At 45.2% G+C, this 70711-nt stretch overlaps 5 protein-coding genes across 5 annotated transcripts; 2 read left to right on the top strand and 3 right to left on the bottom strand.

Moving 5' to 3' along the window:
- Positions 1–12839: 12839 nt before the first annotated feature.
- Positions 12840–19384, top strand: LOC137095477 (target of rapamycin complex subunit lst8-like). The gene is given in 8 exon segments (XM_067462195.1): positions 12840–12968; positions 13082–13133; positions 16443–16623; positions 17018–17093; positions 17193–17345; positions 17451–17575; positions 18361–18524; positions 18984–19384. Coding segments are annotated over 8 exon segments (999 nt in total). The 3' UTR covers positions 19103–19384.
- A 548-nt stretch (positions 19385–19932) lies between these two features.
- On the bottom strand, positions 19933–28783 carry LOC132781545 (BRICHOS domain-containing protein 5). Its single transcript, XM_067462194.1, has 6 exons — positions 26775–28783; positions 26007–26138; positions 24938–25090; positions 23805–23912; positions 21279–21432; positions 19933–20389 (listed from the first exon to the last, which is right to left on the bottom strand). Exons 1-6 carry the CDS (start codon positions 26811–26813, stop codon positions 20295–20297), a joined length of 681 nt encoding a protein of 226 aa, XP_067318295.1. The 5' UTR covers positions 26814–28783; the 3' UTR covers positions 19933–20294.
- An 88-nt stretch (positions 28784–28871) lies between these two features.
- On the bottom strand, positions 28872–33464 carry LOC137095475 (glycerol-3-phosphate phosphatase-like). Its single transcript, XM_067462193.1, is given in 3 exon segments — positions 28872–30950; positions 32397–32887; positions 32889–33464. Coding segments are annotated over 3 exon segments (1113 nt in total). The 5' UTR covers positions 33185–33464; the 3' UTR covers positions 28872–30624.
- Positions 33465–33646: 182 nt separating this feature from the next.
- LOC137095474 (transcription factor E4F1-like) lies at positions 33647–57190 on the top strand. Its single transcript, XM_067462192.1, has 14 exons — positions 33647–37010; positions 39870–40003; positions 40318–40414; positions 40796–41019; positions 41902–42022; positions 42148–42300; positions 43303–43457; positions 44174–44395; positions 44519–44624; positions 45169–45386; positions 47056–47254; positions 47457–47617; positions 48778–48840; positions 56317–57190. Exons 1-14 carry the CDS (start codon positions 36881–36883, stop codon positions 56641–56643), a joined length of 2310 nt encoding a protein of 769 aa, XP_067318293.1. The 5' UTR covers positions 33647–36880; the 3' UTR covers positions 56644–57190.
- Positions 57191–57501: 311 nt separating this feature from the next.
- Positions 57502–64160, bottom strand: LOC137095559 (palmitoyltransferase ZDHHC4-like). Its single transcript, XM_067462342.1, has 3 exons — positions 63971–64160; positions 62912–63156; positions 57502–57813 (listed from the first exon to the last, which is right to left on the bottom strand). Exons 1-3 carry the CDS (start codon positions 64158–64160, stop codon positions 57568–57570), a joined length of 681 nt encoding a protein of 226 aa, XP_067318443.1. The 3' UTR covers positions 57502–57567.
- Positions 64161–70711: the final 6551 nt, after the last annotated feature.

Raw genomic sequence — 70711 nt, 5'->3', positions numbered from 1 at the left:
CTTTAGTATATTATTTATATGATTATTATGATAAATTATTAATGTTATTATTAGATATTATTAGTCATTATATTGTGATATTGTTATTTTAGTATATTATTTACTATATTATTATCATCAATCATCAATGTTGTTGTTATTATTATTATTATTATTATTATTATTAGCTATTATTAGTCATTATATTGTAATATTATTTTTGTATATCTCTATATATAAAAATATAAAAAAACTAGCTATGCCCTGCCACGCATTGCTGTGGCCTATAGTAAAACTTATCAAAGTTGAGGTGGATATCTGGACTATTATGAAAGAGAGGTACCTACCTATTCCTTCCCCCTTTTCCTCCCCCTTTCTCTCCTTTCTTTACCTCTTTCTTTCCTTCCTTCTTTCACTACTTGGTTTCATCCTTCTCTCTTTCCTTCATTCCCTCCCCCTTTCTTCCTTTGCCTTTCTTCCCTCCCCGTTTACTTCCTTCTATCTCTTTTTATTTCCTTTTATTTCACCACCATCATAACAATAACAATAATGCAATGCATTGCCTCTGGGACCTGACATCTCTCCCATTCCCCCTAAAAGGGTCTCAGAGGAATAATAGCATAGTAATAATAGAAATAACAACCTTTACCCGCCACGCGTTGCTGTGGCCAACCTTCCCTCTTTCTCTCCTTTCCCTCCTTCCTTCCTTCCCTCCCATCTTTCCTTCTCCTCTTCCTTCTCTATCTCTTTCCTTCCTTCCCCTTTTCTTTCTCTTCTGGTCTCTTTTCTTCCTTCTCTCTTTCCTTCTTTCCTTCCCTCCCTCTTTCTCTACATCTTCCCCCTTCCTTCACTCCCTCTTTCCTTCCTTCCCTTTTTCTTTCTCTTCTGGTTTCTTTTCTTCCTTCTCTCTTTCCTTCCCTCCCCCTTTCTCTACATCTTCCCCCTTCCTTCACTCCCTCTTTCCTTCCTTCATTCCCTTTTTTCTTCTCTCCTTCCTTCCCCCTTTTTCTTTCTCTTCTGGTCTCTTTTCTTCCTTCTCTCTTTCCTTCTTTCCTTCCCTCCCTCTTTCTCTACATCTTCACCCTTCCTTCACTCCCTCTTTCATTCCTTCATTCCCTTTTTTCTTTACTTCTCTCCTTCCTTCCTTCCCCCTTTTTCTTTCCCTCCCTCTGTCTCTCATTTCTTCCTTCTCTACCTCTTTCCTTCCTTCCCCTTTTCTTTCTCTTCTGCTGTCTCTCTTTTCTTTCCTTCCATCTTTCCTTTTCTTTCCTTTTCTTCTTCCTTCTTTCCCTAACTTTCTTTCCTTCCCCCCCTTTTTTTACCCCCCTTTCTCTTTCTTCCTTCTTTCCTTCCTTCCTGTCTTTCCTGGATTTTGACAGGGTGGGAAGGGGCGGGGTGGGGTTTGGAGGTGGTGTGAAGTAAAAGGAGGTAAGATTGGGGCAGGGGAGTGATGGAGCGTGGGGTTGTGTGTGTGTGTGCGGCGACAGGGGGAGTGATGGAGTGTGGGGTTACATGTGTGTGTGCGGCGGAGGGGGGAGTGGGGTTGTGTGTGTGTGTGCAACGGTGGGGGGAGTGATGGAGCGTGGGGTTGTGTATCTATGTGCGGTGGCGGGGGGAGTGATGGAGCATGGGGTTGTGTGTGTGTGTGCGCGGTGGCAGGGGGAGTGATGGAGTGTGGGGTTACATGTGTGTGTGCGGCGGCAGGGGAAGTGGGGTTGTGTGTGTGTGTGCAACGGTGGGGGGAGTGATGGAGCGTGGGGTTGTGTATCTGTGTGCGGCGGCAGGGGGAGTGATGGAGCATGGGTTGTGTGTGTGTATGTGCAGTGGCAGGGGGAGTGATGGAGCACGGGGTTGCATGTGTTTGTGCGGCGGAAGGGGTAATGGGTTACGTGTGTGTGTGCGGCGGTGGGGGGAGTGATGGAGCGTGGGGTTGCGTGTGTGTGGCGGCGGGGGAGTGGGGTTGTGTGTGTATGCGGCGGCGGGGGGAGTGATTGAGCGTGGGGTTGTGTGTGTGTGTGCGGCGGCGGGGAGTGATGAAGCGTGGGGTTGCGTGTGTGTGTGCGGCGGGGGGAGTGATGGAGCGTGGGGTTGTGTGTGTGCGTGCGGCGGGGGAGTGATGGAGCATGGGATTGCATGTGTGTGTGTAGCGGCGGGGGAGTGATGGAGCGTGGGGTTGCGTGTGTGTGTGCGGCGGGTGGAGTGATGGAGCGTGGGGTTGTGTGTGTGTGTGCGGCGGGGGAGTGATGGAGCATGGGATTGCGTGTGTGTGTGTAGCGGCGGGGGAGTGATGGAGCGTGGGGTTGCGTGTGTGTGTGTGGCGGCGGGGGTGTGATGGAGCGTGGGCTTGCGTGTGTGTGTGCGGCGGCGGGGGTGTGATGGAGTGTGGGGTTGCATGTGTATGTGTGCGGCGGGGGGAGTGATGGAGCGTGGGATTGCGTGTGTGTGTGTGGCGGCGGGGGGAATGATGGAGCGTGGGGTTGCATGTGTGTGTGCTGCGGCGGGGGAGTGGGGTTGCGTGTGTGTGTGTGGCAGCGGGGGAGTGGGGTTATGTGTGTGTGTGCAGCGGCAGGGAGAGTGATGGAGCGTGGAGTTGCGTGTGTGTATGCGGCGGCAGGGGGAGTGATGGAGTGTGTAGTTGTGTGTGTGCGTGCAGCAGGGGGTGTGTGTGTGCGGGAAGCGGCGCGACGGGGCTTGGAGTGGGCATGGCTTCCGCAGAGGGAACGTTGGCCAGAAGGCTGTGTGCACGCGCCAGGGAACTTGCGGCTGGGCGCCAATGCGCATGCTCAGTTGTTTTGCCGTTTTGTGAGTGTGTTGTTGTGTTGTTTTTCATTTTGAGTAGATATGTTTGTACTTTGTGGGTTGTGTTATGGGCATGGGAATTTTGGTTAAGTTCCATTGGGTTTTTTTTGAGTTTTGTTGTTTTGCCATTTTGTGAGTGTGTTTTTGTGTTGTTTTTCATTTTGAGTAGATATGTTTGTACCTTGTGGCCTGTGTTATGGGCACGGGAATTTTGGTTACGTTTCGTTGGTTTTTTTAAAATTTTGTTGTTTTGCCGTTTTGTGAGTGTGTTGTTGTGTTGTTTTTCATTTTGAGTAGATATGTTTGTACCTTGTGGGTTGTGTTATGAGCATGGGAATTTTGGTGCAGTTTCGTTGGGGTTTTTTAGAGTTTTGCTGTCCTGTTGAACCAACCTAACAGATTTATATATATAGATGCTCTGTGTATAATGAGTACCTTAAAAACAAAAGAACCAATGAACCATTGTCCTCCCAACCCTGCTATATGCCTGTGAAACGTGGACTGTCTACAGACGTCAAATACAGCTCCTGGAACGATTCCATCAGCGCTGCCTCCGGAAAATCCTGCAAATCTCCTGGGAAGACAAGCGAACAAACGTCAGTGTGCTGGAAGAAGCAAAGACCACCAGCATTGAAGCGATGGTCCTCCAACATCAACTCCGCTGGGCCGTCCATGTTGTCCGGATGCCTGACCACCGTCTCCCAAAGCAGTTGCTCTACTCTGAACTTAAGAACAGAAAACGGAATGTTGGTGGACAGGAAAAGAGATTTAAAGATGGGCTCAAAGCCAACCTTAAAAACTCTGGCATAGACACTGAGAACTGGGAAGCCCTGGCCCTTGAGCGCTCCAGCTGGAGGTCAGCTGTGACCAGCAGTGCTGCAGAATTCGAGGAGGCATGAGTGGAGGGTGAAAGAGAGAAACGTGCCAGGAGGAAGGCGCGTCAAGCCAACCCCAACCGGGACCGCCTTCCACCTGGAAACCAATGCCCTCACTGCGGAAGAAGATGCAGAGCAAGAATAGGGCTCCACAGCCACATACGGACCCACAGGGAAACCCATGATGGAAGACCATCTTACTCGTCCAACGAGGGATCGCCTAAGTAAGTAAGTAAGTAAGTAAGTATGGGTAACGTCAGGAGAGAATGCTTCTGGAATATGGCCATACAGCCCAGAAAACTCACAGCAACCCAGTGATTTTCGCCATGAAAGCCTTCGACAACACACTGTCAAAAATAACGCAAAAATAACAAAATAAACAAGGCAAACACAAAACATTGTTGTTGTTGTTGTTATTATTATTATTATTATTATTATTATTATAATTATAATTAATTACACCCTTCTAGCCATCTGTCCCGTCCAGGGCTGGGCAAAGATGATCCTTCCAGATATTATTGCTATTATTATTATTATTGTTGTTGTTGTTATTACTAGATTATTAATATATTACATTATTAATAATATTATGAGGGAAAGAGCAGATCTCTCAACTTAATATTATTAGTATTAGTATAATAAATTATTATTTTTATTAGCCCCTTCTAGCTTTTCTGCTTCATTCAGAATTATGAAGAGCAGATTCCTCCACTTATTAATATTATTAGTACAATATAATAATAGTAGTAGTATTATATTGTATTACATTGATGAAGGCTTGATGAAAATACATAATACACATATTGGAAAATATATCTGATATAACCATATTAGAAATAGGGGTTAGAAAATATATAAGAGAAATGTATGTATGCATGGCCATTTTCACTTGACTTCTTAAAAGCTGCAAAATTAGAAACCCAGCGTCCAGGAAAGGAATGTGGGGCCTGGCACTTCCAGAGGCCATAAGATAAGGGTACCAGATACCAGGCACCTTATCGTAAATTTGACTAATGAAGTGTCTATTAAGAGGTTTCAGGAATGTTATCTCAGGATGGATGGAGCAGGTCCGGAGACTTCCCGGCGCTGGGAGTGCATTAATAGACACTCTTTAGATAGGAGCACTAATGAAGATTGACAACTTGTTGATTTTCAAAATATGCGTTTGAAGTCAATGTAAGAGTAGATGTTTGTGACGCACATTGTGATGTTTCTATGATGCATGAATACTTATTTTCAAAAATGTATATAAACTCTGCATTTCCTTTGTTCGGGACCCTTCTTTCCTGGCTTTCCAGGGGGTCCATATCCGGTTGGCGCCAACCGAGAATAAAGCGCGCTTTCCAGTACTCTGGATCTCTCTTTGTCTTTGTTCCTGAAACCGTCTCTCTTCCCTAACAACATAACATCATTATCAATATTACATGTATATACATTATATATTTTCTGGGAGAACAAGCATGGTCTGGGAGAACAAAATGAAGCGGGACGCAGGCTGATAGAATTTTGCCAGGAAAACCCGCTGTGTATAACAAACACTCTCTTCCAACAACCTAAAAGACGGCTTTATACATGGACTTCACCAGATGGTCAGATTGACTACATCCTTTGCAGCCAAAGGTGGCGGACATCCATCCAGTCGGTGAAAACAAGACCTGGGGCTGACTGTAGCTCAGATCACGAACTTCTTATTGCTCAATTTAGAAGAAAACTAAAGAGATTAGGGAAAATACACAGACCAGTTAGATATGATCTCACTAACATTCCTAGCGAATATACAGTGGAAGTGAAGAACAGATTTGAAGGACTAGATTTAGTAAACAGAGTCCCAGAAGAACTATGGACAGAAGTCCGAGACATTGTTCAGGAGACGGCAACAAAGTACGTCCCAAAGAAAAAGAAAACCAAGAAGGCAAAATGGTTGTCTGCTGAGACACTGGAAGTAGCCCAAGAAAGGAGGAAAGCAAAAGGAAACAGTGATAAGGGGAGATATGCCCAGTTAAATGCGCAATTCCAGAGGTTAGCCAGAAGAGATAAGGAAAAATTGGTATGATAAGAAACAAAGATGGCAGGGACTTAACAGAAGCTGAAGAGATCAAGAGAAGGTGGCGAGACTATACAGAAGATCTGTATAGGAAGGATAATAATATCGAGGATAGCTTTGACGGTGTGGTGAATGAATTAGAACCAGACATCCTGAGGAGTGAGGTTGACTTGATGAAGTCTTCTGCCAACAGTTGACCAAACAGGCACAGAAAAGAGATGTAGTAGTCATGGGCGATTTCAACTATCCCGATATTTGCTGGAAAACAAACTCGGGCAAGAGTACAAGGTCCAACAAATTCCTCGCTTGCCTTGCAGACAATTTCATGGTCCAGAAGGTAGAAGAGGCAACAAGGGGATTGGCTACTCTTGATCTCATCCTAACAAATGCGGAGGACCTGATCGATGCGGTCGAAGTGGCAGGATCCTTAGGGGCAAGTGACCATGTGCTCCTGCAATTTGAGGTACAAAGGAAGGCCGAAACTAAGACAAGTCAAACCCGCATTTTGGACTTTAGGAGAGCTGATTTCCAAAAAATGAAGGAAACGCTGAGCAGCATTCCGTGGACACAGATACTAAAAGACAAGGGAGTTACGGATGGATGGGAATTTCTCAAGAGTGAAATACTCAAGGCGCAATTGCAAACCGTGCCAACAAAGAGAAAAAATAGGACAAGTGCAAAGAAGCCAGAATGGATGTCCAAAGAACTTCTAACTGTGCTAAGACACAAAAGAGACATGCACAAGAAGTAGAAAAAGGGAGAAATCACCAAAGAAGAATTCAAACAAATAGCCAACACCTGTAGGGAAAAGGTCCGCAAGGCTAAAGCAAAAAACGAGCTCAGACTTGCCAGGGACATTAAAAACAATAAAAAGGGCTTCTATTCTTATGTCAGTAGAAAAAGGAAAAACAAGGAGGCGATAGGACCTCTTCGAGGAGAAGATGGGGCAATGCTGACAGGGGATAGGGAAAAGGCAGAACTACTTAATGCCTTCTTTGCCTCGGTCTTCTCACAAAAAGAGAGTCTTCAACCTCAGCAAGATGGAGTGGATGAGGGATTGGAGGACATCCAACCCCAAATTGGGAAAGAAGTCGTCCAGGAATACCTGGCCACTCTTAATGAGTTCAAGTCCCCAGGGCCAGATCAACTACACCCCAGAGTATTGAAGGAACTAGCGGAAGTCATTTCGGAACCATTGGCAACCATCTTTGAGAGTTCTTGGAGAACGGGAGAAGTTCCAGCAGATTGGAGGAGGGCCAATGTGGTCCCAATCTTCAAGAAGGGAAAAAAGGACGACCCAAACAACTACCGTCCGGTCAGCCTCACGTCGATACCGGGCAAGATTCTGGAAAAGATTGTTAAGGAAGCGGTCTGCAAACACTTAGAAACAAATGCAGTCATCGCTAATAGTCAACATGGATTTATCAAAAACAAGTCATGCCAGACTAATCTGATCTCTTTCTTCGATAGAGCTACAAGCTGGGTAGATGCGGGGAATGCCGTGGATGTAGCGTACCTGGATTTCAGTAAGGCCTTCGACAAGGTCTCCCATGACCTTCTGGCAAGGAAACTAGTCCAATGTGGGCGAGGCAAAACTACGGTGAGGTGGATCTGTAATTGGTTAAGTGGACGAACACAGAGAGTGCTCACTAATGCTTCCTCTTCATCTTGGAAAGAAGTGACGAGCGGAGTGCCGCAGGGTTCCGTCCTGGGCCCGGTCCTGTTCAACATCTTTATTAATGACTTAGATGAAGGGCTAGAAGGCATGATCATCAAGTTTGCAGACGACACCAAATTGGGAGGGATAGCCAATAGTCCAGAGGACAGGAGCAGAATTCAAAATGATCTTGACAGATTAGAGAGATGGGCCAAAACTAACAAAATGAAGTTCAACAGTGACAAATGCAAGATACTCCACTTTGGCAGAAAAAATGAAATGCAAAGATACAGAATGGGGGACGCCTGGCTCGAGAGCAGTACGTGTGAAAAAGATCTTGGAGTCCTCGTGGACAACAAGTTAAACATGAGCCAACAATGTGAGGTGGCGGCAAAAAAAGCCAATGGGATTTTGGCCTGCATCAATAGGAGCATAGTGTCTAGATTTAAGGAAGTAATGCTACCCCTCTATTCTGCTTTGGTTAGACCACATCTGGAATATTGTGTCCAATTCTGGGCACCACAATTCAAGAGAGATATTGACAAGCTGGGATGTGTCCAGAGGAGGGCGACTAAAATGATCAAGGGTCTGGAGAACAAGCCCTATGAGGAGCGGCTTAGGGAACTGGGCATGTTTAGCCTGAAGAAGAGAAGTCTGAGAGGAGATATGATAGCCATGTATAAATATGTGAGAGGAAGCCACAGGGAGGAGGGAGCAAGCTTGTTTTCTGCTTCCTTGGAGACTAGGATGCGGAACAATGGCTTCAAACTACAAGAGAGGAGATTCCATCTGAACATTAGGAAGAACTTCCTGACTGTGAGTGCTGTTCAGCAGTGGAACTCTCTGCCCCAGAGTGTGGTGGAGGCTCCTTCTTTGGAAGCTTTTAAGCAGAGGCTGGGTGGCCATCTGTCAGTGGTGATTTGAATGCAATGTTCCTGCTTCTTGGCAGGGGGTTGGACTGGATGGCCCATGAGGTCTCTTCCAACTCTTTGATTCTATGATTCTATGATTCTATGAATGGGCCTTAAGAAGCATTGCTAACAACAAGGCAGCAGGAGACGATGGGATCCCAGCTGAACTGTTTAAAATCTTAAAAGATGATGCTGTCTAGGTGATGCATGCCATATGCCAGCAAATATGGAAAACACAAGAATGGCCATCAGACTGGAAAAAATCAACTTATATCCCCATACCAAAAAAGGGAAATGCGAAAGACTGCTCCAATTTCCGTTCGGTGGCCCTTATTTCTCATGCCAGTAAGGTAATGCTCAAGATCCTGCAAGGAAAACTCCAGCAATACATGGAGCGAGAGTTGCCAGATGTTCAAGCTGGGTTTAGAAAAGGCAGAGGAAGGAGAGACCAGATTGCCAATATCCTCTGGATAATGGAGAAAGGCAGGGAGTTTCAGAAAAACATCTATTTTTGCTTCATTTACTATTCTAAAGCCTTTGACTGTGTGGATCATAATAAATTGTGGCAAGTTCTTGGTGGGATGGGCATACCAAGCCACCTTGTCTCTCTCCTGAGGAATCTGTACAAGGACCAAGTAGCAACAGTAAGAACTGACCACGGAACAACAGACTGGTTCAAGATTGGGAAAGGCGTACGGCAAGGCTGCATACTCTCACCCAACTTTTTTAACTTGTATGCAGAACACATCATGCGATGTGCGGGGCTTGATGAATGCAAAGCTGGGGTAAGAATTGCTGGAAGAAACATTAACAATGTCAGATATGTAGATGACACCACTCTGATGGCCGAAAGTGAGGAGGAGCTGAGGAGCCTTCTAATCAAGGTGAAAGAAGAAAGTGCAAAAGCTGGGTTGCAGCTAAACATAAAAAAACCCCAAGATTATGGCAACAAGAATGATTGACAACTGGAAAATAGAGGGAGAAAATGTGGAGGCCATGACAGACTTTGTATTTCTAGGCGCAAAGATTACTGCAGATGCAGACTGTGGCCAGGAAATCAGAAGACGCTTACTTCTTGGGAGGAGAGCAATGTCCAGTCTCGATAAAATAGTAAAGAGTAGAGACATCAGACTGGCAACAAAGATCCGCCTAGTGAAAGCCATGGTATTGCCTGTAGTCACCTACGGATGTGAGAGCTGGACCTTAGGGAAGGCTGAGCGAAGGAAGATTGATGCTTTTGAGCTGTGGTGTTGGAGGAAAGTGCTGAGAGTGCCTTGGACTGCGAGAAGATCCAACCAGTCCATCCTCCAGGAAATAAAGCCCGACTGCTCGTTGGAGGGAAGGATACTAGAGACAAAGTTGAAGTACTTTAGCCACATCATGAAGAGACAGCAAAGCCTAGAGAAGACAATTATGCTGGGGAAAGTGGAAGGCAAAAGGAAGAGGGGCCGACCAAGGGCAAGATGGATGGATGGCATCCTTGAAGTGACTGGATTGACCTTGAAGGAGCTGGGGGTGGTGACAGCCAACAGGGAGCTCTGGCGTGGACTGGTCCGTGAGGTCACGAAGAGTCGGAGATGACTGAACGAATGAACAACAACACATTATATTAGCATAGCACAATATTAGTATTATACATTACTATATCACTATACTGCAATATTATTAGTAATATTACAGATAATATATAAAATATAATTATTATATATAATTATAAAGTACTATTTTATATATATATATATGTATATATATAATACACTACTAGCATATTATATTATTGGTATTATATCATATATTGTACTATATTATAAGTTGTCGTATATATATTACATTATTTTTATATATAATATATTTAGTATTATTACATTAAAATGTTATTATTGTATGTATACCTATATTAATGCATTGCATATATATGTGTGTTAATAGCAGTATATAAATTAATAGCAGTATATAAATATATACATATATATACACGCACATTGTATATATACTATGTATATATGCATACTCCTATTAATTTGTCTTATTGTTTACTGTCTGAAGTCCCTATATTGGAAGACAAGCAAGATATATATGCCTTATCATAAATAATCATTTTCTATATCAAAAACATCATCATCAGCCAGGGACTGAACTCTGGCTTGGCTGAGCTTCCCTGACAGACGCTACTGCGCATGTCCGAGTTGGGCCTTGCTCTGGCTTTCCCACTCTCTGCCGACAGGTGTCGCTGCTTCCCTATGGGGCGGCCATAGAACTAGTAGGAATTAGGGCTGGGCGGTTTCGTTTCGTTAATTCGTAATTTGTTAATAATTCGTTAATTTTTTAAATTACAAAACGATAACAAACCATTCTGGAGCAATTTTTTTAAAAAACGAATTTTTAAATAGTTTTGTAAATGCTTCGTATTTTGTTATTGTATTCGTTTCGTTATTGTTTTGAGGTCGTTTCGTTATTATTTCCGCATGTCTGGGGCAAGTTTTATGGTTGTTTTTTGTTTAATTAGTGAACAAAAATTATAATATCACACCAACAGTCAATAACAGAGGGAGAGGGAAGCTTCAGAAGTTTTTGGAGGTTTTTTAGCGTATTTCGCGGTCGCGTCCGCCATTAACGAATCAATTCGTTATTGTTTCGGAAATCAATTTGTTAATGTTTTGTAATTTTTTTCACATTTCGTAAATATCGAACTTTTTAAAATGAAAATTTTGTAATTATTTTAAATAACGAAACGCAAAAACCCCCAAAAAACGAATCGATTTTAGAAACAATTTTTTCCGTTGTTACCCAGGCCTAGTAGGAATACTTTGCCCATGTGTTTTAGGGACTCTTCTGCGCATGCGGACTGGTTTGCTCGTTTCACATGCGCACTTGGTGCCCAATGGATGCCCGTGTGTGCAAGCGCCGTGGCTGTCTTGTTCCTAGTCTGCCTGTCTGCCCAATAGTCCTTCCTTTGATTCTGAAGGTAAGTAGCGATTCTAGTCCTCACCCAAAATATTATTTATTATACTTACTGTTTTATTTCTGAGCTCAAGGTTGTCCATTTTCTGCCCTAATTTATGCTGACAGAGAGCCCTGTAAGATGGGAATAAGAGGCTCAATGAGGACTAGAAACTTGGATCTCCCAGCGTAAGGGCCTCTAAACTCAGAGACCCTACAACAACAACAACAACAGCAATCATAATGATGCAGACTGTGCATTCCTTTTTCCCAGATACTCCAAAATATCCCCATTTGCGAGAGTTTTAAAATGCATTTTATTATTTTAATTTATCTTTGCTGTAATGTCAGAAGGTCTATAATTGTTTATTATTTCAATGTATGTACATTGCTTCTTTGAGTGTTTAATGCCTTTTTAGTATGTTCGTGTCCATTTGCTTTAATGACAGAAAGGACCTATTTTTATTATTTATGTATTTAGGGTATTTCTACCCCACCTTTCTCTGCAACTGGGACTCAAGGTGGTTTACAGCATACCAACATATAATATTCATCAAACAAAAATACATAAAAGGTAAAACCATAATAAAAACATCAATTCATAAAATAAGGTAAAAGCAATAGCCTCCCCCGTGTTTGCGTCCCTATGTATCAGCATTAAAATCCCTAATATCCTCCCATACTTCAGTTAAAAGCCTTATTAAATAGAAAGATTCTGCTTCTATGCGTGTATGTCACTTCATCGAGTAGTTTTTATTATTATTTTATATGCATTTGTTTTAATGGCAGAAAATGAGGGGGGAGGAAAGGATGGGAAAGGAAGGAAGAGAAAAGGAAGGATGGAAAGGAGAAAGAAGGAGAAAGGAAGGAAGGAAGGAAGGAAAGAAGAGGAAAGAAGGGTGAAAGGCTGGAAAAAAGAAAGGGGAGAGAAGGAGGGATAGAAGGAAGGGAAGGTCTATGAGGGAAAGCAAGGGAAGGAAGAGAGAAAAGGGAAAGAAGGGCAAGGGAGAGAAAAAGGAAGAGGGAGGAAGGAAGGAAGGACGGGTAGAAGGAAGGAAGAAAGGGGGAAAGAGGAAGGAAGGATGAATGGTTGGAAAAAAAGGATTTGGGAGAAGAAGAAGGAAGGATGGAAGGAAGAAGCAGGGAAGGTCTATGAGGGAAAGCAAGGGAAGAAGGAAGGAAGGGAGAAAAGGGAAAGAAGGAAGGAAAAGAGAGAGAGAAGGGGAGGGAAGGATGAAAGGCTGGAAAGAAGGAAGTGGGAGAGAAGGAAGGAAGGAGCAAGGAAGGTATAAGGGAAAGCAAAGGGAGAAGGAAAGGGGAGAGAAAAAGGAAGGAAGAGGGGGAGATGAAGGAAAGAAGGATGGAAGGAATGAAGGAAGAGAAAAAAGTAATGAAGGAAGCGGGAGAGAGGAAAGAAGGAAAAAAGAAAAGAGCAGAGATGGTGTATGATGAAAACCATAGAAAGAAAAAAGGAAGCGGGAGGGGAAAAAAGGAAGGAAGGGAAAAAAGAAAGGAAGGAGGAGAAGGTGTAGGAAGGAAACAGAGAGGAAGGAAAGAAAGAGCCATAAAGAAGATGAAAACTGGGGTCCAGTAAGAAAGACCTTTGTGGGGACGTTTCCCCAGGCCACAGAGGCATGAACACCACGCAGGGCACCGTGGGCAGCAACCCAGTCATCCTGGCCACCGCTGGCTATGACCATACTGTCCTCTTCTGGCAGGCCCACAGCGGGATCTGCACCTGGACCATCCAGCACCAGGACTCTGTATCCTTTGGCTGCATGGGAAGGCAGAATACTGGGCTTTACAACCTTCCTAGGGTTTTTTTGGAGGGCTGGATAGGGTTGCCTTCTGTTTGCCCCTTAACCCCTTTTGCCAGCAGGTCAATGCTCTGGAGATCACCCCAGATCGGACTATGATCGCTGCAGCCGGTAAGGATGCCGTCTGCAGACAACATGGGTGTAGCATAGTTTGTGTGTTTATTACATGCTTTCAAGGGAGCATCTACACTGGAATGAACACAGTTTGACACCACTTTTCACCGCTGTGGCTCAGTGCTACTTTTTGGCCTTTGCTGCTAAAAAGCACAGGTGCATGACTGATTTCACAGCATTGAGCCAGGGCAGTTAAAATAGTGCCAAACTGTATTACCTTCTCAGTGTAGATCATTGGTTCTCAACCTTTCTAATGCCGTGACCCCTAAATACAGTTCCTCACATTGTGGTGACCCCTCCCCCCACCATAAAATTATTTTCATTGCTACTTCATAACTGTAATTTTACTACTGTTGTGAATCGTTATGTAAATATCTGATATGCAGGATGTATTTTCATCATTACAAATTGAACATAATTAAAGCATAGAGATTAATCACCAAAACATGATGATGGGTTTTGCAGTACCTTCAACAGATTCAGCTCTGACTTCCACAGACAACTGAGACCCCCAACAAATGAAAGACCTGGACGAAACTTGGCACACAGAACCCCCATAACCAACAAAAAAATACTGGAGGGGGTTGGCAGTGATTTAGGAAAGATAAAGTTCACCTACATCTGGAGAGCAAATGTGAACCCAGACAACCATGGATCTGGACCAAACTTGGCACAAGCACTCATTATGCCCAAATGTGAACACTGGTGGAGTTTGGGGAAAATAGACCTTGACATTTGGGAGTTGTAGAGTTACTATTTTATTATTATTATTATTAGACTCAGTTGGAAGGACCCCAAAGGTCATCTAGTCCAGCCCCCTCTTTTATGTCAGGCAGGAAAAAAAGAGTTACTATTTTATTATTATACATTATACATTATACATTATTATTATTATTATTATTATTATTATTATTCTCAGTTGGAAGGGACCCCAAAGGTCATCTACTCCAGCCCCTCTTTTATGCCAGGCAGGAAAATAAGAGTTACTATTTTATTATTATACATTACTACTACTACTACTACTACTACTATTATTATTATTATTATTCTCGGTTGGAAGGGACCCCCAAAGGCCATCTAGTCCAGCCCCCTCCTTTATACCAGGCAGGAATATAGAATTAGTGTATTGTTATTATTATGTAGTATTATAAGACTCATACAATTGAAAGGGAACCCCTAAGGTCATGTAGTCCAGCCTCTTCTTTCTGCCACATAGGAAGATAGAATTACTGCAGGAGCAAGCCAGGCGAGGGGATACCCGCAAGGCTAGGCCACGCGGTGCTGCTTTCCTCTCCTGGCTTTTGCCACTTGCCAGACCCGGCAGGCGGCACAACCCAGGTGAGTGAGGGAGGCAGCACAGCCTGCCCTGCCCTGGTGGGAAGGGTCTTGCCTGGTTCGCGCCACCCATGGGGCCTGGCAAACGGCGAAAGCTGGCGACAGCCAGGCGAGCGAGGCAGCACTGCGCAGCCTGGTGGAGGGAGCGGGGCCAATGGACATGGCACCACGACCCCTCCGAAATGACCCGGCGACCCCTCTAGGGGTTGCGTGACCCCCAGGTTGAGAAACGCTGGTGTAAATGAACACCGAGTCAACTCTAGTCGTATAGTTTTATTCTTAAAATATTTTGTCAAAGAGTCAATGTTTCTTGATGTTTTACTTTCTTTCCTTGTAGTGCTAGAAGTCCACCTTATAGAGCAGGGGTCCACAAACTTTTTAAACAGAGGGCCAGGTCACAGTTCCTCAAACTGTTGGAGGGCCAGATTATAATTTGAAAAAAAACATGAATGAATTCCTATGCATACCACATATCTTATTTGTAGTGCAAAAAACACTTAAAAACAATACAATAATTAAAATTAAGAACAATTTAACAAATATAAACTTATTAGTATCTCAATGTGAAGTGTGGGCCTGCTTTTGGCTCATGAGATAGGATTGTTGTTGTTGTTGTTGTTGTGTGCTTTCAAGTCATTTCAGACTTAGGTTGACCCTGAGCGAGGGTCAGGTAAATGACCTTGGAGGGCTGCATCTGGCCCCTGGGCCTTAGTTTGAGGACCCCTGTTATAGAGATTGAATCATTCATGACCTACTTCAAGTGCATCATTCTACACTGTAGAACAAATGCAGTTTGACATTGCTTTAACTGCCATGGCTCAAAAATATAGAGTTGTAATTTTGAACTTTTTGGCAGAGAAGATGAAAGACTTTATAAACATACATCTGCAGAATTCATTAGCATTGAGCCCTTGTAGTTAAAGCAATGTCAGGCTGCATTCATTCTACAGTGTAGATGCACCCTGTGTCAATAATTATGTGTTTTTGAGAATGGCTGCTGTAATAAAACTACCTTTTAGTCGGCTAGGCCGAAGCCTGCATGGCAGTGTTTGGCCTCCTGGTTGTTGAGCAAAGAAGGAGGAGGAGTCAGGCTGACTCCTGATTGGGTGTAACAATCAGGGGTGGAGTCAGCTGAATGGAGGGAAAGGAGCTGTCTTATCTGACAGAAGGGAGAAGTGTCTGGGAGTGAGACAGAGAGAGTTGGATTTTTAGAGCAGGGAACTGAGAGAAGTGAGAGAACTTTTAGAGAATCTCTGAGGTTTTGGAATAAGGGGAAGGCAGGAAGCCAGAGCTTTACTGAGTTAGAGAGAACTAGTAAAGGAGGGGTGTGCCTTAGTGAGCCTTGTAAAGGTTTCACAGATACCTTATTGCCATTTGTCTTGGGTCTGTATCCCAGGGAATACTGTGTCTAATAGTGGAACAGTGGTTTAAAGAGATTCTCAGATATAAAAGTTATTCTGTCAGAGAGAACTGTTTGTGTTTAAGCAACCAAGTTGCTGCAACTGCATCAAGATTTTGTACCACTCAATTCCAACGAGTTGTTGTTATTCTCAAGTTAAAATAAACTCTTTATTAGTTTACTCTCAACTGTTGTTCGCCTCAATCCATTCGTTTCCCCCAGAAATCACTCTCTCAACACAGGTTTTAATCTCCAGTCAGCCATTGAAGTTCAAGTGCTCAAACATTCTTTTACTTATTATACAATCACACCCTTTTGGTTCCTCAGGCCGGCAATTCTGAGGTGGTGGCAGCTATATTTCTATCTAGTACTTCGGTCACTAGGCTCAGCCTTTGGTTCCACGCTATATACAGAAGGGCAGAGGTGTGATCGTGGTGTCCACCCTGCCTCGATATATCTCTAATTTTTTTATAGCTGCCTCTCTCGAAGAAGTAGAATTGCTCCTGAACCCTCTTATTTGTGATGCTGGCATTAATAAATAATAAATAACTTCCAGGCCTTTGGGAGCTGAGATGGTGTCTCTTCTGCAGGCTACCAGCACATCCGGATGTATGACTTGAACTCCAACAACCCGAACCCGGTCATCAACTATGACGGAGTCAGCAAGAACATCACCTCAGTGGGTTTCCATGAAGACGGGCGCTGGATGTACACTGGGGGAGAAGACTGCATGGCCCGTATCTGGGACCTCCGGTTTGTGGCCTCTTTCCTCTCCTTGCTAGCCTTAACCTTGATGGGTGTTTTGCACAACACTGCCATCCCGCTTAGCATTGCTACAGGACCATAGGTTATTCAGTTCAGGAGGGGCAGCTAGAATTCTCCCCCAAAGAGTTCTAGTGCTTCATTAGACTACAAATACCAGATTTCTCCAAGTGCAGAACGTCATTAAATGTGAAATAGGCACAGAGCATGGAATGCAAGTTACCAATGCTTTTTTAGATCTACGGTGTGGACCCAAGAGGGCACACTTCTGCAAATGTGCTGCATTCCTCTGCCTTCACACATTATAATGTATATTATATCTGGGTATAATATATCCAATGGATTGTTGATCTTCACCCGTCTGGAACTGATTTCTGCTTTCCAGGTCACGCAACCTGCAGTGCCAGCGCATCTTCCAGGTGAACGGACCCATTAACTGTGTTTGCCTGCATCCCAATCAGGTATTTATTTGTTCCAGAGTGATGGGAGAATGAGGCCCTTCCTTCATTTCACACCTCCTCCTTTTCCTTTTCTGTTGATGCCATTTGTGTGTCTCTCAGGCGGAGCTCATTGTCGGAGACCAGAGTAGGGCCATCCATATCTGGGACCTGAAGACAGACCACAATGAGCAGCTCATCCCAGACCCCGAGGTCTCAGTCAACTCCGTCCACATTGACCCCGATGCCAGCTACATGGCCGCTGTCAATAGTTCGGTCAGTGCGAAGAGGAACTTTATTATCCCGCTTGCCCTTTTGTTTGATCTTCAATGTATATTGGAAACTGGACCCCTTATGTTCTGTGTTCCTTGTCTCTTGCAGGGCAACTGTTATGTGTGGAACCTGACTGGCGGCATCGGAGATGAGGTGACACAGCTCATTCCCAAAACCAAGATCCCTGCCCACAACCGCTATGCCCTCCAGTGCAAATTCAGTCCAGATTCCACGTGAATTAGCAGAGCTTTTACATTGTCCATTCACTTGCCCTTGGAATAACCTGAGGGATTCAGTGTGGCCCAGTGGTTTGAGTGCTGGCCTGTGACTCTGTCCCCCGAGGCTCTTTTTATCATCTGCCCCTAAATGGTGGACTGTTGTATTTTAAAACACAATTAAATGCCTACCCAGCCAATTTTAAATGATAAATTTTACATTTAGTATTTCTGTTTTAATTTTTTTAATATATGAATTCTTATGTGTTGTTTTCTATTGTGCCCCAGCTCAGGCCATTAGGACAGGTGGGTAACAAATTCAATAGACCAGATACGAATCCCCACTCAGCCATGGAAACTCACTAGATGTCCTGGTCAAATTAGCTCTTTGAAGAATCAGAGTTGGGTGAGTCAGAGAGACCAGGGTTCGAATCCCACTTTGGCAATGAAGACTGAGCCAAGGCATGCTCTTTTAGCCACTGGAAGGTTCCAAATGGAAGCTGCAGTTGCCTTTAAAGCAAGGCGATTGCAGGTTAAATGCTTGGTCTAGGAGCACCCTGCATATGGATGTTTCATAAATGTTGGGTTGGAAGGGATTTCTACAAGATTATCAATCTATCCACAATCGAAGAATTCCCAAATAACAGCTATCCAACTATTGTTCAAAACCTCCATGAACAACTTGGTTGCTTTTTTTTGCCCGTTCTGATTCAGAGTGTAGAGAGGCTGAAGTTTGAAGTTACTGTGTGTATTAAATGCTCAGAGCAATTGCTTTAGGTTCCTAATTTCTCTCTTCCTTCCAGGGTTCTGGCCACTTGTTCTGCTGACCAAACCTGCAAGATCTGGAGGACCTCCAACTTCTCCCTCATGACGGAGCTGAGCATCAAGAGCAACAATCCCGGGGAAACCTCCCGCAGATGGATGTGAGACTGCGCCTTCTCGGGAGACTCCCAGTACATTGTCACGGGTGAGGGAGCAGGTCTCAGTGGCAGGAAAATAAGATACTACTCTTAGCACCAGAGTTTGAAAACATAAGGAAAATATGATGGCCCCAACACCCATCCCTTGGCAGAAGAATTCTGAATGCTAGGGTTCAAAAGAGGGATTTTTTGTGTATTCAAAATATTTCTGGAGGGTAAAATTGCTTGATGTAAGGTGGACAAAAGAAGGATGTTGCCTTCTCTGCAGATGAGGCTTCCCTTCAGTGCTGAAACTTGTAGCTTTGCAGTAACTGTATTCAAGAGGGCTGCCAGGTTTGATGGCTTAAAAAAGGAAGTGGTTATATTCACAGAGTTGCTTCTGTTAATGGCTATATAATTTGTTGTGTTTACTTGATTGAGGGGAACATAATTGTCTCTTGCTAGGAGGTTGCTGTTTGAACTGAATATTGGCCTCTCACAATTCTTTCTCCTGCTTTCCCTCCCAGCCTCCTCAGATAATTTAGCCCGGCTCTGGTGTGTGGAGACAGGGGAGATTAAGAGGGAGTACAGCGGGCACCAGAAGGCTGTTGCCTGCCTCGCTTTCAACGACAGCGTCTTGGGCTGAGCTGCGAAAGAAAGGACACTCTGGGAATTCTCAGACTCTCTGTCACTGTCATTTGGGTCAAAGCGACAAATGTTGGTCTAACCTGCAGCCTCAGGACCGTAGCTGACTTCCATACCTTCTACCTGGAATGAGACCCACTCCCCCTCTAAACAACAGCAGCTTTAAGATTTTGCTTCTTGTGGAAGCGGTGGCTTTTCATAAGCAACATGAACAACTTTGGTTCTGAACTTATAAGAAGGGAGTGTGTTTTGTGTAACAGTTCAGTTTGTGCCGCTTTCCCTCCAGTTGAAGCTGTTCTCTCCTCCAAAAGGCTCCATAGCATTTGCACACAGGTTTTGTCACTTTGGGGGGGGGGGGGGGCTGTAAGTTCATTGTTGCAGGAAGAAAAGTGGCTTCTTGAAGGAATTGCATATATGATTATGATGTCCCATAGAATTGGCTGCATGTTGAACCAGTCTACCAAAGAATAGGGCACACGTGATGCTTAAAGACAGGCTGAAGAGCCAAGGTTCATGATAAGGAGTGGAAGCAGGCTAGCATCATCCCTTTCTATTATTGCTCTCTTTTTGGTAAAGAAAGATATCACTTCTCACGTAATCTCACCATACAGCCCAGAACCATGAAAAACATAAGCACTTCCTATTGCATATAGATGGTTCCACTATTCACTTTCCAACTGTGTTGTTCTCTTCATACTGACTGACTGAATAGAGCTGCTCTTTCTTTAGAAATATCTCGGCTTTCCTGAAACACACTCAGATATTTGCAAATGAAGGAAGGAACTGTTGATTTCTCACTTTTCCTGGTAACACAATAGCTGCATGGGCTCATTTCCTCATTTTGTGCTTTTTACTTCGTTACACAATTGTGTACAAAATGTATTTAAAAACCCACAAGATTTCATTTTACATGGTAAGGCACATATGATGCAGGCTTAAGGGTGCCTTTTCTACCCCATCAGTGCAGCTACTTCTAGACAACAATGGTTATTTACAGGTTACAAGTAGAAGGCAACACTTCTTTGTAAATAAAACGCATATACTGACAAAGACTGCAATACAGCACAGCTGTTTCTGTGTGCCATTGCTCTTCTGGTTCAAGCCCATATTGGATCATAAAATAGGCAGAGAGGGGTTTTTTTTTCAAGTGTAGAAGAGCAGGGGCAAAGAGGGAGGCCAGACTCCTGGGAGGTTCACTCAGGCAGGTAGTAGAAACAGATGGAGACACAGATGTTGCTTGGGAAGCAGATGTCGATACACAGGTAGATGAGCCGTTGCTTGGGAGGGCCTGCAAGGAAGGGAACAGGAGCACAAGTGTGGGAGAGGTCCTTTTTTGGGAAGCAGCTTTGAGCTGAGCACCTGGCAGAAAGACCCCATATCAGCAGGCTCTGAAGCAGAACAATCCCCATTTGCTGATTTTGTCTTAATTTCAAAAAACTCTTCTGGATTGTAGCTGTACATTTGTAATGCTATAACAGATTCTAAGAGGCAGGAGGCCTAGTTTACTATATTACTGAGTTTCTTAAATTATTACAATAGTGAACTTCACAATAAAAACCATTCCGATACTCTTCTGGGTTTCTCACAAGGAGCTATGTTGTTTCTGTGGAGGTCTATGAGACAAAGTGTGTGCATCTGGAAGCTCTTAAAGCAGGCACGGGCAAACTTTGGTCTTCTAGATGTTTTGGACTTCAACTCCCCCAATTCCCAACAGCCTACCGATGATTAAGAATTGTGGGAATTGAAGTCCAAAACACCTGGAGGGACGAAGTTTGCCCAAGCCTGTCCTAAAGGTAGAGGGTTAACATCTGAGGAGTTTTCAGGTCCTTCTGTAGCATCCACACAATATAAAGGGGTTTGTGTTGTAATTATTCCCCCGCAACAAGTGCAAGTTAGGCAGAAGAGGCAGGCTTCTGACTACTGACTACTGCTGCTGACAACTGAACTCCAAATTTAGTGTCTAAATCTAATTTCACCCTAGTGGATGGAAAAATCTCCCAAAGGACAGTTGCAGTAGGAAAACTGTTGTATCACCAGGTTAAAAGCAGCCCCTAGAAATGTCCTTTGCTCGCACAAGAGCTATATTGAACTAAAGTCTTGGCTTTCTTCTACCTAGCCCTTTGGTCCCACCAACTGTTTGTTTCCTCATGCCCCAAGATGGCCTCCAGCCAACTCACCCTCTTTCCTCTTTACCCAGTAGATGGGGGCCTGCTCACATAGAGCCCAGACAGCCTCCCCAGCCTCCTCCAGTCGCACTGGCCTCCCTGGCACAATCTCCAGGAACTCCCGGTAGTACTGGGTCCTCCTGCTGGGAAAGAGCACCTGGTCCACCTGGAAAGAAGAAAGAAAGGCAACGTGGTCCTTTCACCATGGCACAAAAGCCTTGTGCCCTTGCACTCCTTAGCTCACCCCATGTCAATCATTACTGCATTTCACTGCATAACAGACACATTCTGATTTTTTGGGTGGCAAAATTGGTTTATTTGTGTTCCTCGCATAATAGTCACAGAGCCATTTGGGACTGATTTCCCCTTCATTATTTCCAGGTCTTGTGTTTGGATCTTCCCTCCTTCCTCTGATAGGTTTGCCTTAGGGTCGCCATATGTCGAAGGCACACAACCATAAGAACAGGGCTCTTTTTCAGAGGATCAGCACAAGTGGAAGCTGAGTTGATGGCGAAGAACAAGGATGGGGAAGAACTGATAGCAGGCTGCATGTTGCTCCAAGATGACCACCTCTAGAATTCTTAACAAACTAAGAAAGTCAGTGAAGCTACAGCATTATTTCTGAAGATGTTTCTCTAAGCCACAGACAGCCCATCCACTTCACTGGAGATCTGTAAGTCGAGAAAGAGTTAGGGAGGCAGCAAGATCATGGGTGTCTTGCATTTCCTCTGATTTACCTTCTTGCAAGTACTGGCAGAGTTTTGATCCAAATGGAATCAGAAGCGGTTCAGCCAAAATGTCCTTGTGTTCCCTCCCAGGGGGCTTGTGCAAACATTCCTGGCAAACAGGGCCTTTTCTTTTTCCTGAAATCAAACCTCCACTTTCACTCTTGATGGAAGAGGCCTTAAATGTTTTGTTTCAAGGGCTGTTATACATCATTACTCAGAAACTCGGCAGCTGACAAAAGCATCTTTGTTTGCATGCTGCCATACGCCAGGCAGAGCACTTTCTCTCCCTCTCTGAGCTCTAGCCTTTACATCTTCTGACATTTCTTCAGGTAAAAGGGAAAGGAGAAACTCACTTGCCTTGGCCAACCACATAATATCCCAGGCAGAGAGGGAACATGGCACTGTAAAGTAGTGCACTGAACAGCACAATTGCACAAAGATTCCCCTTATGTAACCACAGCTAGGAATAAGCAGGTTTTTTAAGTGCCCTAGTCTCCAATCTATATGGTATCCCCAAGGATCTGTCTACATTGCACATTTATACCACCTTTATAACACTTTAAGCTCCTTTCCTATGGAATCCTGGGATTTATAACTTGGGGAGAGGTACTTAAAAATCCCCACCGAATGATCATTTTTGGTACAGTTCAGGGGAATCCAGAGCTCTCTGAGATATGGTTTTACATACTCCACAGCAAACTACAAATCTCAGGACTCCATAGGACAGAACCTTGACAGTTAAAGTGGTACCAAAGTGGTGTAACCATTTGGTGTGGATACCCCCAAATGTAATAGGGTTTTAGGTAAAGTTCTAGGTGGAAATTGGTCCTAAGATGCTACATTAGAGATAGGAATCATGTAGCCCTCCAGATGTTGTTGGACAATAACTCCCAGCATTATTTGCAATGGGCTGTTTTGTTAGGGATGCTGGGAACTTGAATTCCAAGAACATTTGAAGGGCCATATACCCCTCCCGTCCCTATCATGCAGAGCTCCAAAAGGTTAATATAGCTTCCTTGTGTTTGAAATGTCTGCTGCCTCTCTGTGAATGCCAAACACCACTTGACGTGGTGGGAAGATAACTCTGAAGAAACTCCTGGCTGGATTAAAGCATTTTTTCCTCCCAGAACGAGAGCGTGACAACAGGGATGGCTTTTCATCCATTATGAGGAAGCAACACCTGTTCTTCAGAGATATATGGCCTCTGCCCACACAGAGAGGTTATATTTAGCAGCCCTGGTTAATACCTACTAGTCTCAGTCACAGGTTAAAGATAAATCATGTCAATTCCAAAGAGAGATGTGTTTGGGCTTGAGCCATCAGACTGGAAAGCAAACCAGGCCTTAACCTTCAGCCCAAACATGGTTGTGTGCCTTCAAGTCATCTTATCTTTTGGTGACACCCAGGTGAAGTTAAGATTTTGTTCAGAGGGAGCCTGCTGTTGCCCCCCTCTGAAGTGAAGACATTACCAGAGATCATGCAATCAATTTCCATGGCTGAGAGAGCCTGTCCAGTTATAAAACCATCAGAAAAGTGAGTAAATTGGTGTGCAAGCCAGCGAGGTGTACCAAGGCTTTTTGAATGACATGCTGCTGGTATCAAGTTTATTGTTACAGCATGTCTTTAAACTGGCCCCAAATTATGGTGATCCTAGCGTAGGACTTTCTTGGGAGGGCTTCTTAAATGGATGTTTACCTGTAGCATATACCCTGTCCCTTTAAATGTACCTTCCCTCCTCCCTCCACAAACAATGACTCTTCCTCTGAAGAAAAGAGGATTAGAGCGGGTTTAGTGGCCCAGGGCTGCTTACCCTGTCCTCGGATAGGTTGAAGGACATCTGCACAGTTTCTCGGTCCGAGGCATCCATCATCCGCAGGTAGCAGCTGCGTTGTCCCATGGGCTTGTAGCAGACGTAGCTCTGAGGAGAGAACAATGGTGGACTGGGGATTTCATGGGCTGAGAGTTAAATAAAGGTATTCCACCACTCACTATGAAATAAGCTTAGGGCTCCCTTGGCTTTTTGCTTTTGGAAGCTTCAACTTAAGGCAACTCTATGAATGAGAGGTGTCCAAGTCACTCTTGGTTCAGGTCTTACAACCCCAGGCCAACTCTTTCATTGAATCTCTCCATTTGCAATGAAGAACTCCTCTTTTCCTTCTATTTTCTTGCCTTTTCAAGTCTTATCTTCTGATAGAGCCAACATTCTAAAGCAATGAGTAATATTTTCTATACTTCCAAATTTTGCTTTTAAAAGGCATTTTGACAGAAGCTTTCAGTTTAAATGCAATTTTCTTTTACATTCTAACAATTATGGCAAGAGGTTTGGCACAAACCTAGGAAATGTCAGCATGCTTGTAAAAATGAATTTTTATTCTATTTTATTTATTTTTGGATTGTTTTATATTTACTGTTAGCTGTCTCAAGACCCCATATAACAGGGAGAAATGTACCTTCCCTCCTCCCTCCACAAACAATGACTCTTCCTCTGAAGGAAAGAGGATTACAACTAAATAAAAAAACAAATAACAAAAATGCAATGAGCAAACTTTTCCGATACACTGTTAAAAGTAGCTTTGTTCATTTGTGGACACTTTTAAATATCCCTCTTATTTTTATGTTACATTTCATTAGTTTATCTTATGCTGCCCTCAGGTTATTTAGACAGAAGGTAGGATATCAATATTTTATTAAGAAATACATAAACATATTGCTCTTGAAATGTATTCCCAAAAATATAAATTCCTGTGCATTCCAGACCTATTCTGTCATTTGCTATAAAGAAAAAAAACAAATGTTTTTCTATTATATCCCATTTATGGTCACTGCCCTTGGAGACCACAAAAGTATACTTTATATATATTGTTTTCTAAAAGGTTTCTGCTTGATACAACGTATATATGTCACTTTATGAATGGAAAGGGCAACTTCAACCAAGAGACTCACATTCTTGCGATCAAACAAGACCATTGAAGTCTGGTTGCTTGGGGAAGTCACACAGTAAGTCACTGTATCCTTGGACTTGTTGATGATGGCTGACTGGTTCATCTGGGACCCAGGTTGGTTCTGAAAGTTTAGCCGGACCACCTGCACAAGGGGCTGTGAAGATGATGATAATACAACAACAATAATAACAACTTTATTTTTATATCCCACCACCATCTCCCCCGAAGGGACTCAGAGAGGCTTACACAGGGACCAAGCCCAGCATAAACAAGGATTATAAGCTAAAACAATAACATATATACAATATATACAATATAATTAAAACAATTTTACAGAAGAGTAAAAACATAAAAATACATCAACAGACTTCAACAAGTAACCGGAAATAGTGGGCATGATCAGATTCGAGGGCAAGGCAATGACTTTTGCAAAATACAGACTATAGGGCCTGGGGAGAGAATTCCAGAACCTGGAGCCAATACCAAGAAGGTTCTCTCTCTTGTCCCCTCCCCTCGGTGGTGGGAGCGAAAGAAGAGCCTATCTGGTAGATCTTAGAGCTTGCACCGGTTCATTGGGGGAGATACAGTCGTGAAGATAAGCCGGAGAGATATGCTGTTTATCGGCTAACAAATGGAAGCCAGAAAATTGTAACCCTTCTGCTGAGCTACTGGCAAACAGAGATCAACAATTAATCCTGCTATTCCTGCCTAAGAACTAGGGCAGATTTACAAATGAATGGCAGGGCACAAAAATAACAGAAATACAAATACAGAAATATGGTCGTGAAGGGGAGGAAGTCACACTTGGCTGCACACCACAAGTGCCATTTAATTCAGTTAAGGATTACTAATTGGAATGTATATTACTGTTAGGCAATTGGAGGGGGGGGGGGGGGGGGGAACTTGACACATCCTTCCAGATCTGCTCTAGGTCTCCAATAGCTCATAATTACTGGGGGACTTATTCCTAGGGAGGTATATAAATTCTTACTGTTACAATTAATTGAGAAGCGCAAAGTGGTAACAGACATAACAGTGAGATGAAGTCAGTAATGAAGCCGAAGTCTTACCTTGAGCGAAGTTTGGGTCAAGCTGAGAGCTGCTGCCACAGCGATGCAGACCAATCCACAGACCAGAATGACAGAAAGGATGACCCAGAATATTCTGGAAGGGGCTTTGGATTCTGTTGGGGGAACCATCTCCTGTGAACCAAGGTGAAACCCATCTATTAGAGAAACACAAACATCATACTAAGAATGTTACTCTTGGCAGCATCCCACACAAGTACAATGAGAGATCCTCTGCTTTGTGAATTCATGTTTCAAAACGTCTATGCCTAATCTATTAGTTCAATACCAGGATCAAATAATAGGCTTTAGATGTCTGTCCCCTTGAGTCCCTCTCTTGGGATATAAATAAAATGATTGAGTGATTCGTTGGTTTCCTAGAATATGTCCAAGCTCCCTAGACTGTAAAAGAAAAGCAAAACCTCCTCTTTAATCCTGGCAATCTTTAGCCTTCAGGAACACAAAATCTTGTATGAATTTGATCAGATACTCTACAGTGTTATCACTCATATCAAGTTCCCATTTTCAGCTGCCTCTTGCAGGAAAGCCCAGCATATTTTGTTTCCTGAAATGTGACATGCAAGATGCATCTGTCTCATATGGAATAAGAAGCAACCCTTGAGGAAGATTGACTCAAACTCTGTGTATCATTTGATTCCTTTAAACAAAAAGGTGGGAGAGATAAAGAAATGGGGAGGACCAAAGTAAAAATACTTTCCAGGTGCCAGGAGGGGGTTTTTTTGGGAGAGGGGGGAAGAGCAAGGTACTTACTAGTGAAGGGGTGGCGGGGCCCCCGGCCTGCTCCTCCATTCCTGGTGCAGCCCTGACTCCTCCAACTCTGTCTTCTGACAATGCAGGAGTTGTGCATCATCAGGGCCCTCCGAATCTAGCTGGAAACATGAGAATCTTCCCACAAAGGCCAGGTCAAAGAAGCGCACCTTGGCACCTCAGTTTGGAGAGAGACACGTGGAAGTGAAATTCTAGATTCCCACAGCAGTGGGAGGGAAGTGGGGCTGCAGAGAGATGCTGTCTTGGGCACAACGATGGGTTCTTTGCCCTTCCTTTCCAGACAGACAGAGCATTCATGAGGAACACAATCAGGGGCTTTGTACAGGGCCTTAGCCTGCTGGGACACACCCTAAATACCCCCATAGATGCAGAACAAGAAAGAGTAGCTTGCCCCCAACCCTCTGTTCAGGTGGGATGTTAGCAACCGTTACAGGAATATTCACTCCAATATCATTTATTGGTCTTGCTTCCAAAGTAGGGACTGAAATTTCTAGTGTTTTTTCACTACATGAGACTACAGCTCTCCCAAATAAATAGTAATGTCAAGGTGAATGGGTTATCCAAACCTAGATATAAATGTTTCACATTACAAGATGTCAATAAAGTTAGCTGTCATTTCTGAAGAGCCAAACTCCACTCAAAAGTTTGTGAAAATAACTTCCTTTCTTCCTTTCTCTCTCAAGACTAATAGAAGGATAAGAGATGGCTTTACAAAATGAAAAAAAGCCCATACCACAGAACCTATATTTGCTCAGTGCCCATCAATATTGTGAAAGCTCCAGGCTCAACAGTCTCATTAATATGATTTCTGCTGGATACTGTCAAATCCACTTCATATAAGAATGCCAAAGCAAAGTCAGAGGGGGAAATCAAGTACTATCTGCTTTCTGGCAATTAAAGTGGATGAACAATACTGATAGGTTTGCTTTTAAAAAGAAAATCCAATGCAAGGAGCTGTGTCACTTTGGTCAGTTGAATAGGACAGTCATTTAAAGTCTGGATTTTTTCCCCACTAAAAACTTGTAACCACACTGAACAGGTCAGTCAGAAGACTAGTAAGAATGTAGCTATGGAGCAGAAAGCCTTCAGAAGAAACCGGAAAGCTGTGGTGATGTCTTTCACATATCATTAAAATATGCTTGATGTAAGGCTGCCATGGTATTTGAAATGACCCAAAGGAATTTCTGAATTATGCTTTTTCCCAAGATATGGGGCAAGGCAAAGATGTCAGCTTGTCAACATGAATACCCTTCCTTGCTTGAAGTGCACCTGCCATCTTTTGATTCTAAGCTATTTTGTCTGGCAAAAGATCACAGTGCCTCCTTGAGTCCCATTAGAGAAAGGGAGAAGAAAAAGAGGGGGGCAGGGGAGGCAAGAGAGAGAAGAATGCTTTTATGCCACATTCCCAGACTTTAGAATTCAAGTGAGCATACTGTGTGCTTCATGCCTCAAAGGTTAAGCCTGGGCTCATTTCCTCCTGGCAGAGACCCAGCAAGAAAGAAACTCATTCTGCTTTAGCTCTGCTGTGGCTCAACTTCCCTTTTCATGCTCCTCAACAAGAAAGAGAAAAGCGGTGTCAGTTTCATAATTGGAAATAAACAGTTAGCTCTTTAGAATGGCTAGTTGTTTTAAGGAAAGCAGCAGCGTGTTTGAAGAGCTGAAGTTTTCAAATGCACGCAACAAGTTTAAATACAGATATCTCTGCAAATATAATATATCCCCTACTCCTTTGTAATTTGCCTGAAGTTTTTGGTCTTTTCACCACCATCACTCATTAAACAATGCAGGGCTACTAACTCATCCAGCATAACAACACTCTGACAACAAAAGCCACTGAAGTTGTTTAAATATAGCAGTTATACCACACTGTGTATTTTACTGAAGTGTTTTTTCTAATAAAATATTTCACTAAAGGAACCTGGCAAGTGGAAGAACCCGGATTATTTGTTTGTCCTGACTATTTTTGTCTCCCCAAATTACAGTTCTCAGTAATCCTACACTAGCAATCCCACCATACAATTTTGCAATGCAACTTGTAAAATTCCTAGACATAAAATGAAAAAATGACAAACACAGAAAACCAGTGACACTTCTGTTTAATATGACTGAAGTATAGGACTGGTGTTCCTTAATGCCACAACAGTGACTGTGTGGTCATTCTCCATAATACAGTTTCACAACAAGGGCACAGAACATTAGAGAGATGACAATTCCGCTGTGTGCAAGCAGGCCTGAGCCACCACTGAGAGGGTCAAAACATTCATAATCAATGACACATTCCTTGATACTCCCAGAATTGCACAGGAAAAGGTCCACAACAGAAAGCAGAGAACAGCATTTAGGGTTACAAACAAGTTTGGTAAACTAAAAAAAAAGAAGTTGGGAGAGAAATTATAAGGACAGAGTGGATGCCAATACTATACAATTATTGCTTTATGGAACAGTAGCAAGCTCAAACATGTTTCAAGTGTCTTCAGTACAGGAGGTGCCACCTGCACACAAGGTCAAAGTGATCTGGACTAGTCCTGCAAAACAAAGTACTGCTAAGTGTCTTCTCTTGGTTGCTAAGCATGGCATTTTCTGCTTTGAAACCTTACATCTACAGTGCTAAGGTATTGACATTGACACCCAGAGCAACCAGAGCAAAACTGAAGACTGGTATTTAATGCAGCTGAAAAAATGCAGTTCATCATATTAATTGAAAACCTAAAAGGCAGAATAGTAAATGTCAATTTTTACCAGAAGAGATATGCAAGGAATTTTTCTTGTGTCTTCCACCAACACAGAAATAATATATTAGCAGGAAACCCTGGACTTGATACTGTTGCTGCTTCATGAGTACTGACTCCAATATGGCTTTTGAGCACCTGTTTACACTAGAGGACTCTCCCTGAAGGTGCCCCTTATATAAAGTCATCTACTCTTTCAGCCACGATATACCAGCATCAGTGAAGCATGGAGGGAAGGATGAGGGCTATTGTTTCACCATTTAGCAAATAATTCAAACACAACTACGGTTTAGAAATCATCAAGTAAACTTCAGCTATTCTTCCCTAAAAGGGTGTTAAGCCCTGCAGATTGTTCTAATGATACTTTGGTATGTGCAAAAGAATGTGAGGAAGATATATTAGAAATAATCAGTTATATCCCTTTTGACTAATACAACTACATTTTCAATATATTATATTCACTTTTAAAATAGACATCTCGCTTTTAAAATAGACATCTGAAGCTCTTTTTGTCATTACATATATTTACCCATTTTCACAGGGGTATACACAAAACACATTAGAATCATCCACATTTTGCATATTAAGCAAGTGCAAATGGCAGAGTGAGGAGAGGGCCACAACAAGACCACCTGACAAACAAAGGGTTTCCTTTTTCCTGACATCACCTCAGGATCAGGTCATCGAGAGCTGCGACCTGAATAAGCATTAAAACCAAGCTTAAAGTTAAGCTGTAAGGATCAGGCAAGGACAAGTGCCCTCAAACTATTTGTTTCCCTGAATTTCCCAAGACTAAAAAGAAATAAACCACAGTGGAATGTTTTAACAGTAGCCTACCCAATACTCTTCAAATCAATGGGGCAAGATTCTTCCCTGACACTGGAGCACTGCAAAAACCTTTAAGACATACTGGATTCTTCCACAACACCTGAAAACTGACTGACACAACACACTTCCCTTTTTTATTCAAAGTGCATTCTTACAAGGAATTTGTAAACAGATAATGCACAAGAAGCATCTTAAGGTGCAAGGAGCAGCTCTGTGCAACCAGCCTCAAGGGTGGAGGGGGAAAGACCTTTCAAAAGCTGGGAAACCTCCCTTTTCTAATCCTGGAGGGCAGGAAGAAGGTCAGCTATGCTATCAACATAGTAATCAGGGACTAGGCTTCTGCGCTCAGGGCAGTCGCTTTCTAAGTGGCCCTGGACTTCTTCCAGTGTGCTGACCCCCGTAAGGGTCAGCAGAGTCGTCAGGCTGCAGTTGTTACCCATGAGGATGTCTGTGTCCAGGCGATCGCCCACCATGATAGTGCAAGCTGGGTCGATGTTGAACTCTTTCACCACGCACTCAAAGATGTAGCGGCTGGGTTTGCCCACGATGAAGGCCTCCCGCTCCGCTGCTGTCTCCACTGCTTTGACAAGGCAGCCAGTGCCTGCAGGAAGAAGAAAAAGTAAGCAACCACCAAGCCATGCTCTGAGAAAGAAATGTGGACCTAGGACAAACTTAGAACCCCCTTACAGACCCTGCCAAATCCTTTAGACATAGAAGCTTTTTTCCATTCCGTTAATTTGTGCCATTATGGTAAGGGTGCGCTGGAAATTTGGACAAGTTCCCTTGGTTCTATGTAGTTCTGTGAAACGGAGGGATGCAAACCATTGCATTTATAAGTAGTGGAAACGTCTTTAAGTCTAGGGAGCTTCTGGAATCACAGAGGCTTTGTGTATATATAAAAATATATACACACACACAAGCAGTCTCCAAGTTATGAACAAGATAAGTGTTGTAGGTTTGTTCTTAAGCTGAATTTGCATGCAAGTCAGAAGAGGTACATTTTTAACTTGGGCTAATAAACACACACACACATATATGAGCAATCAATCAAATAGTTTATTGAACTAGCCCAAGGCCATGACAAAAGGTGCAGTATGCACAGAACGGTACCCCCAAACAAACAGGAAGCAAAAGGTAACAAACATAAGCTTTGGATAGCATATGGAAAGGTCAACACCCCTGTGTTGTTTCCTTTGCTATCTGTGCCCTGTTCAGATTTCCCCTCCCTTTCTGTCCCTTGATAATTGGAGTTCGATAAATGTGGCTTGTTGATGCCGCATTGAATTTTTGCCTTGATCGTTCGCCTTGTTTTTGCTTGTTGTAAACCGCTATGAGTCGCCTTAGGGCTGAGAATGGCGGTATACAAATGAAGTAAATAAATAAATAAATAATTGTGGAAACAAGTATTGGGGAGAAAGCTTTATTTTAAACTCTACTATGTGCCTAATTTTTGTTTTGTGTATTTTAGTATGTATTTTACAGAGTGCTTTAAAACGATTATGTGTTTAAGTTTTAGTAATGCTGTAACCCACCTCAAGCTGTGAGGAGAAGCGGGCACAAAATAAGACGACTACTACTATTATTATTAGAGACCCCTTTCCCCCTGATAATGACTCTTCCAAAAGTGGCTATTCATTCTGAGGGTAGATTTCTCTTTCCTGTATATGTTGTGTCCTGCCCGGAGTCCCCTTTGGGGTGACAAGGATGGAATATAAGTGTTTTAAATAAATCTATATAAATAAAAAAGTAATGTTCGTTTGTGGGATTAACATAACTCAAAAACCACTGGACGAATTGACACCAAATTTGGACACAATACACCTATCAGGCCAACGAAACACTGAAAAACACAGCAGAAGAAAGCCACCCCCCCCCCCCCAAACATTACAACGCATGCGCAAAACCACACACATACACAGACTGAGCCATAGCAACGCGTGGCAGGGGGTGGCTAGTAAATAATAAATATTAGAAATGTGTGTGTGTGTGTGCCCGCCTCTCTCCCGCTCTGTCTGCGCATGCTCCGTGCGTGACCCGCTCCACGTACCGGGCAGGGCGCTGCCTCCTTCGAGGGGGAGCCGGTGGTCGCGGTTGGTGCCGACCAGGAGGCACTGCGGGTCGCGGCGGAGGTAGCGCAGGGCCAGGCAGAGCTTCCCGTAGGAGAAGTGCTTGTCGTAGCCGACCAGGACGGCGCCCACGGAGGGGTCCAGCGCGGCGCGGGTCCCGAAGAGCACCGCGGGGGACTCGGAGGGCGAGGACAGCGGCTCCGGCGTGGGCCCGGCTCCCAAATGGGGCACGCCGGCGGCCTCCAGCTCGGCCCCCAAGGCGGGCCCGCCCAGCACGTACGCGGAGGAGGCTTCCCCGGGAGGCAGGGCCGCGCGGAGGAAGCGGGCGGCGCAGAAGCCGGAGCCGAAGACCTGCCGGGCCTCCGCCCGAGGGAAGCCCAGCCGCCGCAGCTTCTCCGTGTAGGCCTCGCGCGTCCGGGAGGAGTTGTTAGTCACGTAGCAGAGCAGGCGCCGCTTCTTGTTGTTGCTCTCCCCCTCCAAGCGGCGCAGCGGCTCCGGGGATGGCGGTGTCGCCCCGCCACAGCACCCCGTCGCAGTCGAAGAGCACCGCCTCCTTCCCCGAGAGCACCGAAGGCGCCAGGGTCGGGTCCAAGCGAACGCACCGCTTCCCTCCTCCTCCTCCTCCCGCCGCTGCCGCCATGATGGAAGAAAGCGCCTCAGAAGGCGCCCGCGACGGCGGTTGGCTGAGGCGCCTCCTGGCCCGCCCCCCGAGCGCCCCCATTGGGCGAGAGTTTTCGCAAATGACCTTAAGATTGTCGAAGGCTTTCATGGCTGGAATCACTAGGTTCTTGTGGGTTTTTTCAGGCTATAGAGCCATATAGAGCTCTATAGCCCGAAAAAAACCGAAAAAACCCACAAGAACCTAGACCTTAAGATTGCCTTCAGTTTTCCTCAGAGTGTCCGACGACACCGGTTGGTTAAAGTCCCCGCGAGAGCCCGCCCCCCGAGCTTCTCCATTGGGTGGGAAGCTTCAAGACTTCCCTTCCTTGGATCTGAGAAGCTTCAAGACCTCCCCTCCCTTCCTTAGCTCTCTCTCATGTGCCTTCAATTCGCCTCAGGGCTTTAGACTTGCTTGCTTGCATACTGGTTGCTTCTGGATTGAGAAGGTAGCGAGTGTGGAGAAGAGCAAACCACTGACCACCTGCTGCAATGCAACCTGAGCCCTGCCACATGCACAATGGAGGACCTCCTTGCAGCAATACCGGAAGCACTCCAAGTGGCCAGATACTGGTCAAAGGACATTTAATCAACTACCAAACTCACACATTTTGTATTTTCTCTGTTTGTTTGCTTTGTTCTGTTAGAAATGTAATATAATTGACTGGCTGCCCTGACACGAGAAATAAATAAATAAAGGGCTTTAGACGACGCCGGTTGGCTGTGACGCCTCTTAACCCCGCCCCTCGAGTACCCCCATTGGGCGAAAGGTTTCGCAAATGCTTTTAGGATTGCCTTCAGTTCGCCTCAGAGGTTCCGACGACGGCGGGTGGTTAAAGGCCCCAAAAGAGCCTGCTCCCATTGGGTGAGAATTTTCAAGACCCGCCTCTTTCCTAGCTTAAATTTAAAATTCAGTTCGCTGGGCGACTTTGAAGGCGCTACGCACACTGAGCTCTGGCACCATGAGATGCAGAACCAATCTTCAAAAATGGGGCTACAAAGTGGAATCCATGACATGCGAGTGTGGAGAAGAGCAAACCACTGACCACCTGCTGCAATGCAGCCTGAGCCCTGCTACATGCACAATGGAGGACCTTCGTGCGGCAACACCAGAGGCACTCCAAGTGGCCACATACTGGTCAAAGGACATTTAATCAGCTACCAAGTTTGCAAAATTTGTGTTGTTTTTTTATCTGTTTGTTTGTTTTGTTCTGTTAGAAATGTAATACAATGTTCTGGTTGCGGATGACACGATAAATAAATAAATCGGTGGTTGGTTTAGAAGCCCACCGATAGCCCTCCCCTGAAGGCCCCATTGGACAGGAGGTTTCGCCAGTCACAACTTAAGGCTTCCGTCTCGCCCTGCGCCGCCCATTGAGCAGGGCCAAACAAGTGCTTCCCTATCCGGCGATTCCTATCCGTGGTCCGATTGGCCGGGCTGTCACCATTTCTCGCGTGCCTATTGGCCACAGGGAGCAGCTGGGGGCCACCTTCGCATTGAGACGCGAGCAGACGGAAGAGGGCTCTCCCTTTGGCCCCGCCCAGTATTATTATTATTATTATTATTAACTTTATTTATACCCCGCTAGCATCTCCCGGAGGACTCGATGCGGCTTACACAGGCCGAAGCCTCAAAACACAATACAGTAAAACAACACAACAGTAGAAAACATAGCAAATCAATAAGTTAAGCAAGCAATAATGACAATAACAATACATCATGACACTTTAAAACTGGGCCGGCCAGCGCAGTGGGGTATAGGGTTAAAAGTGCTAGAGTGGTAGGAGGAGCATGGGAATAAAATAGTACGGTGTGCAGTAATGTTAATTGTGCTAAAGTGCTTCTAGGACTTGGGTGGGGATTCCTAATCTGAGAAGGCACATCGGAACAGCCAAGTTTTTAGGTTCTTTCTGAAAGCTGCTAAAGTAGGGGCCTGGCGAAGATCTTTTGGAAGGGCATTCCAAAGTCGGGGGGCTGCCACAGAAAAGGCCCTGTCTCGTGTCCCCACCAGGCGCGCTTGCGACATGGATGGGATCACGAGCAGGGCCTCCCCAGATGACCGGAGCGAGTGTGTGGGTTCGTAGGTGGAGATGCGGTCACGCAGGTAGGGTGGTCCCAAACCGTTCAGGGCTTTGTAGGTAAGCACCTGCACCTTGAATTGGGCTCGGAAAATGAATGGCAGCCAGTGGAGCTCCTTAAACAGAAGGGTTGACCTCTCTCTGTAATGAGCCCCAGTTAGCATCCTGGCTGCTGCCCGCTGGACCAGTTGGAGTTTCCGAGCCGTCTTCAAGGGCAGCCCCACGTAGAGCGCATTGCAGTAATCCATTCTAGAGGTGACCAAGGCATGGACCACCCCGGCCAGATCAGCCTTCTCGAGGTACGGTCGCAGCTGGCGCACAAGTCTCAATTGTGCAAAGGCCCTCCCGGATACCGCCGACACCTGAGCCTCAAGTGTAAGCGACGAGTCCAGGAGGACACCCAAACTGCGGACCTGTGGCTTCAGGGGGAGTGTAACCCCGTCCAGCACAGGTAGCCACCCTATACCCCGATCCGGTTTACGATCGACCAGGAGGACCTCTGTCTTGTCAGGATTGATTTTCAGCTTGTTCTTCCTCATCCAGATCAGCACAGCGGCCAGGCACTCGTCCAGCACCCGGGAGGCATCCTTGGCATTAGGTGGAAAGGAGTAGTAGCGTTGTGCGTCATCCGCATAGAGATGGCACCCAACTCCAAAACTCCGGATGACCTCTCCCAGCGGTTTCATGTAGATGTTAAAAAGCATGGGCGACAGAATAGAGCCTTGCGGGACCCCACAGGTCAAAGGCCAGGGGTCCGAGCAGGCGTCTCCCAGCTTCACCAACTGGGTTCGACCCTCTAGGAAGGACCGGAGCCACGATAGAACCGCGCCCCCGAGGCCCATCCCAGCGAGACGACCCAGAAGGATACCATGGTCGATGGTATCGAAAGCCGCTGAGATGTCCAAGAGAACCAACAGAGTCACACTCCCCCTGTCCAGCTCTCTGCGGAGGTCATCCACCAAGGCGACCAATGCCGTCTCTGTGCCATGACCAGGCCTGAAACCAGATTGTGACTGATCTAGGTAGTTGGTATCATCTAGGAAACTCTGGAGCTGGGAGGCGACCACCCGCTCCAGCACCTTACCCAGAAAAGGGAGGTTGGAAATTGGCCTGTAGTTACTCAGCACCGTGGAGTCAAGGGAAGCCTTCTTGAGGAGTGGACGAACCACAGCCTGTTTCAGGTTAGATGGAAAAATCCCTTGCTCCAACGATGTGTTGATAATCAATACAAACCAATCAACCAGCCCCTCCCTGGCTGATTTAATGAACCAAGATGGGCACGGGTCTAGGGGTGAGGTGGTCGCTCTCACAGCCCCAAGAATCTCCTCCACGGTTTCAGGAAGAACAAGCCTAAAAGAATCCCACAAGGTTGGACAAGCAGATGTCTCCGTCACCTCTTCTGGCACTGCGATGAAATTGGAGTCAAGCTCAAGACGTATCTGGGCGACTTTGCCTGCAAAGTGGTGTGCGAAATCGCGACACCGAGCTGCTGGGTCATCAGTGACCTCCTCCACCACAGGTGGGTGGAGGAGTTCCCCCACGACCCGAAACAGCTCCGATGATCTATTTGCTGCAGACGCTATCCGGGTGGTCGTGAATGATTTCCTGGCCACCCGAATAGCCACGGAGTATGCCTTAAGAGAGGCTTTAGCCCCGCCCATCCGATCGCCCGTTGTTATGACGACACGGCCGTAAAGCCGCCATCTTGGTGGTTGCGGCGCCTTGCGACATGGAGGCCGCGACGGCAGCGAGTGTTGGGCCGGCAGCGCTTACGGCACCAGAGGGGGAGGATGGGCCCAGGCGCCAGGGCAGCAACGCCGCCGCCTTCCTCAGCCTCCGGGCCTCTTTGGGAGAAGAAGGTAGTGGGAGTTGGGCGGGGAGGGAAGGGAAGGGAGGGGCCTCGCTCCCCCTAGGCTCCCCCTCGCTCCCCTTGAGAAAAGCGAATGCCCCGCTCTTCTGTGCCATACGGTAATCTGTCTTGGGCTGCGCTTTACTCGGAAGACGACGGCACCAGAGGCCTTTCAGCGCATGCGCGGAGGGAATGCGGAAGGAAGCAGGACTCCTCCAGCAGCAGCAAATCTTCAGTGCTCCATTGGCTGATTGAACCCTTGATCTATTATTATTATTATTAATGCTATATTATATTCTATATTATATCATTGTGATGGATTTACATAATCACATTATTTTTATACTAATATACTATGCTAATACTCTATTATATTCTATCTTACATAATCGTTGTGATGTCTTTACATTATATTTATTTATAAAATGTATTTATTTATTATTTATTTATTTCCAGCATTTCTACCCCGTCCTTCTCAACCCCTGAATGGGGAATCAGGACGGCTTACATTTGGTACAATTTGATGCCATTAAATATAACAAAGCAATATAACAAGAATGAAAACAATAAATAGAACATTAATTAAAACAATATAAATAGTATTAACAGCTATATCACCATTCCAGTCAAATTCCATATCCAAAGCACTATTTATGCCTGGTGTCCAAAAGTCTGGCCCCAGATCCAGGACTTGAATTTCTTCCTAAAAGACAGAAGGGATGAAGCTGATCTTACCTCGTTGGGAAGTGAGTTCCACAGGTGGGGACTTCAGCCGAGAAGGCCCTGTCTCTCGTCCCCGCCAGATGTATTTGTGACACTGGCGGGAGCGAGAGCAGGATCTCCCTGGATAATCTTATATAATAACTGCAAGGCGGGACGTAGAGGGAGATGCATTCAGATAAGTAAGCTGGGCCAGAACCAGAATATTTATTTGTATTTATTTGTAGTTATTTACTTATATCCCGTTTTTCTCCCATGGGTGGGATTCAAAACGGTGTACAATAGTTAAAAGTATTGGTTTTAGCTTATAAAGCCCTGATTGGTTCTGGCCCAGCTTACCTGTCTGAAAGTATCTCCTGCTATGAACCATCGCGAAGTCTAAGATTGACAGGAGAGCCCCTGCTCTCGGTCCCACCATCCTTGCAAATACAACTGGTGGAGACGAGACAGGTGGTGGCCCCTCACCTGTGGAACTCTCTAACCAGTGACATTAGATTGGCCTCTCCCTCTTGTCCTTTACAATAAAACTCAAAACCTGGTTACGGGACCAAGCATTAGAATGAGACCCAATTTGTGTGAATGGCAATGGACTGACCTGTTCTGCATGATTTAAACAATATTTTAGTAATTTTATGTTTTAATTGCTTTTATCGTTTATTACTGTTGTTGGCATTAAACTTGGTTGATCCAGTTCGTTAATTTCTTAATTCATTCTTAATTCGTTATTTTAATACCTTTAGAGGTGATATCGACGCGTTTTGGCAAACCGGAAGTGTTTTTGCCATATCGAAGCCACGCCCTCATCTTCCTTACGACTTCCACCAGTGAATCGTAAATGCTGGGGGCGTGGTCTTTAGGAACAGCTGTTCTTACCCACGCCCACCTCCTTCCTCTTTGCATCGGTGGCTTTGTGAGGTGGGCTTGACTACCTCCCTGGCGACAAGTGGTGATGCGGAAGAGCTGGGAGTGGCCACGCCCACCTCGCAAAGCCGCCGATGCAAAGAGGATGGAGGTGGGCGTGGCCAAGCACAGCGATCCTCAGAGGTGGCTGGGGGCGAGGCCTCCGAGGAGCTCTGTGCTTGGCCACACCCACCTCTCTCTTGGACAGCTTGCCAGGGAGGGGAAAGAAAGGTGAGAGATTTAAAAACCAACACTTTTAAAATCTCTCACCTTTCTTTCTCCTCCCTGGCAAGCTGTCCAAGGGAGAGGTGGGCGTGGCCAAGCATAGAGCTCTTCGGAGGTCGCTGGGGGCGAGACCTCCAAGGAGGTTGCTTGGCCACACCCACCTCTCCCTTCTGCCGCAAGGGATGGAAGGGAAACTGCGAGATTTTAATAGTTCTGGGGGGAGGGAAGGGCACCTTCCATTAACGAAACAAAGGAAACGATTTGTATTTCCTGGTAATTTCAATCTTTTTTAAAAGAAAATTTTGGAAATAATTTCAAAATTGAACCTCCAGCGCCCCCTACATACGAAACGAGTTTAGAACCATTTTTTTCTTGATCAACTAAGCCTAGTTGGCATGGATTGAATTCTTGTTATGAAGCCTCCCTGAGTGGGTGAGAAAGACGGGATACAAACATGTGATATAAATAATATAAATAAAACAACAAAATTACATAACATAAACATACAACAAAAAACATCATATAAGCAACATAAACAGAAATAAGCCTGATTGGGGAAGCAACCATCTCAGGCCTCTATATGATGTTTGTCTGTTTTGTAATGTCATTTGAGGAACAACTTAAATGAGCTCCTATACGGCATTGTATAGAGGTCTGTCAGAGTGCAAAAGCTCATGTTAGGAAGTTAGAAACTGTTGAGGCCTGTGTTTTATTTGAAAATAAACTCTTATTAAAGAGAGCTGTATAAAAGAACATGGTTGTTGAAGAAACTGTTAAAGATTATAGTTTAAGGTACAAACTCTGAAACATCGCTGAAGTTTTTAACCCTTGACAGGAAATGTGCCTGTATCTTTAAATACCGTACATGAAGTTATCAGTAAACAAAACTTATCTTTAAATGTCTCTACACTTGCATCATTGTCTGCTGAAAGCATCAAACACAAACAAAATACCTACATGCCCAGCAATCATCCATTACTCAGTAAACTGAAGGAACACTTCTTTTCTTTGTTTTGGACGGCAGATGAAGATGACCGGCACAAGTGCGGCCGCTGTGGGTCTGAATTCACATATTTGGAAGAATTTGTGCAGCACAAGCTGCAAAAGCTTTGCCAAAGGCAGCAAAATGCCACAGACACAGCAGTAACAACAACCTCGGCAAGTTTACTAGGGCCAGAAATGGATGCTCATCCTGGAAAGGGGTGGGGTGGGGGCGGGGAGAGCATAACAGTATTGTCATTATAATTTTGGGTAAGAGCTAGATGAATGGGGAGGGGAAATCGCTGTAAGTTTTTTGGCTTATTAATGGTAAGAAGGCAGTAGGACTGATGACGGTTTAAGTCAAGATAATGAGGGAGGAGTGGTTCTGGTATGAAGCCATTCAGATCTTGACTACATAGCAAAGCATTGTAAACATGAATTCACACAGTGGAAATTTAATAGGGTTGTATTTACTTCTTTTCTTGTTTCAGGTGATTTCCTCTGTCGAAGAGCCCATAACCGTCGCTCACATTGTAGTGGAAGCTTCTCCCATCACAGAAGAAATCAGTAATGCATCTTCCATTGTAGGTAAGTCCAAACAATTTTTGCAAGTTGATATGATCACCTCCCTTGATGCAGAGACGAATCAAGGTACTTGCTCTTTCTGCCTCTGGTGCCCCAATTTCTCTTAAAGAAGTGATGACTAGAAAGACATCTGAGGTACCTCTGACTTGGAAGTTATATATTTGGACATCCAGAGAGCATTTCATCAAATTGCTTATTATAGTAATGGAGTCATGGAATATAATAGAATGAGATGATGTTGGGTGTAGCAAATTCCTAGTGCTTCTCAATGCAATCCAGTATTTGCAATGGGTCTATGCTTTCCTTGCCAGGATAGGACAGTCAGTTCCTTTTATGGATTAATAACATTTTTGTTCAGTCATTCCCTTGGCATCTTCCCTGCAGAGGGCGGGGTCATCAAGGAAGTCATTGTCACCGACGGCCAAGTCTTCGAAAGCCCTAACGGACACATTGATGGCAGTGGCCTCGGAGAGGAACAGTGCAGCCCCAAGGGCCCCGAGGAAGAGGAAGAAGACAGACCAGGCTCTGTGGACCTTGTCAAAGTCAAGCTCTTGGTCAACAAGGAAGGCCGTTATGTGTGTGAGCTCTGCCACAAGACCTTTAAGATGGTACGCAGCAGGGCTTGCCCGTTTTCTTGTCAAGGGCTGTCAGGTGTTGGGTTACACTGGCAGGTACAGGCAAACATTAGCCCTCCTTCCAGGTGTTTTGGATTTCCACAATTCCTAACAGTCGGTAGGTCATTAGGAACTGTGGGAGTTGAAGTCCAAAGCACCTGGCTTGCATTTATTGAGTGAGGGATTTCCTATTCCATCTTTAGACTAAGGCCCCATCTGCACTGCCATATAATGCCCTTTAGCTGCACTGTCTTGGGTTATATGGCAGTGTAGACTCATATAACCATATTTCTTCTATTGTAAGATGTCATCGATTGCAAGACCAACATTTCGGTACCAACAAAAGCATAAATATGTGAAGATACATCTGTGATTCTAAGACTCACCCATTTTTAGAGATGTTTATGTAGGGGAGCATCTTCAAATGGAATAAATACATCATCACCATTTATTTTTATTATACAGGCATTCAGTAATCCAGTTCAATGTCGTTAAACTGCATTATACGGCAGCCATGACTTTCTTGATGGAGTCACCTTCATCATGGTCTCCTCCTTTTTCTAATTCCCTTCCTTGTGCTGTCAGATAGATCAATGATACCATGCTATAGCACTGCATTACATTAGCTGTAAGTAATACCTCTACTTGTGCAACTCATGATGAGTGGGTAGTAGTAGTAGTAGTAGTAGTAGTAGTACTCATAGTTATTTATATTATTATCTGTTGCCTATTTCTGTCTGGCCTTCCTCCCCAAAGGGACTCAAAGGGTCTAAAAAATAAAAACACATGTGTTGCAATCTAGCTTTGACATTCCCTGCAAGAGAACACTGTGCATGACAGTTTCACCACCTCTTTGCCTCCTCTTGCTGTCTGTAGGCCAGCATCCTCAAGGCCCACATGATCACACATAGCAGCAGGAAGGACTATGAGTGCAAGTTGTGCGGGACTTCCTTCCGGACCAAAGGCTCACTGATCCGGCACCATCGCTGCCATACAGGTGAGGGACCTGCATTGCTTTGGGGGAAAAAAGAGGTGTCAAGTGACGCATTCATGAGTTAAAAGGAGTTTCCCGGCTGCTCAGCTTCATCCTTGGGCCTACCAGCTCTGCCTTTCCCCATTCAGATGAGCGCCCTTACAAGTGCAAGAAGTGTGGGAAGAGCTTCCGGGAGTCAGGAGCCTTGACGCGACACCAGAAATCCCTGACTCCATGTACTGAGAAAATCCGCTTCAGTCTCAACAAGGAAATCCTCATCAGCAAAGAAGACTTGGCCGCAGGTGAGCAAAAAGGCATCTCCTCTCTCCTTTCCGGGTGAAGTCAGAACTGGCCGTCCCTTTTCAGTGCAAACAAGATGCTGTAAGAAGTGGAATAACTTTTAGTCAGCCAGAAAAGGGCCATGAAAATGATCAAAGGCCTGGAAGCTATGAATAAACCCTTTGAGAACAGCTTAAAGAGCTGGGTCCCTTTATCCTGCAGAAGAGAAGGTTGAGATGAGACATAAGAACTAGGGCTGGGCGGTTTCGTTTCGTTAATTCGTAATTCGTTAATAATTCGTTAATTTTTTCAATTACAAAACGATAACGAACCATTCTGGAGCAATTATTTAAAAAAACGAATTTTCAAAAACGTTTTGTAAATGCTTCGTATTTTGATATTGTATTCGTTTCGTTATTGTTTTGAGGTCGTTTCGTTATTATTTCCGCATGTCTGGGCAGTTTTATGGTTTAATTAGTGAAAAAAATTATAATATCACACCAACAGTCAACAACAGAGGGAGAGGGAAGCTTCAGAAGGTTTTGGAGGTTTTTTAGCGTATTTCGCGGTCGCGTCCGCCATTAACGAATCGATTCGTTATTGTTTTGGAAATCGATTCGTTAATTTTTTACCATTTACGAAATTTCGTAAATATCGAACTTTTTAAAAGGAAAATTTTGTAATTATTTTAAATATTGAAACAAAGAAAACCCCCAAATACAAATCGATTTTAGAAACAAATTTTTCCGTTGTTACCCAGGCCTAATAAGAACCATGTTTTAAGTTTTTGAAAGGTTATCATAAGAAAGGGGGCGGAGGTTTGTTTTGTGCTGTCCTGAAGACTGGGCCTCAGTGAAGCCATGAGTTCAAATGACAGGAAAAGGAATTCCATTGGGTTAGACTGCAGGATCATTTGCTGTGTTGGGAGCAGTGTGGCCCTGTTTGTCCTTCCAACAGGATGATTGTTCATGTGTCTCAGGGGCTGCAGGGCCAGACTACTTGACGTTTCCCCCTTTTCCTTGAAGAACTAATGAGCCCCACCACCGAAGCTGTCCCATCGCTCCCCACTCCCCCTGCAGAGCCTTCGCCTGTCATCCACCTGGTGACGGATGCCAAGGGCAATGTCCTCCACGAAGTCCATGTCCGAATGCAGGAGCTCCCGAAAGCCTTAGGCCAAGAGGTTAGTAAGAAATCTGTTGGGTGTGAACACTGCAGTTGCATTACAAGAGACTTCTGCCTGGGGCAAACATTTCTGTAGGCTCTGCTAGAGACAGAGCACCAAAGGGCAAACATCAACTAGGCTTGCAAAGGAGAACAATTTAAAAGAGGTTCTATATCTACTGGCTAGCTCAGGTACCCAGCAATGCCTGGGTAAGGGATTTTGTAATACAGTTTTTTTTGTTTTGCACATTATGAATGGTCGTATTAGAAATATGGGGGAATGCAAGTGGAGGAAAGCTACAAACCCTCCTGAAACCTTTGCAATGTTTTAAGTTGATCGGGATGGGTATGTTTGATCTCTATCCAGCATTGGTGGGATTTGCAGGATTCTCTGAATGGGGGTGAACTACAATTCCCATCATCATTGGTCAGTTCCACCTCACTAGTATTTTCTATCAGTCATGATGGATCTGTGTGCCAAATTTGGTCCTGATTCATCATCAGTGGGATTGACATGGTTCTCTGGATGAGGGAGCCATCCTGGAAAATGCATAGATATGTATTTTGACTTTTATATAAAATATATATATCTGTTCCAGTTAGATCCTTCAATTTCTTGTACACATCTCCCCTTGCTTCCTGCTATCCTCCCAACATTAGAGAAATAGCAATGAAACGGAGGACTTGGAAAGAGGACTATCCTGCTTTGCTAATGGAAGCCTGTTGCTCCTGCAGACTTCGAACTCCGAGGAGCTGCCCCTCGACACCGAAGAGAACGAGAACTTGCTGAGGGAGGCCATGAGGAATTCTGGGATTGTGATTGAACAGGTTTCCGTGGAGGAGAGGGCTAACTCAGATGCTGTTGATGCTACATCTGCTGCAGAGGAACCAAAGGGCGAGGAGGCCTCGGGAAAGCTTTGCAGGGAGCAGTTTGTGGAGATTGAGGAGGCCAAAACAGTAAGTGCCATCCAAGGCAGCTTCAGCTTATAACATTCGAACCCAGCCTGCTTTCTGTAGTGCTCTTGACATCCACTTTGCTGTTACACTTCTGTCCTAACACTTTCCCTCTTCGTTTTGTAGCCAGAAGCAGATGTGACAGAGGAAGGCAAGGGCCATGCATGCCCCTACTGCAGTGAAACCTTCAGGGAACACAGCTCCCTGGATCTCCACATCAGCGGGCATCTAGGTGAGGCCTCACCCTGCATCACTGTCCTAAAAACAAGTTTGTTTTCTCAAATTGTATCTGCATTATTACAGAAAGGCTTCATTAAGTAATGAAAATAGTATTTTTCCCCTCACTCAGGCTGTTGCCTCTGAAGATGGAGAATAGTAAAATGGATAGCTTCAGACTTGTAGTGAATGCCATCTTGGCAATACTGGCACCTGTATTTTGCAATGCTGAAGTGTGTTGTTTCTATCAAGTGGATGGAAGATAGGCTTGCTTGTTATTTAGAACTAGCTTAGGTATCCAGCGATGCACAAATTGGTTATTTTGATTTTTATTATACAGATAGATAGGAGTATTGCTAGTTATTTTAAATTGTAGTTTTTGCAGGTGATTTTCCATCTCTGTGCAAAGGTGTTTTTAGTGGTGAGACACTGGTGTTTTTAGTGGTGAGACAGCTCTCTGCTGGGCCGTAATAGGGCATCACAGCAGTGCGGCTTCCTTCTGCTTCAGAAGGTGATAAGGATCCTGGGTTTCCATCCCCTTCACCCTTCTCTCCCTCCAGATTACAAGCCTTTCAGCTGCGAGGAGTGTGGCAAAGAGTTCACCAAGGGCTGCCTGCTGAAGAAGCACCAGGAGGTGCACGTGAATCAGCGGCACTTCCGCTGTGGGGAGTGTGGCAAGCTCTACAAGACCATTGCCCATGTCAAGGGCCACCGACGGGTGCATTCGGACGAGCGGCCCTACCCCTGCGCCAACTGTGGAAAGCGGTTCAAGACCAAGGTAGGCCCTCAATTTCCTATCACACAAACAGACTTTCCATATGATAGGTCTTCGGCTATTTGGATACTGTTGATTCTTTGCAGAACAGCCCAGCAATGTTCACTGGAATTGATGTATTATAGACCACTTGTTTGCATCGTGGCCTGGAATTTTGAACTGTGCAGTGATATAGAAGGGACTGTTTTTTTATTTATAACCTTGTTAACCTTATTACAAGACTGGGAGTATGAAAACAGAGCAGACTATGGGGCTGTGTATGCCCTTTGATTGTAAGCCGCATCCTATTTTCAGTATCTCCACCACAAACAACAAAAATACATAAGATGTACACCTGCACATCCAAGATGCACTCAATTTTGAGAGATGTTTTTTATATATAGGGGGAAATGTCCACCTTAGAATTGAATAAAATAATAAATAAATGAATGAATAAATAATAAGGGGAAATGGATAGATATAAAATAGTAAACAATTATAGAAATAGAAAGGCTAAGAATACATATCAGATCAAAATGGTATGAGTAAATATGTGGAAAAATTATTTGCTTGTGCTGGACTTGGCTATGGTGGTCCATGCCTCGATTACATCTAGATTAGATTATTACAATGCACTCTGTATGGGGCTGCCTTTGAAGACAGCCCAGAAACTTTAGTTGGTACAAAGGTCAGCAGTAAGGCTTCTAACTGGAGCTAATTATAGGGAATGTGTTGACACCCCTATTAAAGCAGCTTCACTGGCTGCTGATAAGCTTGCAGTCCCAATTCAAGGTGCAGGTTATGACCTACAAAGCCCTAAATGGTTCTGGCCCTGCCTTTCTTTGGGATCACATATCTCCCATAAACCAGTGCAGGCCCTAAGATCTACTGGGAAGGCCCTCTTCTCACTTCCACCAGCATCACAAGCACAGTTGGGGATGAGAGGAGAGGGCCTTCTCAGTGGTGGCCCGACTTTGGAACTCCCTCCCTACGGAGATTAGCCAAGCCCCCACACTGTCCTCTTTTTGTAGGGATTTGAAAACCTGGATATTCCAGCAAGTTTGTGAGAATGATTAGTCCCTAGGCCCAGTTCCCAGGTACCCAGATAGTGCTCTGTCCTGCACTTCATCCACATCACCGGCCCTATGAATTCCTGTTTGCACTATACCATGCCCTTTTATAGTTGGTCACATCCATTTGTAACCCTGGCCAGTAGTTTTGTTGAACCTCTTCTAATGGAGCTACAATGAAATGGGATTTTAATAATAATATTATTTTAGTATTATTTAAGAGCGCAAATAAATGGTTATAAATAGCAGGTATGTCACTCTAGGAAGATGGTTTAAAGGCAGCCCTTTGGAAAGCTTTGCAGAATTTGACATGCTAAGAAGTGCCAAAGAATGGTGTTTGAGCTAAAAGAGTATGGAAAGGCTTTTCACAAAGCCCATCCTCAGAAGTGTGCAGCTTTGCTTTAAGGAGGCCATTACATTGAATATAATGTTTTTAAACATTTTAAATGCTTAATATGTCTTAATTTTAATTTAATTTTAATGTTACTGGAATTGTATGTGTTTTAAGGCATTGAAAAATTACCTATATGTAAGCCACCTTAAGTCCCATTCAGGGTGAGAAAGGTGGGGTATAAATAAGGTAAATAAATAAATATGTAACTTCTTCCCTGGTCTCTTGGCAGAATGCCCAGCAGGTCCACTTCCGGACCCACCTAGAGGAGAAGCCCTACGTCTGCCAGTTCTGCAGCCAGGGCTTCCGAGAGAAGGGCTCCCTGGTGCGCCACATCCGCCACCACACCGGAGAGAAGCCCTTCAAGTGCTATCGCTGTGGACGTGGCTTTGCGGAACATGGCACCCTCAACCGGCATCTCCGGACCATAGGTGAGACAAGCAGGCAAACGCCTGCTTTGTAGAATCAATGTTATCCCAATGTAAGATCCTTGGCCTTTGTGTTTAATATCCCCCATTGAATTCTGCCACACATTTGGCATGCCGTAATGCAGAATTCATTTAACCAGCTGTTTCTTTCTGCCGTTCATGAACAACTTCTGAGTTGCATGTGTCTTCCTCTGCCTTTGCCCAGGGGGTTGCCTGCTTACCTTGAAGGAAGCCGAGGAGGCCGTGGTCTCAGAGGAGGGCCAGTCCACAGAGCGCTTGGCTGCCACCGTCATTTTGGAAGACCCTCCCACCGTCTTGGTAGAGTTCTCTTCGGTGGTAGCTGACACCCAAGAGTACATCATTGAGGTAGTGTAGCAGAGCAGGGCAGGGCACAAGTGGAATGCTAGTGTTCCATACACTGCAAAGGTACTGTATTTTCTGGCATATAAGACAACATTTTAACCTTGGAAAATCCTGTCAGAAGTAGAGGATCATCTTATACACCGGGTATAAAAATGAAGGCTTCAAAATACCAGGCGAGGGAGGTGAGCAGCTGCCTTCCCACTGGAGCAGGGTGCCTGAAGCAGCTACTGTTGCTGTGCCCCTCCGGGGTTGCTTGGCTCACGCTGCCGGGCTTCAGCTTCCCTGAGGGGCTCCTCCATGCCATACCCACCTCAGCTGCCATGGAGGAGGAGAAACTGCCTGGAAGACTTGAGCCAAGCGGCACCAGAGGCCAGCAACAGCAGCTGCTTCAGCTGCCCTGTTCCAGTGGGAGGGCAACTACCTGCCTCCTTCGCCTGGTATTTCGAAGCCTCCATCTTGTTTTGGACCTAAAACATGAAGTGATGGGCATGGCAGTTGGCTGGGCCGCAGCAGGGCCTGGCTGCTGGTGGTGAGGAGGCCACCTCTGTGGAGCCAAGAAGCCACCTCAAGGCCTAGGAAAGGAGGCTTTGGAGCCTAAAGAGGCTGGCAAGAGGGGCCGTCTTATACAGCAAGTGTATCCCTCTAGATACTCTATAAAACTCTATATTTTAAATTGAAAAGTTGGAGGTTGTCTTATACATCCAGTTGTCTTGTATGCCGGAATATATGGTATTTGTGTGGAGTACTTCTGCTCTTGTCGAAGGCTTTCATGGCTGGAATCGCTGGGTTATTGTAAGTTTTTTGGGCTATATGGTCCTGTTCTCAAAGCATTCTCTCCTGACGTTTCGCCTGCATTTATGGCAAGCATCCTCAGAGGTTGTGACCTCACAACTTCTGTGGATGCTTGCCATAGATGCAGGTGAAACGTCAGGAGAGAATGCTTCTAGAACATGGCCATATAGGCCAAAAAACCTACAACAACCCAGTACTTCTGCTTGGGTTGACTGATGCACTAGAAACCACTCCTGTTGCCTTCATTTCAATGAAGAGAGTGGTGGGAATAAAGTAGGGTTGTTCTTCAACAGCTTCTGTTGACTAAGGTGTTTGCTTGCCATGTAACGTTTTGCCCTTGGGGGGGAATGGGGGTTCTTTCTCTCTTAAAGACGGCCACCGAGGACATGGAGACCAGCGAAGCAACTGAAATCATAGAAGGAACGAGGCACGAGGTAGGTTGCCCTACTGCAGATATTCTCGAAATTCCAGTAACTGCCACTGTTTTTTTTCCCTTTCAAGTGGGAGTATTTCTTGACCTTTTTGCTGAATAAAAGCTGTTGCCATTTTGCAGAGCAGGCTCAGATCCATAGAAACTTATGCTTAAGATGCGCTCCAAGACAAAAACCTGCACTGGATTCAACTCTCCCAGATGGGACCTGGGGGGAGGGGGAGGAGGAGGAGGGGCACATGTGGAGTATATTAGTTTTAAAGGTAATTTTATTGTACCTTAATTGTATTTTAACTTTCACCCACGATATAAGTAGTTAATTTTCCTTACGTAGTCCCTGCGATGCATACAATTGATATTCCCTGCGCTCGTGCAGCAGCATTCGGAACCTTCCAAATCAAAAAGAATGACAGTTAGATAGGCCACGCCCCCTTCCCCTGGTATAAATAGCCCGTGGGCGGGGCCAACCATCAGTTCTCTTCATCCGCGCTAAACAAAAGCAGCGGAGGAACTTCCATCTCTGGCGAGCTAGACCAGATTTAAGGCATTGAATACTCTACCTGTTCTGGCCAATCATGGCAACAAGCTCATTTAAAAAATGTATAAAATGTCCGAACATATTGCCGGACAATGATGGACATGAGCTTTGCCTCGCCTGTCTGGGTGAAGCTCACCTTTACCAATCCTGCTCGGTCTGCCAGGCTTTTACGCCACAGACCAGGAAGAACAGGATTTTACGATTAAAGGCAGCTCTTTATGAAAGAGCACTTTTACCTTCTTCGGATCCCATCAAAATTGACTTGCCTGAGGCAAGCTCTGGGATGGTTATGAAGAAAAAGATTAAAAAAACCAAAGACAAAACGTCCCAAGATGGCCGTTTGGCCGCGGACAAGAAGACGGCCGCACAAGAGGGAAAGGGCAGTTCGTCAGCTGCCCGTTTAACAAAGACGCCTTCTTCGAGCCCGAGAGACAGCGCGTTGGGGCTCCCTCTGGCGGCTGAGATAAATACTGCAGCCACTCCGACGCAGGAGAGACGCGAGGGGGAAGCGAGGCCACTTAGACTTACCCCTCCAATGCCTATTTTATCGCCCAGCCAGCCTCCTTCCTTGGCTGAGGGAAGCACCTCTACAGGATCAACCCTGCCTCGCTTGGTTCCCCCTCATCGGCTGGAAGAGGTCCAAGGGCAGACTCCAGCCGATATCGATAGCCTCCCTGCGCGCAAAGCAGTTAGCGCCGACATCGAGGCTGGAGGGACTGTAGAGCGCGCATGCGCGATTCAGCCCACAGCGGCAGGGCGCACAGCGGAGGCGGAGCGCGCTGCTTTGACTCCGCCTCCCGGCGTCGAGAGAGAGGAGGGAGAGAGTTCAGGCATCGCTCCTCCCATAGGGGGGAGCGATCAGCCTATGGAGCCTCTAGCTCCAATACGGAGCGAAGTAGGGCGCAGCCCTGAGCGACTGGGTTATGAGCGCACTTCAAAGAAGGGCAGTAAGCGCCCAAGACGTTCGAGGTCCCCCTCAAGAATAAGCACTCGATCTCGCCACCGCCGGGATCGAGGAAGCTCAAGACGGGGGAATCGTAGACGTTCCCCATCCTCGTCCTCTTCGTCTTCAACGTCATCGTCATCCTCTCGCTCCCCCTCTCCGAGATCGAGGCGTTCAAGGAGGCAGAAGCGCCACAGACGTCATTTTCTCCCTTACCCACCCCCTTGGGGGGGTCGACACATGGAATACTATCCTCACCTACAGTGTTATTGTGAGGCTTACATGAGCCATGGCATACCTACCCAAACTCCTCATTCTTCAAAACATGGACATGGAATTCCCTTGCCCCGCAGGGGGAATACTGGACTGAGGATACACCCTGCTGATATACAGGGTCCCTCCACGTCAGCTGCTGCTGATATCGGACCCCATCACATGTCCCATCACTCTCCATCCCCATCTGTAATGGCTACCCAACACTCAACTAGTGGAAATGACATTACAAATAGCAACCCATTGACGACACAAGGAATGACTGGATCCGTCAATGTTGCACAAGGTGATGACCCTACACCCACTCTGGGTGTGTCAACACCTCAATGTTATGATTCAGCGTCTCAAGTTGGGGGAGTGCAACGAGTTTCCGAGCACGTGGACAGTGCATCGGAGAATTCCGACGTGCCAGACTACCTTTGTCAGGGAGACAATGATACCACTTCAGTCTTACAATCTGCTGAGTTTAATAAATTTAATGCTCTTATAGGAAGACTGATCAGAGCTTTGGATCTCCCTGCTCCCAAGACTCCTGATCACGTGGATGATCCGATGTTCCCTTCGGAGGAACAGGGTTCATCCCCAGCTACTGTTCTACCTGTATTACCATATTTGTTGAAATTGGCACGTATAGTTGATGTCTCACCTGCACTAGTGCCTGCTATCCCAAGAAGACTGGATGTATTGTACAAAATTGATATCTCATGTCACAAGTGGGTGGTGGCCCCCCCAAAACCCAACACTGTAGTAGCGGAGGTTGCAAAAACAAAACGCCCTAAAAATTCTCTTACTGCCCCACCGGATAGGGAGGGGAAGAAAATTGACACCTTAGGTAAAAAGGCACATCTCTCCGCGGGCCTTCTCACGCGCATGGCGCATTACGCTACTTACCTCAGTGGCTATCAGAGCTTTTTATGGGCCAAGATGCTGCCATATGTTGAGTTGTTACCGGCTGACAAACAGCGATTCCCTAAGGCTTTGCAAGCTGAAGCTGTCATTTTATCTAAAACGCAGAAGGAATTTGCAAAGCACTTGGCAGAGATGGCAGGAAATTTATATTCGACAGCAACATCGATTCGCCGCCATGCTTGGCTGCGCTCCTCAAATCTGTCTGAGGAAGGAAGGGCTTTAGCAGAGGACATGCCTTTCCATGAGGAAGGCCTCTTTAACCCTGACACAGACGTCAGGATTAAAGAGAAACAAGATGTACGACAGGCAGCTAATAAATTTGGATTTACATGGCAGCCTTATTCCCAGCAGAAGCAGAGGTGGCACCCTTACAATTCGAACTTCCGGAGGAATTCCGGAAGCCCATTCTCTGGGTCAAATAGGGGCCGTAATTACTCCTCTAATCGTTTTCAGACTAATAGGAGAAACTCCTTTTTCTCCAGAGGAAGGTCCCAAAATTGGTCGAACAAAGGGAAGCCACGGGGGAATCCAAAGAAGCGTCTTTGACGAATTGGCCAATGACATGTCGTCTCTTGGGTCTGAGGCCATTAATTCTGCTGACGTTTCCAGTTTTCCTACCGTTTCTATTTCAACTACTTCACAGTTGTGTATGTTTGGTGACAGGTTGACATCATTTTATAACATGTGGGCCCAGATTACCACTGATAAGTGGGTCCTCTCTATTGTTGACCAAGGTTATGTTATTGAATTTCTGGATCTTCCCAGAGTAGGTCATGTTCGTAGAACTCCCTTCTCCAAACCGTTGGGAGATGAAATTAAGATGTTGCTAGACAAGGGAGCCATATCTCCCGTTAATGAAGTTGATGTTACACGTTGTTTTTTCTCCCGTTATTTTCTCATTAAAAAACGTAATGGTGGCTTACAACCCATTTTGGACCTCAGATCGTTAAATAAACATGTTCAACAAAAAAGATTTCGCATGGTCACTCTAAATACCATTCTGCCCCTGCTCTTCAAAGGGGCATGGTTTGCAACTATAGATTTGAGGGACGCCTATTTCCACTTGTCCATTGCCAAACACCACTGAAGATACCTCTCCTTTACGGTGGGAAATGACCCATATTGTTTCAATGTATTACCCTTTGGGTTGTCCTCTACCCCTAGGGTATTCACTAAATGTATGTCTGTTGTGTCCGCCTACCTACACACAAGGGGCGTGTCTTTATTCCCCTATATTGATGATTGGTTAGTGGTGGCCGACTCGCGTGCCCTGATTGAGTCGCATCTTTCTATTGTTTTGTCTCTTATGCAGTCCCTAGGTCTGATGATCAACGTGGAAAAGTCGGCCCTGACCCCAACTCAGCAAATCCACTTCATAGGTGCCCTTTTGGACTCCACGACCGAGAGGGCTTACCTTCCGGACGACCGTTTTGCCAAACTACAGGCCTTGGTCCATCAAGCAATTTCTGCTCCATGCCTTACTGCCAAACAAATCCAAACTCTCCTTGGTCACATGGCTTCTGCTACTGCGGTGGTGCCATATGCCAGACTACGTATGCGCCCACTTCAATATTGGTTCATATCGGTATACAACCCACTACTGGACAAACACAACACCCGACTATCCATTCCCGAATCTGTCCGCCATACCCTCCGGTGCTGGGGGGACAGGGAGTGGGTGTGCAGAGGCTACCCCTTCCATGCGCCACAGGCTACTTGCATAGTTACAACAGACTCTTCCCTTTCAGGTTGGGGTGCCCATACACAAGGTCTCACCGCTCAAGGCGAATGGACAGAGGGAGAGAAAACATCACACATAAATCTTCTCGAACTGCTCACGGTAGACAGAGCACTAAAGTCCTTCGAGAAGGTTGTAGAGGGCCAGATCGTCCACATTCTAACAGACAACACCACGGTCATGTTTTATTTAAACAAACAGGGCGGCACTCACTCCCTCCCTCTGTTGGAACTCACTCTCCGGATTTGGGACTGGTGCCTGGAGAGAGACATTCACCTGATGGCAACACATGTTCCGGGGGAGGACAATACACTGGCAGACTCGCTCAGCCGGAATCCTCTGGCGAATCACGAGTGGGCCCTCAATCACGAGGAGTCAACCAGGCTCTTCACAGCTTGGGGCTACCCGGAAGTGGACCTCTTCGCGTCCACAGCCAATACGAAATGCGCCCTCTTCTGCGCACGCCGTCGCATTTGCCTGCAAGAGGGGTGTCTGGGAGACGCGTTCCTACAAGACTGGTCGGGTCGTCTGATGTATGCTTTCCCACCCTTTCCCCTATTGCTGAAAGTGGTGGCGAAACTGCAGAGGGAGAACACGAGCTGCATCCTGGTGACCCCGTGGTGGCCCCGGCAGCCCTGGTTCGCCCCCCTGCTTCGGATGTCCAGAAGAATTTTCTTCAGGTTCCCCAGCAGGGCAGACCTACTGTCGACACAAGAAGGCAAGGTGCTTTACCCAGATGTACAAGACCTGCGACTGACGGCTTGGAAGATACAACCGAACCAGTGATCCCTATTTCTAGTTTATCTAAAAATATCCAGGTTATTTTAGAGGCGGCCCATAAAGCATCAACAAAGAAACCCTATGTGTATAAATGGTCAAGATTTAGTGCATTTGCGGACAAGAAGGGTGTAAGTCCCACAACAGCTCCAATTGAATTAGTGTTAGATTTCCTTATGTCTCTAGCGGACGCGGGGTTGTCCCATTCATCTCTCAAATGTTACCTGGCAGCGATTTCCTGGTTTCGAAGGAAGAACGGACGCCCGTCTTGCTTCACTCACCCCCTAGTTAAACTTTTCCTCCGAGGAATGGCAAACACTAGACCTCCAGTAGCCCCGATAGCTCCATCATGGAGCCTTGAATTAGTGCTTTCATACTTAACCAAATCACCTTTCGAACCTTTGGCTACCACGCACATCTCTTACCTATCCTGGAAAACGGCATTCTTGGTAGCCATCACGTCGGCAAGACGTGCTAGTGAATTGTGTGCATTAAGGGTGGATCCCCCCTACCTGAGACTACATAAAGACAAGGTGGTACTTAGAACAGATGTTGCCTTTTTACCCAAGGTATCCTCTTTTTTCCATATGTCTCAAGACATAGTGCTCCCTTCATTTTTCCAAAATCCCTCTTCGCCTATGGAGCGAACACTGCACCTCCTAGATGTCAGAAGGGCCATAGCTTATTATATTGATAGAACAGCAACACTGAGGAAAACACCACGTCTTTTTATTAAGTACCGCAAGGACATGGAGGGCTTGCCCTTGTCATCTCACAGGTTCTCCTCTTGGATTGTTTCTACTATTAAACTATGCTACCAATTAGCTGGCAAGGACTTACCGTTACAGGTCAAGGGCCATTCTACCAGAGCCATGTCAACTACTGCAGCCATGAGAGGAGTGCCTTTAGATGTCATTTGCCGAGCGGCCATCTGGACGAATCCGCTGTCTTTCGTCTCACACTACAAGCTGGATGTCGTTTCTAAGAAGGATGCCGAGTTTGGCAGGGCAGTGCTGTTTTCGGCGGTGGCATGACTCCCACCAACCACGGTCAGTAGCTCGCTAATCTATCAATTGTATGCATCGCAGGGACTACGTAAGGAAATTATAAGTTGCTTACCTGTAACTGTAGTTTCCTTAGTAGTCACCTGCGAATGCCTACACACCCACCCTCCTCCCCTCAGGTGTCATGCCGCGCCTTCCAGCTGCTTTTGCGGCGTAAGAGAACTGACGGTTGGCCCCGCCCACGGGCTATTTATACCAGGGGAAGGGGGCGTGGCCTATCTAACTGTCATTCTTTTTGATTTGGAAGGTTCCGAATGCTGCTGCACGAGCGCAGGGAATATCAATTGTATGCATTCGCAGGTGACTACTAAGGAAACTACAGTTACAGGTAAGCAACTTATAATTTTATTTGCTATGTTTTTTAAAATTATTGGGTTATTTCATGTTATTGTGAAGTGCCTTGAGTCCCCATGGGGAGAAAGGAGGGGTAGAAATAAGGTTAATAATAATAGTAATAATGATAGTGTTGGAAAGAGACCACAAGGGTCGTCCTTGATGCCAATTCTAGTTTTGGCAAATCTCTGATGTCATAATAAGAACAATAAGAATTATAAGAGATTTGGAAGAGATCATAAGGGTCACCCTTGGTGCTAATTCTGGCTTCGACAAACCCTTGATGTCCTCATAGTAAAAGTAGTAGTTTGTTGTTTATTCATTCAGTCATTTCTGACTCTTTGTAATCTCATGGACCAGACTATGACAGAGCTTGCTGTCGGCAATCGCTACCTCCAGCTCCTTCAAGGTCAAGCCAGTCGCTTCAAGGATAACATCCATCCATCCATCTTGCCCTTGGTCACCCCTCTTCCTTTTTCCTTCCATTTTCCCCAGCATCATTGTCTTCTCTAAGCTTTCCTGTCTTCTCATGATGTGGCCAAAGTACTTCATCTTTGCCTCTGATATCCTTTCCTCCAGTGAGCAGTCAGGCTTTATTTCCTGGAGTATGGACTGATTGGATCTTCTTGCAATCCAAGGCACTCTCAGAATTTTCCTCCAACACCACAGTTCAAAAGCGTCTATTGCTCAGCCTTATGGTCCAGCTCTCGCATCCATAGGTTACCACGAGGAATACCATTGCTTTTAACTATGCCGATCTTCATTCCCAGTGTAGTAGTAGTAGTGTAGTAGTAGTAGTTATAATGTTGGAAGCGATCACAAGGGCCATCTTTGGTACCCATTCTAGATCCAGCAATCCCTTGATATCCTTCCTTCCTTCCTGCCTCTTCCTCTTCCTCTTCTAGGTGGACAGCCACATCATGAAAGTAGTCCAGCAGATTGTGAACCAGGCAAGTGCTGGCCACCAGATCATTGTCCAGAATGTGACGGTGGCGGAAGGCCCTGCGGTGGTGGGCACTTCAGAGGCAGAGCCCCTAGCCGTCGCCAGCCCCGAGAGCCTGACAGAGCAGGTGGCCCTGACATTGGCCTCCGCTATCCACAAAGGGGAGGCCGAGGAGGGGACAGCGGTGACCATGGTGGCCTCTGAGGACATCGAGATCATGGAGCCGGCCGGGGAATATGTCATTGCTGCCCAGGAGGAGGAGCTGGAGGTCCAGACAGTCATTGTATAAGGCTGTCCCTAGTCCTCACATCGAGTGGGTGGGAGAGAGCCATATTTGGAGGCTTCCAAATGCACGGGCTTCCATATGTGTGTGGAAAAGACCACATCCAGCAAACAAGAGCCAATCCAAAGAACCCTGTGATGTTGGACTGCAGCTCCCAGCATCCCTCTTCCTGGCCTTTGTTGCTTGGGAGATACAGTCCATCCATCTGTGCATTGAGGGCCAAGCAATTCCTCCTAGTACTTCCAGTTCAGTGACGGAGCCAAGCACTTTATCTCAGCTTAAAAGGGGAAGGAAAGAGCTTGCAGGGAACATTTGCAGCTGCTCCTTTCTGGAATGTAAACTTGCTTGAACATGAACCTTTAAAGGAAGGTTTGAAAACGCTTTACATAGTATTACAGATTATTTTGAGAAATGCTCTAGGAACTTACCAAAAAAGGCCACTATACGTTTCTTTTGTAACGATGTACAGCCAAGATTATAAATAATTTTTTAATGTATAATTTGTATATATACAGTCTAATGTAATAAAAGAGGCATCTTCCAACTTTAATAATGTAATCACTTATCTAAAATGTAACTTTGTGTTCTGTGCAAATGAAAGGGCATTCTGAAAAGTCTTTGAAGAGCCTTCACATTTAACTTTTAAGCGTTTCTAGCGCTCATGACGAGCATGGCTCAAAGCAAGAGCAGGCCACATCCTAAACATGATTTTACTTCCAATTTCTCCCTTCCACTGCCTTGGAGTCTCTTGGCATAGGTTCCTATATCTCCACAGCATCAGAAAGGACCAACTTCCATTTATAGAAAAAGTAGGCCAAATAACATGAGGCATATCTGACTTTTGAAGCCTTTACAATCCAGCCACATTGTGCTCCGATTGAGCTGTTTTCAGAAGGATCTGTGTAGAATCCATTGAATGTTCAGGGCTCCTCACCTTCTCTTCTTTATATGGCTGGTCAGAGGCCTGGCAATTTCAACCATATTGCTCCAGACCCCTCTGGAGTAAATGTTCCTGTAGCTTCTGTGCTTGAATCTTGAGGGCTTGAACCACTCATTGCTCATCTGGTTGGTCATAACCAGGTACAGAATAAAGCAGAAGTAGGAAGCCAGGATAATCGAGAGGAGGACCACGAAGCCGAGCATGAACACAATCCTTGGGAAGGTCAGGAAAAGGTGCTGCAATGAGAAGTGAAAACAGAGATATAGCTGGAGGCAAGACACATTGACTAAATCAGGCATGGACAAACTTCAACCCTCCAGGTGTTTTGGACTTCAACTCCCACAATTACTAGCCTACCAGCTGGAGGGCCAAAGTCTGCCCATTTCTGGTCTAAACCTTGGTTCTCCAGGTGTTTGGGCCTCCAACTCCCAGAAACATCTATTGCCAGTTTGTCTAATGGGCAGGGATTCTGTAAGCTGGAGTCCAAAACACCTGGAGGACCAATGGTTGAAGAGGCCTGGTTGAAAATGTACACTAATATCAATCTCTTCCAAAAGCTTGTAAAGGTAATAGAATATTTGGAATAGTTAGAATGACTGGATACACCTTTGGTTAAACAGAGTGTAAAAAAAAATACAGAAGAATTACACAGCCCAACAAAAATGCAGGCAGTCCCCAACTTATTTATTTATTTATTTATTTACTTTACTTGTATACCGCAGTTTCTCAGCCCAACAGGCGACTCAACGCGGTTTACAACAAGGATAAAAATCAATCAACAATATACAATTTAAAACCATAAGAGCATAATATACAGTATTGACACAACAATAAACAACACAATGCATCTCATAACTAGAGTCGTGATCCAATTCGTCGTCGATATTACCATTCCTGTAATCATCACATTCATTGCACTGATTAACCGAATGCCCGTTCAAACATCCAAGTTTTTAATCTTCTTCGGAACACCATTAGCGAGGGGGCCGATCTTACCTCCATGGGAAGGGCGTTCCACAGCCGAGGGGCCACAACAGAAAAGGCCCTGTCTCTCGTTCCCGCCAGCCGCACCTGTGAAGCAGGCGGGATAGAGAGCAGGGCCTCCCCAGAAGATCTTAGGGTCCTGGCGGGCTGATCGGCAGAGATACGTTCGGATAGGTAGCTTGGGCCAGAACCGTTTAGGGCTTTATAGGCCGGTGCCAGCACTTTGAATTGAGCCCGGTAGCAAATCGGCAGCCAGTGGAGCTGGTGCAGCAGAGGAGTTGTATGCTCCCTGCGCTCCGCTCCTGTTAGTATCATGGCTGCCAATCGTTGCACTAGTTGGAGCTTCCGAGCCGTCTTCAAAGGCAACCCCACGTAGAGAGCGTTGCAGTAGTCTAAACGGGATGTAACCAGAGCGTGGACTACCGTGGCCAAGTCAGACTTCCCAAGGTACGGGCGCAGTTGGCGCACAAGCTTTAACTGTGCAAATGCTCCCCTGGTCACCACCGAAACCTGAGGTTCCAGGCTCAGCGATGAGTCCAGGATCACACCCAAACTGCAAACCTGCGTCTTCAGGGGGAGTGCGACCCCATCCAACACAGGCTGTAACCCTATACCCTGTTCGGCCTTACGACTAACCAGGAGTACCTCTGTCTTGTCTGGATTCAGTTTCAATTCGCCCTCATCCAGACCGTCACAGCAGCCAAGCACCGGTTCAGGACCTCGACAGCCTCCTTAGTAGCAGGTGGAAAGGAGTGACAGAGTTGGACATCATCCGCGTACAGATGACATCGAACTCCGAAACTTATGAACAAGGTAGGTTCTGTAGATTTATTCTTAAAATGAATTTGTATGTACGTAGGAACAAGTACAATTTTTAACAGTAACTCCAGCCATACATGCATATATACACGCTTTGGATGGCATCGGGGAGGGTTAATTTATTTATTTATTTATTTATTTACTTTGCTTGTATGCCGCAGTTTCTCAGCCCGTAGGCGACTCAACGCAGTTCACAACAAGAGCAAAACATCAATCCAGCAACATATAAAATTTAAAAACCATCAACAACATAATATACATGGTAATAACACATCAATACCAACACATTACAAATTGTGATCCAATTCGTCATCCATAATTCCGTTCCTATATTCCTGTATCCTATATTCATCGTGTACATAGCACTGTTTATCCGAACGCCTGTTTAAACAGCCAGGTTTTTAATTTCCTTCGAAACACCATTAACGAAGGGGCTGATCTAACGTCCATGGGGAGGGCGTTCCACAGCCGAGGGGCCATCACAGAGAAGGCCCTGTCCCTCTTCCCCACCAACCGTGCTTGTGACGCAGGCGGGATTGAGAGCAGGGCCTCTCCAGAAGATCTTAGAGTCCTGGCGGGTTCATAGACAGAGATACGTTCTGATAGGTAGCTTGGGCCAGAACCGTTTAGGGCTTTATAGGCCAACGCCAGCACTTTGAATTGAGCCCGGTAGCAAATCGGCAGCCAGTGGAGCTGGAGCAGCAAAGGAGTTGTGTGCTCCCTGCGCTTCGCACCTGTTAATATCATGGCTGCCGAGTGTTGGACTAGTTGGAGTTTCTGAGCCATCTTAAAAGGCAACCCCACGTAGAGAGCGTTGCAGTAGTCTAAACGGGATGTAACCAGAGCGTGGACTACCGTGGCCAAGTCAGACTTCCAAAGGTACGGGCGCAGCTGGCGCACAAGCTTTAACTGTGCAAATGCTCCCCTGGTCACCGCCAAAACCTGGGGTTCCAGGCTCAGCGATGAGTCCAGGATCACACCCAAGCTGCGAACCTGCATCTTCAGGGGGAATGCGAACCCATCCAACACAGGCTGTAACCCTATACCCTGTTCGGCCTTACGACTAACCAGGAGTACCTCTGTCTTGTCTGGATTCAATTTCAATTTGTTCGCCCTCATCCAGACCGTTACAGCGGCCAAGCACCGGTTCAGGATCTCGACAGCCTCCTTAGTAGCAGGTGGAAAGGAGTGACAGAGTTGGACATCATCTGCGTACAGATGACACCGCACCCCGAAACTCCGGATGATCTCTCCCAGCGGCTTCATGTAGATGTTAAACAACATGGGGGACAGTATTGAACCCTGAGGAACGCCACAAGACAAAGGTTGTGGGGTTGAACACGTGTCCCCCAGTAACACCTTCTGGGACCGGCCCTCTAGGAATGACCGGAGCCACTGCAGAACAGTACCTCCAGGACCCATCCCCGCGAGGCGTCCCAGAAGGATACCGTGGTCGACGATATCGAAGGCCGCTGAGAGGTCCAGCAGCACCAACAGTGACACACTCCCCTTGTCGAGCTCCCGGCGCAGATCATCAACTAAGGCGACCAAGGCTGTCTCGGTACCATGTCCTGGCCTAAAGCCAGACTGTGCCGGATCCAGATAATCCGTGTCTACCAAGAATACCTGGAGTTGTGAGGCCACCACACATTCCAGGACTTTGCCCAAAAAGGGGAGATTGGAAACAGGCCGATAGTTGACGAATTGAGTGGGGTCCAGTGATGGTTTTTTCAACAGCGGTTTTATTACAGCTTGTTTTAAGCTGGCTGGAATGTTGCCTTCCCGGAGGGAGGCATTAACCACCACCTTCACCCACTCGGCCAATCCCCCTCTAGCCTCCTTTAGAAGCCAGGATGGGCCTCTGGAGTTTCCTTTGCTGCCTGTGCCCCTGTTCAGATGATTTCACCTCACTTGCTTCTCTGTGATAACTGGATTTTGAAAGATTTGACTTGTGGAAACAAGAACTGGAGATAAAGCTTCAGTGAAGACCTATTTTCCCCAGGATAATAACTCTTCCAGGAATGAATTTCCTTTCTGAGGGAAAGATTCCTTTCACTTCCTGTTGTCTTACCCCTTTTCTGAACTAGGAGTCTTTGGTAAGTTGGATGTTACTCGGGGACTGCCTGTATATATTTTTTCTTGGGGTTTTAGGTCTGCTCCTGGTTTTTTGGGGGGCACCAAGTCAGAAAATTGCATTGGATAGATCACTCTAATTTCTTCAATAGGGTTATGAGTAGATGAAGAGTGGTAGATGGCATATGTTCTGTATCTCAAAAACTGAAGCTGATTGGAGGAAATGGATGCCATTTCTGGAATCAGCAGGCCAGATATACCAGGAAAATACAGAGCTAACCTCGAGAGACCAAAATGTGTTTTTGGCCAGTGTTATTGTAATAAACAGATCTCTAATTCATCAGAGACACAAGTTGTCTTATCTTTGCATTAAGGGGAGACAGGAATCTAGGAAGGATAAAACAACTTACTCCAAATGGTAACTGTAAAGGGGTTGTTAAACTGCTGCCACCAATTGTAAAGAAGACCGTATTAATGCCACTGAATGCCACCAAATATGAAGGTGCGAGTGGTAAAACACCCACTGCCACCTAGTCTATGAGGGAAGCCGGGCAACGATCAATATCAGCCTAGGAACTATTTTTTAAAGGGACTGTTATTGCAGGCTGTTCAACTTAGAAGAAACTGTATCAGGCAAGGCTTGAGGAGAACAGTAACAAGTTTATTTTAACAGCAGTATAATAAGTTTAACTGTTTCTTCAAAAGAGGCACAAATCTTGATGGTTACAATAGTAATGTTTCATGAGTAATCTCAGGCACAGTCTTCAAGAAGTTTCTTTAAGCAGATGTAACCCTTCTGGACAATTGCCCTAATATAACAAATAAGCTAAAAGGCTTATTTTAACAGAATTCCCTATAGCACATTGGCTACAGACACATTCCCTGAATCTCCACCTAGAGACTCAGTATTCTCTCAGTAGCTCTCCGGCCACTGACTAATTCCCTGTTTCTCCCACTAGAGAAATCAGGCCCTTCCTGTAGCCCACCGGCTTACAACTACATTCCCTGAATCTCCACCCTGAGACTTAGTGTTCTCTCAGTAGCTCTCTGGCCACTGACTGACTTTTTAAAACACAGTTGCCTCATGAAGAGGCAGTTGGCTCCGCCCCTGTTGCTATGGCAACTCAGCTAACACCAAGCCACCCTCTCCCACAAAACATAATCTCCCATACTTACCATCCCTAAACCACTGTCCAAACTACACATACCCAAAGAAATAAAACTTACACATCATCACAGTAACGACATTGCAAACCACAGCAATTTAATTTCAATATAATTAATAGGAGTCCCTGCTATCCAAATTACAAACAATAAAGCATTATTTAATTCAAAGTATTCTAGCATTTCATGCAGACCTCGGATTTGACAAAAGAATATCCTGACACGATAAGTGTTCAGTATTTCCCATTTGCTAACAAGGAAGGCATTTGGTAACAATTGTGGCTCCACCTTTACCTGAATTAGGAAGGAGGCATCAACCGGATGCTCTTCTCCATGGACATCGGTATAATGTCCCTGCATCAGGTTTGACAAAAGGACCACCTGGATGAGGAAAGCAGCTGTCAAGCCAGCAATGGAGAAAGCCATGGAGGTCAAAGTGAACAGGTAGGCCAGGAAGTACTTGATGTTGAAGGCACCGACACAGTTGTTGACCCAGATGCAGTGATGGTCAAAGCGATGCACGCAGTCATTGCACACTCCTAAGCAAAGCCAGAATAAGAGGGTAACGGCTCCGAGAAACAAGCCTTTGCCACCACAGAAGAGAAAGGGAACCACAGCGCTTTGATGTAAAATTAAATGGGTTCAAATGACAGGAAAGGGGATTCTACTTGAACATGAGGAAGAACATCCTGACTAAAAGAAAAACTGTCCAACAGTGGAGTCTACTTTCTTAAGTCCAGTGGAGTCTCCTCCTTTGGAGGCTTTTAAACAGAAACTGGATGGCCATCAGTCACAGATGGTCTAATTGTGCTTTTTCTGCCTGGCAATAGAGGATTGGATTGGATGGCCTATAGGAGTTCCTTCCAACTCTAGAATTCTATGATTTAGGATTTTTAACACTGTCTGGGTGGCCATGTGTTGGGAGAGCTTGGATTGTGGCTTCCTTTATGGCTGTAGAAGGTTGAACTGGATGGCTCTTGTGAGTCTCTCCCAAATCTATGATTCTATGACAATATTCCAAAAAAAAACAGGAATATAGTAAGATGGGAATGGCAACATAGCAGCCTTCCAGATTTTGGACTGGAGGTCCCATCAGCCCTTAGCCAACCCAACCAATGGCTGGACATTGCAGTGTATCAATTTTGGGAGGGCCACACTGCTCACCCTTTTATAATAATAATAATATAAAAGATGGAAGAGGAGGAAGAAAAAAGAAGAGGAGAAGGAAGTAGTAGTAGTAGTTTTATTTCTTGCCCACACCTCCCCTTCAAGCCTCAAGGAGGGATACAGCACAGAATTACAATACAACAGATAACTAAAAACATAAAACCACCCCAAAGCCAGTCATCTTACCACAATGCTTTGACCGGGCAGGTTTCTTCACTTTACAGGTAACGCACTCTGCACCTGTCTCAAACATCAAGCCATCATAGGGATATGCATGGAGGAACAGGGCCTGGTTGGATTTGGTGATGGCACCTGAGGAGAGAAAGCAGGGGAGGGTGGAATCACTTGAGCCCATTAGAGTCCGATATGGGACCATTCAGACACAGATTTATTAATGCAACATAATTTTGTGCGCAGAGCCTTTACCTGGCATTATCAGCCTCAGGCCAAAGTGCTCTTACCTGGGTCAGTCCTGGAGCAGAGGCTGAAGAAGCCCATGTTCACAATCAGCAAAAGGTAAGGCAGGAGGAGAGAAGGGGTGCTGAACTCTAGTTCTTTGCAGTAGCCAAAGACTTCCCAGGTGAATTCACCAAACACCAAAGCCTCCAGGGTCTCCAGGGCCAGGTGCAGGGCCACAAATAGCCTGTTTTTGCAAGAAGACAAAGGACACACCAGAAAGAAAGAGGCAGGTGATGTTTTCAGACAGAAACAATAAACTCTTTTCAAAATAATAATCATCATTATCATCTTTATTTATACCTTGCTAACATCTCCCCAATGGGGACTCGGAGCGGCTTACATGAGACCAAGCCCAAACAACAATTTACAATAAAGTAAAACCGAAAACATAAAGCAAAAATGCAAACAATAAACAACAACAACATAATTACATAAAACATGTGAATACATAGCAATATAAAATTACAATAGGCACAATCACAATGACAATGGGCGGGCTACATGTAATGATTAAAAGCAAAACCGATCAAAACTAATTAAAAACTCAGGTGAGATAAAAGAGAGACAGATTATTTGCGGAGGAGGAGATTATTTGTTGCTCCTTCTCAAGCTGTCCTTGAGAAGGAGCAACAATGGCCCAATTATATTTTTTGAGTTAGGATTTCCTATGGGTAATTGCTTTAAACCCACACTGATAAATGCCCTCCAAATTAATCCAAACCTTTCCTGAGAATCAGTCTAATTAAAGTTAAATCAAAAGTTCCTTTAATGTGTATTGTCTCAAGATGTAAAACATTCCATCATCATTATTACTGTTATTATAATATCATTAAAATAAGCCAAAAGTTAATTTAATGTTGTGACCCACCTTGAACTGCAAGGAGAGGCCAGTAACACATTCTTATTCTTTTCCTTATTATTACTATTATTATTATTATAAACTTAAAGTAATTCAAGGGTTACTTTAATGGTGTGACCTACCTTGAGCCATAAGGAGGGGAAGGGTAATAATAATTGGACCTACGTCACAATGATTTATTGAAAGATGGGTGTAAAGAAGTTGATTATAAATTGTATGACTCTAACTGTATTTGTGTTTAGATTGGCTGCACTAATGCTGGAGCGGCCTAGCTGAGAGGAGTGTGTTACCATGGAGACGATGCTGTAGAGAAGTGGGAGGAGCTTAGAGGGGAGAGTTTGAAAAACGACAGTTTAAGTTCAGTCAGAGTTAGGGTTTAGGGTTAGAGGAGTGTGCAGTCAGGAGTTAAGATTGGAGGGTGAGGAATTGGTAGAGGAAAGATTAGGAGGTTATAGCTGTAAAAGAGTGAATTGTGAAGCAAAGTTTCGAGGCTTTGGAAAGCCAGATTAAGCTACTGGAAGTTTCTTAGCCAGAGAGTCTGATAAGGGAAACATAACCAGTATTCCGTTAGTCTAAAGAAAGGCTAAAGAATAAGCTTATTAAGTATCTGATCAAGGGAGGATCAGATAAGGGAGACATCCCTGTATTGGAACTTTGTTCTGTAATAAGTGCTTCACCTCAGGAAGATACTGTATAACCTGAAAAAGTGTAACATTCAACTAACCAAGCATTATTCTGAGTTCTATAAGAAAAGTTACAACTTGCAACCACACGCTTTGTGCTCAATAAACTTGTTCTCTTTTGTTTGAAGACTGCCTCATCTCCATTAATTCTGCGTCCAGTGTGCCATATCTCCCAATAATACCTCACATCACACATTGGTGGCACCATTAAGAGTAATAAATAATAAATCGTCCCTCCTCTCTCCTAAGACGTTACACATTGGTGGCATATACGCTCCTCTTTACAATGGGTCTTATTCATTAACGGAAGAGTTAGTGATGACATTTTTCCTTTTTAGTTCACTTTAAGGATATGTCCACCTGTTCCCTTGTTTGATTATTTATCATTATAGGCATACAAATTTAGACTAATAATTTTGGAAAATAGGCAGCACTTTTCCAAGCTCTAGCCCCATCTTCTCTGTCCATTAGACACAAAGAGAGAGACTGTTCTATGGCCATTTCTGAAAAGTTGCATGAACTGCATGAGGTCACTTGAGGCCACTAGGAAGGCAGGTGAAACCCTAACAGCCCATTTTGCAAAGTGGTGGCTATTCAACAGCCCATGAGGGCCAACAAACAGACCAAGAGAGGGAGGAACAAGTGGAGGAGTAGAATGAGCAGAACATACCTGGAATGGCAGAGTCAGTGAAGCACCCTATGAACAGCTCCTTGAACCTGGGCTGGGATTATATGTGAAATGGTCTGCATAAAAAAGATGATGGTGATGATGATGTTGAAAATAATATTAATAATAGTAGTAGTAATAATACATTTTTTCCCCTCGTGACCACCTGTGATTTGCACCTATGGTAATTCCTGCACACGTGCAGGCAGCATTGGACATTCTCGAGACTCCAACAAACCGTTAGCTAAGCCACGCCCACCTTCGAGTACATAAATAGCCCCAAATGGAGCTAACGGTCAGTTCTCTTTAACTGCCGCATTCAGGCAGCCGGATAAATTGAGACTCTTTGCTTCAATTAATAGAAGAATTTTTCTGAGATCTACAACTGGAAAATGTCTCAAACAACAGGCTTTAAGCGTTGTACAGCCTGCCAATCTAACTTTCCAGATAATGACGCGCATTCTCTTTGCATTGTTTGTCTTGGTGAAGAACACATGCACCAACAATGCAATATCTGCCAACTCTTCACGCCTCAAACGAGGAAGAAGAGAGAGATTCGCCTTAAAGCAGCTCTTTATGAGCAGGCGCTTCTTCCGCCAATACCCACGAAGCGGCAAAATGGCGATGAGAACACAGCAAATGAAACTAACTTACCAGAGTCGTCGTCTTCTGCTGCAATGAAGGCGCGGCCTAAAAAAGTTAAAAAACTTAAAGAGAAAGCTCCAAGCCTGGTGCATAATCCAGGCAGGAAAATAGGTGCTCATGCTGAGCCTAAACAGCCAGCGAGCTCAAAAGAAACGGCCTTAGGAGAAGGATCCACTCCCTCGCATGCGTCCCTGAGAGAGATGGAGCCGGGATCGGCGAAGCAGCGACCGGCGCATGCGCAGGAGGCAAAGGAGAGCCAAACCACTCCCCCGATGCCGACGCTATCGGCGCCGGCTCCGCCCATGGCCTACATGGCGACTTCAAGGGAGGAGCCGTGCCAAGCTCCTCCCACTGACTCCTCCCATGCACCCGGTCCTTCCTCGGCTAGGGAGGAAGATCGCCTTGTGCGGAGCCGGGTGAGAACCCCCTCGCGCCGCGCAACTGACACTGGTGGAGAAAAGTCAGGAGGGCATCGGTGCCGAGAACACTCGCCGTCGACAAGCACCTCTTTTTTTTTAAATTGACCTTTATTAAATTTCAAAATGTTAAAATACAAACGTCATCTGTACATTCATCAAGATGCATAGCCTCTTACATTCAAAAAGGGGAGGGGTTGGGAGGGGGGGTAGGGGTAACAACTCTGGGGGGGGGGGTGAGGGGAGATAGGGTTTGGTTTTGGAAGAGGGAGAGGGGCAAGGGGTATGGCATTTGAGGAAAAAGGGGGGGTGTCGGGTTGGATACAAACATACCTGCACACAATGTATCGTATTGTAGCTTACCACATTCTCCTAACATACAAATCTCTACACACAGTTTAAGACGACTTCGCTTGCTTTGTATCCTTGTTAACTTTTCTTGTTTGTGCCTTTTCGGAGCCCCTATCCGGTTTCTCAACCGGATGGGGTGGGGTTCCGAAAGAGGGTTTTTTGACCCTTCTGTTTCGAGAGTTTTACCGTTTGTCCTTTTCCTTATTTTCCATGAGAGGTTCTGACTTCTGAGCTCTGTTTTTCATATTCCTCTAATGTTTTCCAGTTAGTTTGTTTTATTGGGGATCCAGAACCTTTTTTCAGATAGAATGTTAGCTTATCCATGTCTTTAATGTCTAGAAGCTTGTTTAGCCATTGTTCAATAGTGGGAACTTGGTCCCCTTTCCAAACTCTCGCGAATTCAATTCTCGCTGCTGTGATGCTGTAGGTGAGTATGATGTCTTCATTCTTCTCCATTTCTAGATCTTCTTCTACTAACCCTAATAAGAAGATTTCCAGCTTTAGAGGGATCTTTTTCTTAATAATTTTTTGCAGTTCTTCCCTTATCGCTTTCCAGTATTTGACTGCCACTGGGCAGATCCACCACATGTGGAAATAACTGCCCACTTCCTTCTTGCACTTCCAGCAGGTGTTCTTATACTGTTTGTACATCTGGCTTAGCTTCTGTGGCGTCATATACCAGCGGTGGAAACTTTTCAGCCAGTTTTTCTTTAGAGACGCGGCGTATGTGTATTTTAAATTTTTTGCCAGATGTTCTGCCATTCTTTAATATTTACTGCTCTACCGAAATTTTTGGCCCATGATATCATACACTGCTTGACCCCTTCGGTTTCCACCTCCCAGTCGAGTAGTTGGTTGTATATTTTTGTGATGGATTTTTTTTCCAGTTTGAGTATTTTATCCCAGGTGGAGTCGCAGGTTTCAAAACCTATTTTTTGATCTTGTTTGAATGTTTCCCTTATTTGGTAGTATTTTAGCCATGTTATGTCGACAAGCACCTCTAGTTCCTCTTCAAGCTCCTCCCCTCCTAGGGCAAAGAAGCAATGCAAAAGGGGGAGGAGTGGAAGAAGCCTGACACAGGCTGACAGGGGAGTGAGAGGTTACTCCCATTCACCTTCCATGTCACGAAGGGAAAGAAGGGGAGAAGGGCTCCCTCAAGGGGGCTACTGGCAAATGTCACCTCAAAGCCCTATTTTTTATGGAGGTCCCCCACCTCCATATCATTGGCAAAGTGCCAATATTCCAAACTACTATGGCATGAGACCTCATGAACCCATGGTTCCACGGGCAGAGATTTACCTTCGATGTCAGAGGATGTAGCACTACTTGATGAATCAATACCTGAGCAAGTAGACAACACTGAAGCTCCATTATCGGAGCAAATGGACATGTCAGATACATCATATGATGAAGCTGTAACATATGATGACTCAAGAAGGAAAGGGCCTGTGTCTAATGCGAATGAGGATGTCGCTAAATTTACAGCAATGTTAGCAAGACTAATTAAGGCACTAGATCTACCTACCCCAAAACCGCCTGAACCAGTAGAAGATCCTATGTTTCTGGCAGATCAGCAAGAGGCAACAAATAGTACCACGCTACCGATTCTACCGTATCTCCTTAAACTTACAAAAGTGCCAGAAGGGTCTCCAGTGTCAGCTCCAGCTATACCTAGGAGAGTGGATAACCTTTACAGAGTGGACTTATCTAATGCTGACTGGGTTTACAAACCATTTATCCCCAACACAGTTGTAGCGGAGGTAGGCCAAGGAAAGAAATCAAAGAAAACAGCGCCTTCTGACAAAGAAGGTAGAAAAATAGACCCCTTGGGGAAGAAGGCTCATATAGCCGCAGGACTAATTACGCGGATGGCACATTATGCCACGTATATGTCCGCTTATCAAACGTTTCTATGGAACAAGATGTGCCCCTATATTGACTTGCTACCTCAGAATGAGCGACGTCTGCCGAAAGCTTTCCAATCAGAGGCGCTGTTGTTGGCAAAGTTTCAAAAGGACTTCGCTAAACATTTAGCGGACACTTCGGGAAAAATATTTGCAACCGCAACAGCGATCAGACATCATGCCTGGCTACGAGCGTCTTCCTTGTCAGAAGATGGGCGCACTCTTGCTGAGGATCTTCCGATGCATGAGACTGGTCTTTTTAATCCATTGACGGATGAGAGACTTAAGCACACACAGGAGATGAAAAAAACCATGCAGATCTATGGTTTCCCACGTCAGTCAAGTTACCAACAAAAACCAAGATGGCAGCAGCCCTATTACAGGAGATACCCTGGTAACTACTATAATGGGCAACAACGCCAACGAAACTTTCAAACTAACAAACCCTTTACACAAGGAAGACAAGTCTATGGAGCGAAGAATCGCTTCCAGCCTTACCAGAAAAAACCTAACCGTTCAGGGGGCAACAAGCAGCGTTTTTGACATTCATTCACATGATATATCAGAAACCGCATCTCCAAAGGGATTTGCAACTCTGGCCAATGTTTGTTTGCCACCTAGTGTATTAACGAATGTTACATGTTCTTTTAAACAGACCTATGATATAGGTCAGCAAGAGTTACCATGTTTTGGGTCACGTTTGACTCCTTTTTATAATGTTTGGGCTAATATTACTACAGATGCCTGGGTTTTAGAAATAATAAAAAACGGTTACAGTATTGAGTTTGAAGAATTGCCTCCAGTTGGCCATGTGAGGTCGACTCCTTCCTCCAGCCCACTGTTAGATGAAATTAGTAAGTTGTTGGAAAAGGGGGCGATTTGCTATGTACATCCATCAGAACATAATCAATGCTACTTTTCAAGATATTTTTTAGTGTCTAAG

Source organism: Anolis sagrei, chromosome Y, assembly GCF_037176765.1.
Source record: "Anolis sagrei isolate rAnoSag1 chromosome Y, rAnoSag1.mat, whole genome shotgun sequence".
Classification (NCBI taxonomy): domain Eukaryota; kingdom Metazoa; phylum Chordata; class Lepidosauria; order Squamata; family Dactyloidae; genus Anolis; species Anolis sagrei.
Note: the sequence above shows the minus strand (reverse complement) of the source record. Positions and strands in the feature narration are given on the sequence as shown.

Excerpts from the sequence above, each read along its gene's own strand:
- LOC137095559 (XM_067462342.1), bottom strand. The coding sequence starts at position 64,160 with ATGGTCCCATATCGGACTCTAATGGGCTCAAGTGATTCCACCCTCCCC. Across the intron at positions 63,157-63,970 it reads TGCCCGGTCAAAGCATTGTG|GAGTGTGCAATGACTGCGTG; the intron begins GTAAGATGACTG and ends GGCTTTGCTTAG. Across the intron at positions 57,814-62,911 it reads ATGCCTCCTTCCTAATTCAG|CACCTTTTCCTGACCTTCCC; the intron begins GTAAAGGTGGAG and ends TTCTCATTGCAG.
- LOC137095474 (XM_067462192.1), top strand. The coding sequence starts at position 36,881 with ATGGAGGCCGCGACGGCAGCGAGTGTTGGGCCGGCAGCGCTTACGGCA. Across the intron at positions 41,020-41,901 it reads GCCACAAGACCTTTAAGATG|GCCAGCATCCTCAAGGCCCA; the intron begins GTACGCAGCAGG and ends TGCTGTCTGTAG. Across the intron at positions 43,458-44,173 it reads CGAAAGCCTTAGGCCAAGAG|ACTTCGAACTCCGAGGAGCT; the intron begins GTTAGTAAGAAA and ends TTGCTCCTGCAG.
- LOC132781545 (XM_067462194.1), bottom strand. The coding sequence starts at position 26,813 with ATGGAGGAGCAGGCCGGGGGCCCCGCCACCCCTTCACTA. Across the intron at positions 23,913-24,937 it reads TCTTGTTTGATCGCAAGAAT|AGCTACGTCTGCTACAAGCC; the intron begins GTGAGTCTCTTG and ends TTCTCTCCTCAG. Across the intron at positions 21,433-23,804 it reads TCAACCTATCCGAGGACAGG|GTGGACCAGGTGCTCTTTCC; the intron begins GTAAGCAGCCCT and ends TCTTCTTTCCAG.